The sequence below is a fragment of the Chelonia mydas genome, chromosome 7 (assembly GCF_015237465.2).
Source record: "Chelonia mydas isolate rCheMyd1 chromosome 7, rCheMyd1.pri.v2, whole genome shotgun sequence".
NCBI classification, from domain to species: domain Eukaryota; kingdom Metazoa; phylum Chordata; order Testudines; family Cheloniidae; genus Chelonia; species Chelonia mydas.
The window spans coordinates 41,389,564-41,461,652 of record NC_057853.1 but is presented as its reverse complement, the minus strand read 5'-3'; the positions used below and the strand labels follow the sequence as shown (position 1 = coordinate 41,461,652).

The 72,089-nt window shown below is 42.4% G+C and overlaps 1 protein-coding gene across 3 annotated transcripts; it reads right to left on the bottom strand.

The window, feature by feature from the left end:
- Positions 1-28,512: 28,512 nt before the first annotated feature.
- RFT1 (RFT1 homolog) lies at positions 28,513-63,110 on the bottom strand. 3 transcript variants are annotated; one of them, XM_037905908.2, is made up of 13 exons: positions 62,682-63,110; positions 61,311-61,396; positions 60,200-60,316; positions 57,878-58,067; positions 57,500-57,601; positions 55,286-55,420; positions 52,574-52,652; positions 48,684-48,734; positions 47,422-47,552; positions 44,630-44,774; positions 40,875-40,980; positions 37,246-37,495; positions 28,513-29,651 (listed from the first exon to the last, which is right to left on the bottom strand). In XM_037905908.2, the coding sequence occupies exons 1-13, from the start codon at positions 62,742-62,744 to the stop codon at positions 29,487-29,489; spliced, it is 1,620 nt and encodes a 539-aa protein (XP_037761836.1). In that variant the 5' UTR covers positions 62,745-63,110; the 3' UTR covers positions 28,513-29,486. The 3 variants fall into 3 exon arrangements, with proteins under 3 accessions (XP_037761836.1, XP_043406539.1, XP_043406540.1); XM_043550604.1 differs by lacking the exons at positions 61,311-61,396; positions 62,682-63,110 and adding an exon at positions 61,139-61,293; XM_043550605.1 differs by lacking the exons at positions 44,630-44,774; positions 47,422-47,552 and having other exon boundaries at positions 62,682-63,044.
- Between the last annotated feature and the right edge of the window lie 8,979 nt (positions 63,111-72,089).

The following is a 72,089-nucleotide window of genomic DNA, read 5'->3' as shown; positions in this document are numbered from 1 at the left end:
GCATATTTCAAACACTACTGTAAATTACTCACCAAGACTGTAGTCCCACCATCTTGCTCCTCTGAAATACAGAAGTAGCACTGCAGAGCAGAAAGAGATCCTTGGGCCTATCTTACACATAGTACAAAGCATGTGCCAGCCTAGTTTGTTTGCATGAAAAAATATAATGCTTCCCCCCATTAAACTAATCTTGCTTTGCCTTCCTATCATTCATAGCCCACTGCCTCAAATTGAGAGCAGCTGACTGAAAAGGTTTAAAGTAATACTGTCAGCAGTCCCCTTTTGACACAACTGAGAGTGCTAAAGGCACTAAGTAAGACAAACAAGATCCTAACAAGTCAAGAGAGGAGGGAAGCCCACATCTTTCATGCGAGGATACTTGTTTGCCAAAATCTGACAGGTCTAGAAATAAATGAAGGAAATGTAAAACTTTTCAGAGAAAGTCAATGTCTGTCCCACTGTACTTACAGCAAATGAATCGTTTTCCTTGTCAAAGAACAACATACTATAGTAGTGGTCCAAAACGCTGTAGTAGCACAAGAGACAGTTTATTCCTCCAGCAATGTGTGTTTTTTCTATAGGGAAATCCCCTCACCCCCCAAAACCCCCACCCCTTTTACACACAGACACACAAAATAATTTAAATAAAAGAAACCAATAGATTCCTATTTAACCCATTTGTCACTAACAAGTTTGGCCACTTCATTAAGATGGCCTGTCTCATTATATCAGAGACATATGAAAAATGTCAAGCACTTAAAGCAGTGGTCCCCAGCCTTTCTGTGGGAATAGCACATTCCTATTCCCACAAGACTGTGCAGGGCGCCACACACCTCGCCGTCAAAACGCGGCCGAGAAGCGGCGGCGCAAAGAAGCGTCACCGCCGAAATGTGGAGGGCGCCACACACCTCGCCGTCAAAATGCCGCCGAGAAAGCCTGCGGGCGCACATATATGCCCCCCCCGCACACCCTCCCGCCCCCCGTTGCGGACCCCTGGCTTAAAGTGTAAGCCAACAGAAAGCCCCTGCCTATATTATACTCGTCCAATTTGCCTAGAAAACCAGTTAGCAACACAAGACTATCTTACGGATCACTAGCTCTACCTTTTGGCAAAAGGAAGGATAGCAGTTCTATTGTATTTTCCTATTCTGTCTACCAGTTGTTGGAAACCAAACCTGCTTAATATACAAAAGAAGCAATGACAGTACTAAGTCCTACTATTTGCAAGCTTAGCACTGAACACCTTATTTGTCATACTCAGAAAATAAAATTAGGTGTGCAGGATTTGAGCCTATCTGCATTAATATAGTCAGAGCTAGTGAAATAATTTTTTCATGAATCATCTATTCAAAAATGGCAACATTCATTGCATAACTACTTAAAAATAACTTAATTTGCTCTAATTATAGTGAACAATAGGAGCTATAAAGTACAGAGCAGCAAATTGATCACTTTTGAGTCAGGCAGCCATCATTCATGACCAGGACACAGAAATGTGTTCTCACTGAGAGACATGAGGCACATCACTAATTTACAAATAAAAGTAACAGATAATATTAGTCTTTACCGCACTGTTACTGTCCACTCCAGTCTTTGCCCTGAGACAAAAAAAAATTACAAAATAAATTGGCTCATCCATAGTTAGGAGTGGCAGACCCCCTGCCAAGGATTTAAATTTGGGATTTAGCAAATAAGTGCAAAATAAAAGAGCTCCAAACTAAATGCATTTCATATCACTTTGACAATTCTAATGGAACATTTCACCATGTACTAGTGTTCACTGGTGCAGTTTGTAAAAATGTTGCAGGAGTGTGTGTTTTCTGGAAACAAAAGAGTCACATCTGAACCATACAGAGTAAACAGATGCCTGCTTGTCTTGGTTTGGTTTGTCCTGAAGCCAAAGCCATGGATTCAGATCTGAAGATTCAAATTCTAGCCCCATTCCACAAATTCAAATGGGCTCAGATTAAATCATTTGGATTTTGTCCCTCTTTATAATTTTAAATTAAACACTAAATTTTGGTGTAGATCCTTACCCAAATCTATTGTTCATACTGCCCTCAGAACTGCCTAATTGTGAAACCAAAGTCTTAGGTTTTATTCACAATTAGAAACTGACCCATTTCCCTGGCACAAACCCCATCATTTCAATCTTTGTGCATTTTTCTTGTTTCTGATTTGGTGTTTTTGTACAATATTGAGAACTACTGCAGTCACATCAGTTAAAAGAAATGCGCACAATCAGAAAGAAAAGAATTTCCAATGACTGAAAAGAGATGTCAATAGGTCAAAATGCTGGTTAGTAAGAGTGATAAGAATGTCAACCATTTTCCTTTACCTACTACGCTGACATTTTCAAAAAAATTCTAATAGATTAGTGAGAGACAATTTTCTTTTGCTCCTTCAGAGAAAGTCTTATAACTATCTTCTAGGTATTTTATTATCTTTTAATTTTGACCAATCTACCAGGTACAAATGTAAAGCTTATGATCAGTAATTCTCTGGATCACTCCTAGAGCTTTTCTAAAATAAAAGCTAACATTGGTATCCTTCAATCCTCAGGTACAATAACAGTTTTTGAAAGATTGAGATACTAGCAAAAATATGCAGTCACTTCATTCTCAACTTCTATCAGAACTCTTATGTGTATACCATCCAGGCCCGGGGACTTTTTGTATTTTTAATTATGAGTTTGTTACATCAAATCATCTTATGACACCTCAGTTCCTGATAGTATATCATCTTATTGCCAGAAATATACATGTCCAGGGTAAAATCTCCCCAAAATCCTCTGTGGCAAAGAGTGATGCAGAGAATTCAGCCATGTATTGATCTTTAAACAGTGATGGAGCAGACCCTCTGATTCTTTCATGGGCTTCCTGCTTCTGTTATACTTAAACAAATCATTTTTGTTTTATATGTATAACTACTGGCTCTTTGAATTTCACTTTATCACTGGCTTCACTAGGTTTAAGTTTCCAAATTCTGAAGGATCTCCATGTGGCCTGAATACCCCGCCTTGCTATTTAGCCATACTTGGTTATTTCTTGCCCCTCTATCCTCTTTTGTTTAGCAGCACACATGCCTTCTAACACTATTACTGTTTCTTTAAAACAGCATCCAGGTCAAGTCTACGATTTTTGATGTGACAATGAGATGGCAGACTCAAAATCATGGAGGACTTCACAAAGAGACAAACATCTTGAATTCCATCACTGTTTAAAGATCAATACATGGCTGAAATCGGCCCTTAATAAAGGTCAGTAAAATTATAAAAACTCCAAGGGCAAATAAATAAAGAAAAATACCTCCTTTCACAGTCATATGAAATATTTTAATATGGTTAACAGTACGTTTTATTGTATTTCACATTGGCATATTAATACAATTTATGATCCTCCATAGCAAATAAACAGTTTATATGGATATCTTTCATTGTTTTCTTCATCGTTTGTTCAGCACAGAAGCTTTTTAGTTACAAAAGTCAAAAACATTTTTCTTTATCAAAATGTGTAAAAATAAAAGTGTTTCATTTATAGGATGATAAAAAAGTTGTATGTTTTAGATTTCAATTAAAGTTCCATTTTCATTAATCCAGGTCCCAAAATTTCAGACATCCTTAATTATGCATCAGGAAACCCAGGGACAAGACTCTCATTGACTGCAGTAGAAGTAGAAACAGGGATGTTATCCACACTGATCAGGATTACAGTGCTTGTTTGTGCCTTCCTTGTGCACCTTAAACTTCCATTAGAAAACAGGAGACTAGGGTACCCAAAGAAAGTATGTTAGGCTCCAGTGGTAACTTTAGGTCTACAAGGTAAACGGAACGTCCAAATTTAGGCCTGTATGTTTGTACATATAGTGAAATTTGTCGACTCAGAACAAGCTTTTTTTGGTGAGACACTCTTTGCATTTTACAGCTACAGATCAGACCACCTCAATCAATAAAATAAATAAATATCAAATAAGGTTTCAAAAGATTTTCCTGATAAGCAGAGTAGCAGAATGTACATTAAAAAAAATCAGTGGTCACACAACACAGGTAAATCACTGAACCATACCACATATATGAAATCAACAAAGAACACATAGGTCTTCACACTAAAGTGAACACACTAATCAATAAACAAGTTATTGAACCCATCATAGTTATACAGAAATCAAACGTTATTTAAAATAGTTATTTCACAGGCAGGTTACAGGTAGGCAGAAACTCCTTAGCAACAAGGGAAGAAGAGAACTAAAAAGCAATGCAAAACATGCGGGGGACAAGGGAATCAAGTGGCAGGCAAATATATACAGCAATAGAGAAGGGGGACAGACTAAAAGAGATGTGTGGAAGAATGAGGGGTAGGGGTATAAAGAAGGAAGAGGGAAACACAACAGATGGGCTGGGGAAATGAAGAGAAAAGTAGCCACATGACTAACTGTTTCAAAGAGAACTAGACACATCACTTAAAGGCACTAAAAAAAAAAAAAAAAGTAGCTGTTGTTTTTCTAATAAGCAGTTGTGATAGATGTCATAAGCTACTATGGGATTACAAATGGAAAGATGGTCTGAAGATTAAGTAACTAATAAGACTTACTCCACACAATGAAATATATAAAAAACACTGGCCAAATATATTCTGGTGAAAGCTCCAAGCAAAGGAAAAAAAAAAAAAGATACTGAGATATGTTCCAAAATTATTTAATCAGGCATTTTTGTATTAATGATAATAAATAAGTGCCAGTTTGCTCATTATGCGACAAACAGACAATCCTAGCCCTGAGAAGCTTATAGTTTCTTTTAATCTTTCAAGTCAATTTTCCCTAATCCCATAATTAATTTTAGCTGCTCTTCTCCAAATTCCCCCATTTTGTCAACTTTCTGGTAAAGAGGTGCCCAAAACTGAAAGCAGAACTCTAGATGCAGCCTCACCACTGTATTCAAGAGGCACTGTACTGGGACTCAGAAGACACAGCTCCACCACAGACTTCCTATGTGTCTCTGAGGAAGCAACCGTCCATTACTTTCTCTAATTGTGTTCTGTTCTACATATTAGAGATTGACCTGCATGACAGTTTTGTCATGCCTATCAGCAGTCTGTACTGCTTTAATAATATTCAGCTTTAAAACAAAAAGTGGTATACCATGAACCTAATGACAATAATAAATCTGGATTGTTCCCATCCTTACTAGGAAACTCAGTAGCACGCAAGCCAGTCATTTTTCTACAGAACAAAAAAGTCATAACTTGAGGCCTAAAGTCTCAGAGTGTGTGTACTGTTGAAAGTTCAAATAGTGCAGGGGGATGCTCTCTCCCGTACTAGCCTCTTCCTTTCAGAAGTTATCCTTATCACACTTCTACCTTCATTGGGGATCTCAAAAAGAAAAAAAGTTTCTGCACTTCAGAGATGCTAAAGTAGGCTTTGGCTTTTCAAGGATTCATAGCTAATTTGAGTAAGGAAATGCACCAATTCAAGTCACATCCGGTTTTAAATGCATCTGTCCCCCATTTGAAATTGAGATTAATCACATGCAGTATAAACCATTAAAGAGGGAGAGTTAACAATGTGAACACAGGATATTAAAAGTAACAAATGGCATGCTAAGTCATTTCATAATGGTAGGAAATGGCAAACACATTGCAAAAGAAATGTAGAGGACAGTCTCCTTATACAAGATTTGCTTAAGCATATAAGAAATGGTGTCCTCTCAGAAGGGGTAAAAGCTTTCTGGTCTCTTCCTTAAGCCACTGCTGGTCACAGAAGGGGCCATGAGGGTGAATGGTCTTTAAAATTCTGGTCCTACTCAGCATGCGTGGTGAACAGAGTGGCAGGGATAACCCTACTGCTCTAAGATATCTAGAAAGGGATCGGTCACCCAGCAATAGTGGTACAGCATTATCCTATGGCCTGTAGCATTGTGATTCCTTGAGTTTGTGTCACACAGACCCAGCTATCCACTGCAGCTGAAGCGTCTTGGAGATTCTGTGAGGGAGCGTTGCTCAGAAGAAATGGGCTAAAAGTTTTGATGCTTATCTTGAACTTTCCAATGTTGTGGGTGCTTATCTGACCCACACCACTGACCCACTGGAGGCTCGCTGGGAAAAAACAAACATTTAAAGTGTCACAGATATAACTTGAAAACAGGTATAAAATGTACTCGTTTCCTTGGTCCTTCCCAGTAAAAGCTACATAATTCACCTGTGATTCCTTTTGAGTCCAGTGAATACTCTGCCATACAAGTGCTCCTGCAGAGTCCTATCAAGCCATTTTTGGACAAAATATGAAGTCATCTTTTTATTCCTTCAACCCATCACATTCCACTGCCTAGTCTTCATGTGCCATCTTGATTAATACGTGGGCTTTAAGTCTCTATACCTTCTTCCATACTTAGCTGCAGATGTTCCACCCATAATTCCCCAAAGTGATCATTTTAAAAACCCGTCCTCTTGTTGCTTCTTCATAGATGACTGCCTCTACTTGTCATTCCTCTAGTAATGGCTCAAATGTAAGACCAGACCATTCACTGATAATTTCAGCAACTGCCACAACAAAGAGATTACGCCAACTTTTGTGCAAAATGAGCAAAGAAGCAACAGGGAAAATGGATACAGTGAGGCAAAAGCTCTTGCAAGGGTACAGTTGAACAAGGTGTTAATTGTGCAGCAAGTGAATGTAACAAGAGAGAATAGATCAGGTACGGAAACAAGAAAGAATAAGAGACAATATGAACTTCCGTTATCTTTGCTGCAGCATTACAAAAGGGTATTAAACAGGCAAAGCATCCCATGTCTTCTTCTGAATCTACAGGACTTTTCTTAAGCAATTCTCTCTCTCTCTGGTGTATATCTAAAAAAAAAAAAAAAAAAGAATCCTAAGGAAAGAAGACTTAGTACCATTCACAGAATCAATGAAAATAAATTCACCCTTTGAAATCAAATCTGAATCTAAATAATTACTTTACATCCACTAATACACAAATACAAAGCCAAAAGAATCAGAAGTATTATACCAGTACAATTAATGTTCAAATAGTTATAATACTACAGTAGCTATGGCTTATAACTTTGAACAAAGACCCGGAAAAATTAGGTGAAAATGCTTTTAAATGGAGGGAAAAAACAACATTTAGTCTTTCAGTACCCTAGTCCTGTTTTGTACCCAGTATAACAAAATGCATCATGCAACATTCAAGCCGTTAACAAAAAGGAAATTCTCTCAGACACGGAATAGTACATAAGTGTCCAAGCCATTACAGCAAAGTTCAAAAGAAATATTTTGGGCTGACAAATTGAATGCCAGAGTTCACTGTCAATATAAAAAAGTACACTGAAAAAGCAATTGTGCAAAACAAGGGCAGCTATTTTAAGCATAAGGAAAGTGTCAAGATGATGAACTGTGTTAGCACAGAATCAAATCAATATTAATGGCTACTATCTGGTATTTAACTTATTTTCATTTCTTTTTTCTTTTCATTTTTCTACCCAGTCTGCTTGGCTAATCAAACTTCTATTATAAGTGAGTGGCAAATGCACGATTCTATGCTACATCAATTATTATGACTTTATTGTGACATATTGGGATTCAGCTGATCCCAGAAGACTGCACTGATGCCTTGGAAGCAATTAATTTTTGATTGATCTAACTCACTCCAGTACTGCATGTAAAACGTTCAGAGACATTTGAATAATTCTATTCTATGTAGGAGATGACTGCATGAAGATCATTTGAAATTAATTGCAGTTATTTTCAGTAAATGTAATTCACTATTCTAGTTCTATTGTGGTAACAGTTATGTAATTGGTTTATGGAGTAAACTAATGAAATAAAGGAACTTTGACTAATCTGAAAGGGGGAGAGAGAAAGAAGAGAATGCAATGTGAATTTCTTTTCAAACAGGGATTAATGGGGTTAACTTTCCAGTTTCCAAACTGAACATGTGACAAGAGTGAACGAGGAAAAAACAGAAAAATAAAATCCTTTAGATGAATTTAAATATATGATTTAAAAGACTTCAGGTATTGGATGCTTCAACTATCAGAAGTGGTGGTAAAGTATAAGGATCAAGTAATCATTATAATTATTCCATATACTTTTTTAAAGGCCAAATATCAGTTATACCTGCTGAGTATAGAATTTTGCCTTTATTTTGCAAACTCTGATGTTCTTTCACACACGACATTTTACTAAAACAACATATACACTTACTGTTCTAAACACATAATTTGTAGATTGTGGACAGGTGCCAAACAAGCATGCATTGCAGTCAGTCGTCACACAAATTATGGATTTCAGTAATGGTATCCCGTTACAAGAATGCTGGTGTTAATGTTCAGTGCAAGCCAGCTAATGCAAGGAGGCACAATGGTTGACTTTTGCTCTGAAGCATGAGGGTTTATAATAGAGCCCTGCACAGGACTATTTTTTTTAATTCCACTCCCATCCCATGCTGCAATACCCACTCCCACATGCCCCTGCATTATTTCTTGCTTTCTCCCACCTGCAAAAAATCTTAGATCCTGCATGGGAGACAGATTCCCCCATGCTAGTAACAAAAACAGTCAGTTAATATTTTTTAATATAAACAGACTAAATACATAAAAAAACCACAGCATTCAGACACCATTTTTACAACTAAAGCATAAAATAGATCTTGCTTAAACCATGTAAAAATACTTTAACTCCTGTTATAATAGATGTAAGCAGTGTCAGGATGAGCTCCACCCTGACATCTGGTGGTGAGGTGTGGCAAGTTGTGGAAAAAAACTTCAGGGGCTGATCTCATTTGCATAGGCACACCCACCCCGCCTAGAATGAGGCCACAGCTGCCCAAATGGTCACTTCAGCTGCTGTGGGATCCCCAGTGTCTCTGTTATTGGGGCAGGAAGAATAAATTGTTATTACCCTGATTATGGGAACTGTGCTTGGAACTGTACTTGGCCTTTTGTTATGATGGAGGGACTCACCATCAACTAAGTAGCACTCGCTAGGCAAGGGTCATGGGTTCCAAAACTGTGTGAAGGGAGAGAGGCTGGGGACAAGTATTAATACTTGGTGGTATGGGCCCCTTGGTGAGGGCCTTATATGCTAATTGCACTTCCTCTTCTCTCCACTGTGGAATATCAGAGCTAATTTTGATTTCATTAGAAGTCTGGTTACAGGCTGCTGAGCTCACTTTGGGCTAATAGTGCACCAGCACTGAGGCTCCCCTACTACAAGCTGAATTCACCAAAGAGCTGAACTGACTAAGAGCTGAAATCACTGAGCATTGTGTTAAGTAGTGGGGGAGCCTGAAGATATATCATGGAGCAGTTTGCAGGACGGCTGGAGTGCCTTGTGGACAGGCTGGCGGAGCAGTTCGTAGGACGGCGGGAGCTGTTGGTGGGACGCGGAGCAGTTTGTGGACTGGCTGGTGGAGCAGTTCGTGGGACGGCGGGAGCTGCTGGTGGGCCGCGGAGCAGAGCGGAGCGGAGCGAAGGAGTTCGTGGGGCAGCTGGCGGAGCGGAGCGAAGGCCTATGGAGCTGTGGGGCGGTCAGCTTCAGATCATGTAAGGTGCCTCTTACCCCCGTCCCATCTCCACCCCGGGTGGGAGGTAAAGATCCGCAGATAAACTTTCGAACTCTGGGGCTGCCCTGACCAGGGACAGAGACTTTTGGGTCATTGGACTTTTGGGACTTTGGGTGATTTGGGGTTCCTGGACTCAAGAACCAAAGGGAAAGGGGCATGCCCCAATTTGCTTGGGGTGGGTTTTTTTTTTGCTCATGGGTTGTGTTATGAATCCTGTTGGTGGTGTTTCCCCAACATAATGCCACATTGTTTCTCTCTGTTATTAAAAGGCTTTTTGCTACACTCAGACTATGTGCTTGCGAGAGGGGAAGTATTGCCCCTGGGAGGCGCACAGCGGGGGTGGTATATATTTGTCCCAGGTCACTGGGTGGGGGCTCGAGCCGGTTTGCATTGTGTTATTGGAATGGATCCCCTAGATATTGAACCCGGCCCTTGTTGCTGCCAACTCTGACGGGCAGAAGGGTTACATAGACATCAAATCTCTTTCTGTCCCTTACTTAAATTTAAGTTTGTCACAGGATGTTTGGCCTAGCTGTAATGTCCCAGGGTGCAATCCTCAAGACTTCCCTGTTCTATCAGACAATTCACCTGTATAAAATGACTCACATGTGTGATACTGTATTTGCAGGATCCGGTCCTTCGTTGTTTGCTACATAATTTACAGCTTTTTAAATGAATGTTATTTCAGTTTGTGCATATTCAGATAATTTTAAATACTGTTAACATTGGCTAATCAATTTTAGAAATTTTTATTAAAGTCAGACCATGGCATTTTATATTTCATTTAAGGAATGAATGCTTTTGCAGTTACTTAAATTCTTTAGAAGTTATTGTGTGAAATTTACAATACTTGAGTTAAGTTGGCAAGCTTCTTACATTTTATTCATAACTTGCTCTTGTTTCTGCATTTGAAATGGTAACAAATATGGTAACCAACTCTCCTTAGAATATCTTTGTGTGAATTTTAGAAGCCTGCCATTATAGTATTGTTATAAATACTGCAATCTGTCACTGCACATTAAGCCACTTTGTATTAAACTTTTCAGCTCTCCAGCTAGAGATCCAGAATTGTCCGTCATGCGTATCCATATACTTATTCTCAAAGATTCCAAAAGATAGTGCTTCTGTGCAATAGCTGCTCCTCGTGATATACCAACAAAGCAGAAATAATTAATGTATTTATTATTCAAACACTATTGATTTCTGAAGAGGTAAATTTCACTCTGGTTTTGTCTCTGGAGGCAAACACCAAGGTCTCTAAGCCCTACCCTAGAGAATTGCTGCCAAAAAACAAAACAAAAAAAGCCACTGAAGTCTTCAGTCCATTTAACAAGTTGAATAAGGGTTGTGGTTCTCGAAAAGCAAAGGCAAAAGTTAGGATGCACATGGCAGAGTCCTTTACAGAGCCCTGTTTACCTTAATGATTACTATGCAAGGGGCAGTAGAGATGAATGTGATTACAGAATAACAATCATTTTTGGGAAACCATTGTGCTGCACTGGAACATACAGTCTAATACCTAGCCTAACTATTCAGATCAGATAAGGCCTAAAAGTGGCAGAGTACGTACTGTGACAAAGTTCCTGCTCTACCTTGGTGGGTCTTGCGCTTATTGGCGGATTTGCTCGCCTTGGAGCTTCACGGCAGCCCTCAGCTTGGCCGTTTTTCTGAACCCACAGTCCAGGTCGACTCCTCCTGTGTCTGACCAGGAGTTGGGAAGATTTGCGGGGGAACCCGGGCCCACCCTCCGCTCTGGGTTCCAGCCCAGGGCCCTGTGCAATGCAGCTGTCTAGAGTGCCTCCTGGAACAGCTGTGTGACAGCTACAACTCCCTGGGCTACTTCCCCATGGCCTCCTCCCAACACCTTCTTTATCCTCACCATTGGACCTTCCTCCTGGTGTCTGATAATGCTTGTACACCTCAGTCCTCCAACAGTCCACGTTCTCACTCTCAGCTCCTAGTGCCTCTTGCTCCCAGCTCCTCACACGCACACCACAAACTGAAGTGAGCTGCTTTTTAAAACCCAGGTGCCCTGATTAGCTTGCCTTAATTGATTCTAGCAGCTTCTTGATTGGCTGCAGGTGTTCTAATCAGCCTGTCTTGTCTCTTAATTGTAAAAGGTGGGACGGTATATGGGTTGGCTTAAATGGAAGGATGTCGAAACTTTAGGCAAAAATTTTGAGTGTGGCCACAATGTGACCTTATCTTTAGTGAACATGGTGTAAGGAGTCTCAGCCATCAGTGCCCCCATTTCGCTGACCTGTCTAGCAGAGGTAATCACTACCAAAAACACCACTTTCATGGATATATGAATGAAGGAACAAGTTGCTAAAGGTTCAAAAGGTACTCTGGGGAGAAATTTGAGTACAAATTTCAAGTCCCATGGAGGTGTAGATTGTCGAACTTCCAGGTACATGTTTTGTACACCAGTAAGGAAGGGTCTAGTGCAGGGGTGGGCAAACTTTCTGGCCTGAGGGCCACATCGGGGTTATAAAATGGCATGGAGGGCCAGGTAGGGAAGGCTGTGCCGCCGCAAACAGCCTGGCCCCCACCCCCTATCCGCCCCCTCCCACTTCCCCCCTCAGAACTCCCAACCCATCCAACCCCACCCTGCTCCTTGTCCCCTAACCGCCCCCCCAGATTCCACCCCTATCCAACCCCCCCACTCCCTGTCCCCTGACTGCCCCGACCCCTATGCACACCCCTGCCCCCCGGCAGGCCTCCCAGGAACCCTGACCCATCCACCCCCCACCCCCCACTCCTTGTCCCCTGACTGCCCCGTCCCAGGACCGTCGTCCCTGACTGCCCCCTCCCGGGACCCCACGCCCTATCCAACTCCCCTGCTCCGTCCCCCCCTCCTGGGAACCCCCCAACCCCCTGTCTCCTGACTGCCCCTGCCCCCCCACAAACCTCCGCCCCATCCAACCGCCCCGTCCCCTGACTGCCCCCCGGGACCTCCTGACCCTTATCCAACCCCCACCCCCTTACCATGCCACTCAGAGCAGCAGGACAGACTTATTGGAAAGCCTGGGAGATGGGCGGGCACAAGCTGTGCTGCCCAAACAGCGGCGTAACTACAGGGAAAGGGGACAGCCGTGGAGAGGCCGGGGGTGAGCCTCCCTGGCCAGGAGCTCAGAGGCCGGGCAGGACGGTCCCGCGGGCTGGATGTGGTCCACGGGCCGTGGTTTGCCCACCTCTGGTCTAGTGATTGGATGAGCGAAGACTAATGTTCCCTCCACCTTGTGGTGAAAGGCTATAATAGCCACTAAGTATACTTTAATTGAGCTTATATATAAGCCTGATTCTTTGAGTTTCAGTATGTAATCCAGTATGGTCGGTAAAGGTGCTGTGACAGCATTAACCTGTTTTTGTTGGCACCATAGTGAGAATCTCTTCCATTTTTGGAGGTAAATATGGAGAGTGGTGGATCGCCTGCTATTTAATAATACGTTTCACTCATTCCGAACAGCCTAATTCATCGTGTTGGAACCACATAGGAGCCATGCTTTGAGGTGGAGTTTCTCCGGATTCGGGTGGAGAGTTCAGCCTCCATTCTGTAAGAGGAGATCCACCTACAAGGAAAGAGCTCGGGGAGCACATACTGTCAGGCGCAATAGGTAAGGGAACCAAGTCTGTCTGGGACATGTTGGAACAAATTAGTATATGGATCTTGTCAGTCCGTATCTTGTGAATGACTCACGAGATCAGAGGTATCGGTGGGAATGCATACAGGAGTGATGTGTCCCATGAGATGAGGAATGCATCCCCTAGTGACTTGGATGCTAGTCCTCCCCTGGAACAGAAAAGTGAACATTTGTGGCTCATTGCTGATGCAAACAGATCTACAGATGGATAGCTCCATTTCTGGAATAATCAATTGGAGGACACTGTCACGTATTTCCCATTCGTGTTCCTCAGAGAAATGTCTGCTTAGTGTGACTGCCATTTTATTCTGTCACCCCAGGAGGTAACATGCTGAGATGGTTATGTTGCGGTGACTGCACCAGTTCCACAATTTCAGGACCTCAGTGCACAGTGAATGGGAGTGAGCTCCTCCTTGGCGCTTGACACAGAACATGCATGCTGGTGTTGATTGTGGTCCCTGAGAGGTAGGCTAAATGGACTTCTTAAAATCATCTTGAGACGGAGATCTCTATCATGCTGTACCTGGCTTTCAGGTTACTACAATGGGAAAATTTGGGGGGGATATACATCTCCTCCAAACAATGAGCGGCTATCAGAGACTGGCATTGCCTCACGGCAAGAGTCGCAGCGTTTAAACCCAGGCAAGCCAGGCATCGCGGTTAATAAAAGTTTCCCAATTGGGGGGGGAAGGGGGGGGGGGAAGAGAGAATTTTTATTTTTATTTTTGGGGGAAGAAACAATACCTAACTACAAAAAATGAGACTTACTAAATTACAACTGTGACAGGTTCGGTCACAGAGACCCCCTTGGGACTGTCACCTGATGTGCTGAAACTACCTCTGAGCCCATTTTCTCTGATGGTTTGCGACTCCAGAACCCTGTCTTGTTGAGCCAGACATGCTAACCTGCTGCAACACAGACCCAGGGTCTGAACCACACCCCCAAACCTGCAGACTTAACTGAAAACAGCTCAGCAAGTACTCCTGTCTCCAGCACCCAGCTCCCAATGGGATCGAAACCCCAAATAAACCCATTTTACTCTGTATAAAGCTTATACAGGGTAAACTCAAATTGTCTGCCCTCTATAACACTGAGAGAGAGATAGGCACAGCTGTTTGCTCCCCCAGATATTAATCACGTATTCTGGGTTTACTAGTAAACAAAAGTGATTTTATTAAGTATAAAAAGTAGGATTTAAGTGGTTTCAAGTAATAAACAACAAAATAAACTTAGTTACCAAGCAAAATAAAACAAAACATGCAAGTCTAAACTTAATACATTTAAGAAACTGAATACAGGTAAATCTTGCCTTCAGAGATGTTCCAATAAGCTTCTTTCACAGACTAGACTCCTTCTTAGTCTGGGCCTGATGCTTTCCCCTGGTACAGTCCTTGTCAGCTCCAGCTCAGGTGGTAACTAGGGGATTTCTCATGACTGGCAGCCTCCTTTGTTCTGTTCCACCCCCTTTTATAGCTTTGGCACAAGGCGGGAATCTTTCGTCTCTCTTGATCCCCCACCCCTCCTTCTAAATGGAAAAGCACCAGGTTTCAGATAGATTCCAGTTCAGGTGACATGATCACGTCACTGTAAGACCTCCTTCTTCATTACCTAGTAGCTGGAAGCATGTATATAGGAAGGCTTGCAGGTAAACAAACCCATTCACAGTTAATGGATTCTGAAGCACCCTTAATGGCTTCCACTTAACATGTTTACATCAGTAATACAAGTTTATATCTTATTCTCCTAACTCCAGACATCAAAATAATATATGCAAAAAAACAGAATGAACACATTCAGGAGATCATAAGCTTTGTAACGATACCTTACAAGAGACCTTTTGCATGAAGCATATTCCAGTTACATCATATTCACACTTATAAACATATTTCCATAAAACATATGGAGTGCAACGTCACAACAACTAATCTAATTATTTCTCTAGATAAAAACGAAGAGGTACTCCCACTGAACTCCGTCTGCAGCCGAGAATGGTTGAGAAGGAACTGAATGAATCAGGTTGTGCGCGAGCTACATGAGATGCCAACAGCACCGCAAGAAGACTACTGCACACGTGCGCCCCAACTGAGCACTGCTACCGAAAATCTCCAATCTGCAGCGCAGGGACGCACCGACACCTGAAGTGGAGCACCCACAGGGATACTACTCAAAGAAGAACAGCTACCTACCTGGCAGTAGGGTTGAGAAGATTAGTTTTCTGTATACTATCTTATACTGCCACCCATCACCATACTATTGAGATCCTTCCACATAAAATTAATAGCAACTGCAAAAATCTCTAGTGGACTTCATGGAGTCTCTACAGGGTCAAATCACTGTTTGGGGGTAATTTGGAGGGGTAAGGAGGAGTTGACAAGGTTTAGGAATTAAAAGGGTGCTTATATTGTGACCATCAATGCTTCAAACATTCAAGGCAATATAAAAATGCTGCGAATTTGTTGGTTAAAAGAAAAGGAGTACTTGTGGCACCTTAGAGACTAACCAATTTATTTGAGCATAAGCTTTCGTGAGCTACAGCATAGCTACAGCCTAAGTGAGCTGTAGCTCACGAAAGCTTATGCTCAAATAAATTGGTTAGTCTCTAAGGTGCCACAAGAACTCCTTTTCTTTTTGCGAATACAGACTAACACGGCTGTTACTCTGAAACCTATTTTTGGTTACAAATTAGATGCTTAGAATGGAAAAGCAGCTTTTGAAAAAATTAAAAACGGACAGTGTAAGTTTTCTATTACAGTACAGTAGTGCCTACAGGCCCAAATGAGCCCGGGGCCCCATTCTGGTTTACACATAGTAACGATAGTCCCGGTCCTAACCAGCATATAATGTGTCATTATTATTTCTGTTAGTGCTAGGTAATAGTACACTATAGAAAAATACAGGAGTGTCACAGCCTGTTCAGACTAGCAGTTTGTTCTGTATCAAAGGCAAGTGGTAGGGTAAACTTATTTAATAGTATTACAACAAAAATCCAAGCAATGTAATGAATTCCAGTTACATTAAACAAGGTTCTTTAACCTTTCAACAAATATCAGTAAGAGATGGCAGAAAACTATACAAACTAAAGAGCTGTAGTCTAGCACCAGGCCTGAAGAAGAGCCTCAGCTAGCCACCAGAGAAGGAGAAAAGGTGGCAGAGTAAAGGCGAAAAACCTCAGATTTTATAGACTAACTGAAATAACTCCACCTCATGTTTGAGCATTTTATCCAAAACTTGTTTCCTAGAGTGTTTGGCTAGGAGGAATCTAGCCAATGCAATCTATGGAACAACTCTAAAAGGTATCATTACTAGCAACTCAGCTCTGGAGTTATTTTTTTTCCACGCCAGTGTTCACTGTATTACTAGTGCCAATAACTATGTTCTCCACAAAACAGATGTGGAGTCATGACCTCTTTACTTTTCCAGGCTGGACACCCTGCCAGCAATGAGTGCTCTACTGACAAAGCAACATTATGTTCAGCTGCACTATTTTTCCACCTAATTCACAGCTGCAGGAAAATCTAAACCACCAGCTGAAGTAATTTACAAAATTATTAGGCTAACAGTTTTAAGCATCATATTTCAATCCAGGTGACAATCAACTTTCTTTTGGGAAAGTGTGTTTGCTTAGCTCCTAGTGGCTAAGTTATATCACTTTTAGAGTTCATATTTCAGCACTAGATCAGAAGAGAAATACTAATATGTCATAAAAATCATGAGCTGGAGTTTACACCAGCAATGGGTAAATCACCTTTTAAAAAAAGATAACTGACTTTGCTTTTATTTTAATCTATAAATGGATAAACAGGCTACCCCCTTCTGAAAAATAGGAGCTAGAACCACTGTCACCTTAGCAAAAATGAAGGGGCTATGGCAAACTGAAAGCTGGGCCCCGAACTACCAAACAAATATTCCAGTTAGCTAGCGGATGAATGGGAAGGTGCAGGATGGCATCCTACAGACCCAGAGCACAAAGAAACTCCTCTTAGGTTCACCCCCTGGATCACAGAACAAAGGGACTTGGAGGAAAATATGAACAGTTAAGGTTGTTAAGGTCTAGCATGGGGTGGAAACAAAACAACTTCAGCTATAATTGGGAATCAGCAAAGAAATTCATCAAATGACTTGCCAGTATCTCCTAGGTCACCATCTACACAAATTCAAAGAGGGAGGCGGAGGAAAGAAATTCACCAGTACAGAAAACTTAGTGAAGAACTACTTCCATGTAGCTGCCATCGGGTAAATTTCAGGGTAGAGATTTTGCAGGCCCATGAGAAATCATTTTATGGTGGGAGAGTCTGTGGATGACAGGAGGACATGCGGAGTAGGTAAGGATACCACGACTGTCTGGGCCAAGATGTATGACCCGTGCATTATCGTCTATGATCTTCCGAAGAACCCTGCGTAGCAGAGGGATTGTGGGAAGGCATACAGGAGAGAGTTGTTCCATGGGATGAGGAACATATCTCCTAGGGATGCAGTCCCTAGTCCTGCACTGGAGCAAAACAGGTGACATTTTCGATTCTGGGTTGTGGCAAAGAGGTCTATTGATGGGGTGCCCCAGAGGGAGAAGAGCTGTTGAAGTATTGCGGGGTGCAGTTCCCATTCATGTTCTGTCGAAAAGTGACTGCTGAGTGCGTTGGCAGTAGTATTGTGGCAGCCCAGTAGGTATGAGGAAATGATTTGTATTCGATGTTGTATGCACCAATTCCATAGTCAGATGGCTTCTATGCATAGGGAATGTGATCGGGCTCCCCCTTGTCTGTTGATGTAAAACATACATGCTATGTTGTTTGTTAAGACCCGAACAGATTTGTTCTTTATGAGGTGAAGAAAGTGAAGGTGTGCTCGTTGCACTGCTCTGAGCTCTAAGAGATTTATGTGTAGGCACATCTCTGATGCGGACCACCAGCCTTGTACCCTGTGTCCCTCTAGATGTGTTCCCCAGCCGATTAGGGAAGCGTCCGTGGTGAGTGTGAGCATTGGGGATCGTTGCTGGAAGGGAATGCCTGTGCAGAGGTTTTCTGGTCTTGTCCACCAGTGTAGGGAAGCTAGAACATTGGGAGGAGGAGGAGGAGTTAGCCGCATCCCTAAGGTGTGTCTGTTGGGTTTGAAGTTGGAGTTGAGCCAGCCCTGAAGACATCTCATGTGTAGCCTGGCGTGCTGGACCACGAAGGTGGTGGCTGCCATGTGACCAAGGAGCTGCAGGCAGATTCTTGCCTATGTCCTGGGATGAACAGACAGCGTGCGTATCAGTTGTGTGATAGCGAGGAATCTGCGATTTGGGAGTGAGGCTCTGCTTCGGATTGAGTCCAGATGAGCTCCAATTAACTCGATCTGTTGTGTAGGCATCAGGGTGTCCCGACGTTTATCTGGAGGCCTAGGCTGTGAAAGAGGGAGATGGCGAAATGGGTAACTTGAAGTGTCTCGCCATAGGAGTTGCCCTTGATGAGGCAATTGTCCAGGTAGGGTAAAAGCGTGATTCCATGTCTGTGGAGGTGAACCACGAACATGGCTAGAGTCTTGGAAAAGACTCTCGGCGCTGTGGAGAGTCAGAAAGGAAGAACTCTGTATTGAAAATGGTTGTGACTGATTGTGAATCGTAGGAAGCGTCTGTGAGCTGGATGAATTGGTATATGAAAATAAGCTTCCTGTAGGTCAAGGGCTGTGAACCACTCCCCTTCATCCAGTGCATCTAGTCCAGTGATCCAGTCCAGTCCCCTTGATAATGTACCCAGTGTGACCATCTTGAATTTTTGTATCCTCATGAATTTGTTCAGTCGGCGTAGGTCCAGTATAGGCCTCCATCCCCCGGTCTTTTTCTGGGTCAGAAAGTAATAAAAGTAGAACCCTTTCCCTCGATGTTGTGTCAGCAGTTTCCACTGCGCCTAGTTGTAGAAGGTGAGCCACTTCTACGCGAAGTGCTCGTGAGAGGAAGAGGGACGGGGAAGGGGGAAGGGTAGGATATAAAGGGGATAGAGTAAGTGGACTGAACTGTTTTGAGGACCCAGCGGTCCTGTGTAATCCGCTGCCAAGCATGTTGGAAACATTGGAGGTGGTGGCCAAACGGCCAAGTAGGTGGTGAATTCAAGGGGAGGTCCTGCAGACCCTCAACCAACGTTTCAAAATTGTTGTTTATTCCCCAGTGGGTGGGAGGTGGTTGCTTGAGCTTGATTTTGTCTGCGCTTAGGTGGTCTACTGTGACTCCTCGTTATGTCATATGATTTGGGTTGAGGCTGATAATACTGTTGTGTGCATGGTCTTTGGTAGGGTTGGTATTGTTGTCTCCTGGGAAAAGATGGGTGAATGCCCAGGGTGCGCAGTGTCACTCTAGAACCTTTCATGGTGTGGAGGAAAGATCTTTAGTGGTGTGGTCTGCAGATCTTTAGGGATGCCAGATGCAGAGAGCCATGAAGATCTGCGCATAAACGCAGCAGTTGCAGTAGTACAGGCTTCTGTGTCTAGAGCTGCTTGTAGGGCCGTTCTGGAAATTAATTGGTCCTCAACCAGGATTGATTTGAAGTCTGCTCTCCTGCCCTCTGGAATGTAGAAGGCAAATTTGAAATGTTTATTGTAATTATCGAAATCATAGCTGGCAAGGAGGGCAGAATAATTCACAATTCTTAATTGTAGAGTGGAGGACGTGTAAACCTTGCAACCGAGGACATCAAGGCGTTTAAAGTCCTTGTCTTGCGGAGTGGGCCGATATTGCGGCTGTTTTGTCCGTTGTTCTTTGTTACTGTTTCCTACAGAGACCAGGGAAGAGAAGCAGCACTGCCCCGAGTCCCGTCTTCAACCAAGGACGGCTGAGAAGGAACTGAGGAGGGTGCGGGATGCATGCACTCAGGAAGATTCCAGCGAGACGGGAGATACCAACTGAGTGAGTACATCCCGACCAGGCACTGCTACTGAAGATCTCCGATCAACGGCGCCGGGATGCACCATCACCTACAGTGGAGCACCCCCAGGGACAGCACTCAAAGAAGAAAAATTGGTTATTAAATCACTTTGTCCACATAACAAAAAGGCTGGGCAACTTTACACTTGACCCAAGGAGCATGTTGCAATAGAAAGGGGAGATGCATCCTCCCAAGAGTAAATTTGCCTTTTGTCACTGTGCAATCAGTACTTGTCATACTCCCTTTGTTCAACCCTGCCTTACTCACAATTTTTAGTACATTCCCAAAGGCCATCACTGCACCGCAGATACAAATAGATAAGACAAAAAGAGATGGTATGACGATTTCAAGAATCTATGTAAAACTTACGAATCACTATTTGATTTTATTAAGTCTGTATCCTTGTCTTATGACGGTCTTTTACTGTGTTCTGCCTCACATTCATTGTGCTAAAGAGAATGGGAGTGGTACCTGCTCGTCTACCCAAGCTCCTGGTACCAGCTCCTCTCTGCACCCCACTGCCCCTCAGCCCCCCCCAGCCATTCCACAACCCTCCTGCTCCTCTCTGCATCCCACTGCCCTTCAGCCCCCCCATCCATTCCACAACCCTCCTGCTCCTCTCTGCCCTTCAGCCCCGCCAGCCATGCCACCCTCACCCCAGCTCCTCTCTGCCCTTCAGCGCCCCCAACCATGCCACGCTCACCCCCAGCTCCTCTCTGCCCTTCAGCCCCGCCAGTCATGCCACCCTCACCCCCAGCTCTTCTCTGCCCTTCAGCCCCCCCAGCCATTCCACAACCCTCCTGCTCCTCTCTGCATCCCACTGCCCTTCAGCCCCCCAGCCATGCCACCTTCACCCCCAGCTACTCTCTGCCCTTCAGCCCCGCCAGCCATGCCATGCCATCCTCACCCCAGCTCCTCTCTGCCCTTCAGCCCCCCCAGCCATGCCACCCTCACCCCCAGCTCTCTGCCCTTCAGCCCCCCCAGCCATTCCACAACCCTCCTGCTCCTCTCTGCCCCTCAGCCCCCCAGCCATGCCACCCTCACCCCACCAGCCATGCCACCCTCACCCCCAGCTCCTCTCTGCCCTTCAGCCCCCCCAGCCATGCCACCCTCACCCCCAGCTCCTCTCTGCCCTTCAGCCCCCCCAGCCATGCCACCCTCACCCCCAGCTCCTCTCTGCCCTTCAGCCCCCCCAGCCATGCCACCCTCACCCCCAGCTCCTCTCTGCCCTTCAGCCCCCCCAGCCATGCCACCACCACCACAACCGCCCTCCTGCTCCTCTCTGCACCCCATTGCCCTTTACGCCCCCCCTCCTTCCACCTCCTCATGCCTCACGTGCCCTGCCATGGCTGAGGGGTCGTGGCTCCTTGGGACTGTTCCCCCGAGACCAAGAGTAGAGCGTGCAGCTCGCTGCTGAGCCAAGCCCACAGCTCGACTCTCTCTGCCGGCGGGAGGCGGGAAATGTAGGGTTTAAAATTCCGATGCCAGCTGTGGCATATAGCTGAGAAGGCAGCACCCCTACCGCTTTCCACAGGCATAGGCCACATTCTACCAGCCTCTGGCTGAAGTGCTGCATGTTGCAACTCAGCCCTATAGATCTCCAACCCCACGTGTTCACCGCTCATGATGCTGTGGAGGAGCCTGATTCCAGAGGCTGGTTTAAGATTAATTATGATTTAAAATAAGCTTTTGAAGGGGGGCGGGAGGGTGTTTTCTGGTTTCTATCTATCTAAGGTACAGCGTATACCACTTAATAGCAATCCTGATGTTAACAGCTTTCACTTAATAGCAGCACTTTGCTTAGAAATGACCTGGCCCCTTGACTTCAATGTTAATGGAACTCGGATATTGGCAACAGGCATGATACTTCATAGCAACTTATTTTTGGAATAAAGTCCTTGGCCACAGGCAGGTTTTCAGGCCTGCACTCATGCAAGGAAGCGCTGGAACATGTCTTCCCTGGCTGCAGCCCTGCTGCAAACTTAGCTGTGACCAGAAACCAACTTCCCACACAGGAGGTAAGGGGCTGGGGCACCCACATCCCCACCAAATTTGGAGCCCTTGCCAGAGTCCTAGCACTGCAGACTGGAAGCGGAGACTGTAGGCAGGGCAGCAGCAGCAGAGAGAGAGAGACAGACAGACTGCAGCCTGGATGCTGGGGCTTTCCACAGGGAGTAGGGGCACTGAGACCCCATGGAGCTCCATGTTACCTCGGGCTCTTCCTATCTTCTCTGGACTGCACCCTTCCCTAGCACCAGGGGCCCAGACTCAGCACATTCCAATGTTTCCTTCCCTAGCTGCAAAGTGCAACAAATGTAAAGGGTCTGGCTCAACAAAATAACTTACAAACCAAACAGAACAAGAACCTTTTTAAAGAAAAAGGGACTGAGGTAGTAGAGGCTCTGCTTTGCACATGGTAGAGTAAATTATTCCAATGCGAAGTGAATGCAAAGTAGATATGCAACTTCCAAAACCAAAATCAGAGTTTTACATCAGCTGCACAAGTCTAAATGACTACATGGAGTGTAAGGCAGGGAAAGTGAGTGCCCAGGGTGTATGGTTTGCATTACTACCCCAATTGGTGACCGAGCTTTGTCTGGGTGGACTGCAACTGTAAGAAGTGTTACTACTTCAGTCATTTCTTGAAAATCACAACTTTATCGCTACTGTAACTCCATTGACACCATCTGCCATTATAAACAAGGTACTGACAACTATTTATGCCAGAGTATATGAATGACATGTTAACTATATATTTCATTCAACCTTTCTGAAACTTGAGTTCAGCAAAACCTTAAACTTTAATCTCCTAAGGCTCCTGGATTATCTAAAGAATACGGTCTTAAATAGTGAAGGATTTTACATTTATAGAAATCACATTCCTGAAATTGCATTAGGCCATTCTCCCCAAGCACCTGAGTTAAAGCTTTTGCGAGATCTATAGCAGTCCAGAACGAAAGTGCATCCTTAGCCCAGCAATGCCTGCCCTTTATACTCTCAGTAGATGTCCACAGAAATGTAAATGACAAAAGGCAAGAAGAATAAGCTTTTGAGGTGTAGAATGAACCGGATTCCTTGAATAGTCTGTGGTCATTACACCAACACCCTTAGCAGAAGCGTCAATGTGTGTCATGATTTCTTGAATCATGATCTGGAAAAAAATTGTTCAAATACTGTCTAGAGTAGAGGCAGCATGATCTAGTGAACAGGACATTGGACTAGGACTTCGGAGAGAAATTCTACTCCCCAACTCTGCTACTGGCCTTCTTTATGATCCTTGGAGAGTCACTTTATCTCTGTGCCACCATCTCCCTTCCTACCCCGTGTGACAGATGTGATGAAATAACATGGAACTAATCACTGAATCTGAAAGTTCCAAGATCAGTTCAAACACCATTCGGCTTTAGCTAATATTCTATTTACAATGTACAAAAATAAGAGCACTAGCACAAAGACCCATATTAGATAATACTCACACACGAGTGCCTCTATTGTTCACACTGAAACACGCATTCTGGAACATACGGTCAATCTGTAGAAAAAAATTATTAAAAAAGGCCTCTATACCTTGTGATTTATACCTATTCTACACCAAAAGCCTACTTTTCTGCAAAGATATTTCAATACTGCACTAATCACCTGTTCTTAACTGCATATATTTATGTTATAAGTTAAGTAGTTGCACCACTTCTTTTGATACAACACTCATCTGTATACATATCTCCTTGCGTCATTTTCATCAATCTCCGTACCAAATTATAAATTTGGATGTGTACCTACCAGAAAATATCACTTAAAACACACAGTATAAAAATATATTAAATATTATGAACCTGCCCTGCCTTCAGGACACACATTTTTCATGACAAGTGCGGCTCTATATTACTTTTTAGGTATTCCTACTGTATTTGAATTATCATTTATTATTTGATCACCAAGTGTGCTTAACACTGTACAAATAGAACATTGTGTTCACAAAGGCACTTGCTGTCCAGTCAAGAAAAGCAAACACTAAATAGATGTAATTGTTTAATCAACGGTATTTAGGGGAATTTAAAAAAAAAAAAAAAAAAAAAAAGAACAAAGTGTTCCTGGCAGCCCTGTATGAACCACCAGCAGGACTCTCCTTGGATCACACTGCCCTATTCCCCACCCTGAAAGCCAATTTGTGCACTAACGGCAGCTATTTCAGTGAAATTTAAATGTCAATACAATGCACTGTGTAAGAAAAGAAAATGATACAAAAAGTGGGCAGCATTTGATACAAAATTTAAAGACAACTTCTGTCCATTTATCTTGAAGATTATTAAAATCCTTAATGTGACTTCTGTAATATTGCTGATTAGGTACAAAAATGAGGTAGCGCTTCACTGATGAATCCATTTATTCCATTAATATTATACGGCTCTGATATACCATGATTTTTCAGTTAAAAATGAATACTAAGTAGTGGAACTGATTGCACTGAAGTAATTGAGCACTGACTGATGATGCAAATCAATATTATGAATTTTTCCGCCTTAATTTCACATTCTTGTAAACAACATATTTCCTGCTATCCTTGAGATTTAATTAGCAAATGAGATATTTATAATATTAAGGACTAATTCATCTGCATACATATGTCAGAAAGGAGAGAGTCTGGCAATTCAACTATGTGCACAGTCATAGGAATAATATTTAGCCTGCATCTGACTGGCTCAGAAGGTTAATTCCCAACAGTTTCAGGCTTTCAGATGTTACTTATATAAGGACAAATTTTGATCACTTTCATCACAATACATGATTTCATTAGGAGTAAGACAAGCAGGATCTGACCTGCTATGGGTAAAACACAGAACAGAACACTAGAAAACAGAGTTTCAAATTTGGGAATCAGTCCTGCTCCTTTAGTCATCAGGAACAGGACTGGGCTCTACACAAAATAGATTTCTGTATAATCCAACTGAAACATGTCAGCAACCTCAAATTCCTTAAAGTATGTAAACTCATTATGAGTTATGTAAATCAAGGTGACTTTACATAAGACTCTTGTTAAAAACATTAAGCATGGATTCAATTTTTTAAAAAATTCTAATATTTTCGTAACTAAAAATAAGTCCAAGTTACAAATCCATCAAGTTAGGCAGAAGCAAAGGGGAAAACAGAGCAAATATGCTCACCATGCTTCTCACAGGAATACTACAAAATGTATTTTCCCATTAAATTCCATGGGAAAAGTTATGCAAGTTTCCAAGTCTGCAGGGCGACTTCATGTGTGAAAATGGATTCATTTGTATAACAGTACCTAGATATCAACTACATTCAGGTCTTCTTTGTGTTTGGTATTGTACATAAATATAAGAAACTGTAAGCTCTTTGGGATATGCACTAAGACAAAAACAGTAAAAAAATTTAAACAGTATCCTTATTTTACACCCTTAGAATGCAACAACTGCTTAACCTCATTCCTCTCAGTGCAATCTGACATCAGCACACAACATAATTATTCTATTTTCAGAAGAGAAAGAGGCAAACTAGCCCTCCTCCAGGCTCAGCCTCAGGTCTTTGCAGCATATCTGCAAAATAATTTGAGCCTCTCTAAAGTCAAGGAACCAAAGACATAGGCTTTATGAGCAGCTGAGGCACAAGGGATCCACAACAGGGGGACTGAAAATATGTTGCAGCACCTGGTTGAAGTTTTAATCACTATTTTTGCAACAAAAATTTACAATTTACTTTATACAGGAAAGTTATCAACAGCATTCACATTAAAGCCTGCAAAAATCAAGGAACTGAAGCAGGCAGTTTCAAAGGCCTACAGTTCCTACCTCTCAGTCTCACAGTTTCTCACAATTTTAACGTAAAAAGGAATATATTTCAAGCCTGTAACTGAGCAACAGTTTATTGAACCATATTAATATTTTCCTGAAGGCAACTGGCTGATTACTATTAATCTATTCTACTCTATCCTATCCCCATCTAAACCCCACAATATTTTTTCCCACATCAGAACCTATGAAGGTTAGTGTTATTTAAAAAGACTGAACAAAGAATCAGAGTTGCAAATCAAACGTTCTTTGGCCAGGGTATGGACCAGATGACCTAATTTTTTAAATTTTTGAAAATCTCTGAAATAGATACAGTATTATAAAAAGACAAGAATAACTGATCTATGCTGATTGACAAAATTAAATTAGAGACCCTCTGATTTGGTCATCAATAGTGGTTAAACCTGCAGTAATTATTTACAGTCAGGACCTGAACCACTTAACTGGGAGGCAAGACATGTTCAATTGTTAAAAAGAACCTTCCAAGGCCTTTCCAGTAGGTAATCAAAGCAACGATTCTTTTTAAGAAAATTACTCAGAATTTCAACTACAAACTGTATACTACTTATTTTAGACAAAATTGTTAAAAATAGCACATCATCTCTCCTGAACAATGTTAAGGTCTCCCACCCTTATCTCATCAATGGGAAAATGGTTAGTAGCAAAGGTAAAATGCCAGATGTGAAGAAAAGCTTTTGTGGCACACTGGAGAAGGCAGGCAAGATTAGGGTAAAAAATGTATTCATACTTTTAAAGCATCTTATATCAGAGGTACTCAGAACACTTTACATAAACACAAATTTTTCAGACTTCACAATACTCCATGATGTAGTTATAGTTCACTTTATGGACTAGGATGCTGAAAAACACAGTGAAGTCACAAGTCATACAACAATAAAATGACAATGCCTGGAATAGAATCCGGAAGTCTGACTCCTGTCTTGTGCTTTTAGATGATGAAGTAATACCCAAAGGTAATAAAACTCTACAAATATGTAACAAAATGGAAAAGATCTAGACATTCTGCAATCCAAGGCCCGGTACTCCACAATGTATTTGTAATAAGCTAGAAGCCACGAAAAAAGTTGTAAGAGAATAGAGAGGGAAAAACAAACAAACAAAAATAAGCCAAACCTATTCAAAGGGACACATTTAAATGAAGCTGTTGCATTCATTTTAATCAGAAGAACTTTGTACCCAGACAGACAGAAGCAGCAGAGCACCAGGCTACTACCACCTTCCAGCTAAGAATTGAAAACACCACCATCAACATAAGGAAAGACCCTATGCACCCAAGTTTCTGCAAAAATATATTTTTAGGTCTGTAAAGGTCTCTCTCTCTCTCAAATCCATGACATTTTGCTGAAGTATTTTTATAGTATAGGCTACTTTATTACAAGCCAAATCCTGCCCTCTTACAGAAAAACCTCCAGAGGAAAGCAAAATAATTTAGTAAACCCTGAGAGTTCAAACTGGTGCAGCTGGAGATAGTGTCAGAAGGAGTTCCTTTCCTGAAGGGGGATTGGGATGAGGCCCATTGCCTTCAAACCCTCTGCTATTACAATGAATCATTGGGAAGCATCAGGGATTTTAGAACAACTAAACAGAGGACCAAGAAATCCACACATTGCTCTTTAGACTTCTTCCTACTGGCAGCACAGCCTTATTAGCAGGTCTACTCCTCCTGCCTCTCACCCATACCGTAAGATTACCATATCACCCTCAAGGGATGGAGGGTCAACAGCAAAGGCCAGGTACAAGTGATATTTAGGCCCCAGTTCAAAGCATTTAAGCATGTGCTGAACAGAAGCTGGATTTCAACAAAGGACTTAAACATGTGCTTGAAGTTAAGCACAGTACTTAATAATGCTTTACTTAATCAGGGTGTAAACTGTGACAGGCTCAGCTTTAACTGTTGCAGGAATTTCATAAACTAACCTGGGATAACATGCATGTCAAAGTGTATCCTGGCCAAGTCTTCCAAAGCACAATTAGCCAAAAATGTGTGCTTTTGCACAACTGACAGTTAATGACATTTTCACATATCTTTCTCTAGAAGTGGAGATGACAATTGGGACTCTATAGCTTAGTTCTGAGCTTGTGTTTTTGTAGTTTTGAGTTAAGTTCATAACATTACCATACTGGATTTTACACAACTCCACAGTGTCTCAGACAACTAACAATTAAAAATTCAGTAAGAACCACACACTGTACATGCACCAGCACATATTTTTCATCACTTGACTTTTTTGATCTGTCCAAACTTAGCAAAATTAATGTTGATCATTAAAAACCTGCCACTTATGAAATCTGAAATTTCAGAGTTCAGTTCTTAGAAGTATGCTAAATGTGTTTTAAGCTTCATTAGTATTTATCTAATTCCAAAGCCTCCAGTTTTCAACAACAAAAAAGTCACATATGGGTTAAGGTTAACCCTTGAGTCTATCCATGGAAACTATTCAGAAAGTTCTGAGCAAGTGAAAAGATAAGCTTCATTGTTAGATGGAAGTTTTTATTTATTTTATACATATATATAAATATAACACACACACACGCAAGCCATTTTGGTCATCCAGACATTTGGGACATATTTCACACATGTGAATTATGAGGGAATATTTTTATTTAAATTTTTGTTTGCACTAGTATTTATAAATTAACTAAAAATAGAGATAAAATAAAAGTTATAGAATTTAAGTTTAACTCTATTGACCTTCTGGACTTTGGGAAATTTCAGCTGTGACTTGCACCCAGGAGAAAGAACAGAGAGGGCTTACGTTTTGCAGAACTTCCTTCCAAAATACAATATTGTGTACTTTAGTGAACACTGAAGTATATTTTTGGCATACTAGTCAATACCCTGGTAAGTAAACAGTATGTAGAAAAACAAGCACTCTTGCACAATCCACATGCATATGTATACAAGTTTGTGCATTCCATTTATTTGTTTATAACATAAAATGTCTGAAGTTTTCTGTTCCAAATTGTTTCATGTTTCCCAACATTAGTAAGTCAATTTCTTTGTACTGGATAATGTTGTTTCTGCATACTATTAAGTTACTATTAGTTCATGCTCTACTGTCCAGCGTTGTTCTCCTTGAACACAGTATATATATATAATTTTTTCTTAATAATTAAGTGTGGCCTCACTTACTTTGAAGGATCATTCATCCATTTTAATATTTGATAGTTGTGTAAAAGTGGGTAAAGTCTAATTCTTTAACACCATCACACTTAGTAGTCCCATTTGTAACAATGGGAGCATCCCACAAGGAAGATTTGCATCAGTGTAAGTCCTAGTTATTTCATTCTGCTAAAAAACAAAGTTGGGCAATACTGTTATGAAGGAAAAAGCTTTGATAAGAATGACAAGGAGAATTACCTGGCTCAGGGTTGGTATAATTTATGTTGGAAGCTGTTATGAGTTTAAATTATTTGAAAATGGAAATAGTATCTGGTTGCCAAATATTTCCATTTCAGTTACACAGTGTAAAACTTATCCTGTGCATATTTCATATATAAAATATACCTTTGTAGCAAACATAAAAATACATAACAATTATTCTGTACATGATCATTTTAAGTTTCTTTCTTGGTATATTGTGACAGGAACTGAGTTCTAACAAAGTTAATCAGCTTGGTCTCTGTGAAGAATATAGTGATAAGTGTTGCTGCAAAGCACAGAGCTCCCGCAGTGATGTGAATCAGCCTTGCCAGCCAGCCTTTATCACAGCACAAGAATACCTACAAAGAAAACAAAGTAAGCAAGCAGTTGTAGAAAGATTACTGGTAGAGAGGTGGATGCTCTGCATCAATGACAAGTAGGCTCTAATACTTCTCTTGACCACAATACCAGTACTACTGAGGTGGTCATCCGGCTGCCAGTCTCAGGCAAGGCAATCAGATAGATTTGGCTAGCATAATTTGAACCTACAAAATATTATAGCTAATAATGGCCCTATTAATATTTTTAGAATACAATTTCTATGAAAATAAACATTTGGTATATACCTGATCATTGTAGAAGTTATATGCCATCATATACCATTCACTATCACACATGACGTTAATTGATATACTTAGGAAAACTATTTTCTTGTTATGTGTTGAGATTAAGGCTACACATTCCTTCATTTCTGCAACCATATATCCACCTATGTTTAAAAGACGGACGTACTGGAAATCTCGGGAAAAACGGTTACCTACTTTTTGTTAACTGTTATTCTTCGAGATGTGTTGCTCATGTCAATTCCATTCTAGGTGTGTGCGTGCCCACATGCACAGTCATTGGAGATTTTTGCCTTTGCGGTATCCATAGGGTTTGCAGTGACGCCTCCTTGAGTGCTGCGCTCATGTGTTGGCACATCAGGTGCCACCAGCCCTATGCCCTCTCAGTTCCTTCTTGCTGACAACTCCGACAGAGGGGCAGGAGGGTGGGTAACGGAATGGACATGAGCAACACAATCTCAAAGAACACCAGATATGAAAGGTGGGTAAGTAACCATTTTTTCTTTGAGTGCTTGCTCATGTCGACTTCATTCTAGGTGACTCACAAGCAGTATCTATGGAGGTGGACTCGGAGTTCATGGTCGTACAGCTTGCAATACTGGTCCACCAAAGGCAGCATTGTAACAGTAGCAGATACAGGCACTAATCCAAGATGAGATTCTCTGGGTCAACACTGCACAACCTTTCATCCTGTCAGCCACTGTGACAAATAACTGTGGTGACTTATGAAAAGACTTGGTCCTCTCAATGTAGAAAGCTAGTGCCCTTCTGATGTCCAGAGAGTGCAACCTGTGCTTCCTCCTCTGACTTACGAGGTTTAGGGAAGACGACAGGTAAGAATATGTCCTGAGTCATATGAAACTGTGAAACAACCTTGCATTGGAAGGCCAGATGTGGTCGCAGTTGAACCTTGTTGTTGTAAGCACTGTGTAGGGTGGCTCCGAGGCAAGTGCCCTAATCTCGGAGACCCTGTGGGCAGACATTACCACCACCAAGAAAGTGACCTTTCAGGAGAGGAGGGAGCAAGAAGCCAGAAGCTAGAAGGGGGCTCCCGTGGTCCGCAACAGCACAAGATTTAGGTCCCACAGAGGAACAGGGTCTCTGGTGCGAGGGCCCTTGAGGACCCTAGCAATCATGTCATGGGCAAAAACCGACCTGCTCTTGATCGGAGGATGAAAGGCCGAAATATCAGCCAAGTGGACCTTAACAGATGAAAGAGAGAGACCTGGAGTTTAAGATGCAGGAGGTAATCCAGGATTAACTGCAGCGAGGCCCTCTCGGGGTCAAATACCTTTATCTGAAGTCCAGCATGTAAACCGTTTCCATTTGGCCACGTAGGTTGCTCTGGTAGAGGGCTTTCTGCTACCCAGCAGGACCTGTTGGACACCAGCCGAGCATATCTGCTCATCTGTATTCAACCACGCAGCAGCCAGGCCGTCAGGTGCAGCGCCATCAGGTTCAGCTGTAACAGTCTGCCATGGTTCTGAGACAACAGGGCCAGCTGGAGCAGTAGCTGTAACAGGGCAGCCACCGAGAGGTCCAGCAACGTGCCAAACCAGTGCTGGTGCGGCCAAGATGACACTATCAGGATTACTTTTCCTCTGTCCTGCTTGATATTCATGAGGTTAACTAGAGATCTAGATTAACGGCACTGGAGGGAAGGCGTACTTCAGAGCCCCGACTGCGGGAGCAGGAAAGCGTCTGACAGAGAGCCTCTGTCAGTCCCCCGAATCGAACAGAAAGTGACACTTTCTATTGTGCCTGGATGCAAACAAGTCCACCTGGGGAGTCTCCCACCTTTGGAAAATTATGCTGACTAGCTCCGGAGGGAGCAACCACATGTGGCAAGACGAGAAGGTCCTGCTGAGGCGATCTGCCAAAATGTTTCTCGTCCCAGGGAGGTGTGCGGCCACGAGATGAATGGCAAGCTGAACAAATGTTCTAGACCCTGAAGGCTTCTTGGCAAAGAGCTGAGGACCAGGCTCCACCTTGCTTGTTGATATAGAACATAGCAGAAGTATTGCCCGTCAGGACTTGAACCGCCCTGCCATTTATATGAGGCAGAAAATCTTGACAGGCCAAGCGTACTGCTCTGAGCTCCCTGACATTTATATGGAAGGAGCGATCGCAACTTGACCAATGACCTTGCATACCAAGAATGCCCAGGTGGGCTCCCCACCCCAGATCCAAACCAGGATAACTGATGGGGCCACAAAGGGGACTCCCTCCAAACACCGAAGTGGGGTACAACCACCAGCGAGCGACGACAATATGTGGTCCAGAATCTTGACTACTTTGTCTATGTTGTGCCTGCTGGGGACATAGACAGACACCAGCCATGCCTGTAGGGGCCTGAGACGGAGCCGTGCATGCCAGACCACATAAGTGCAATCTGCCACATGGCCCAACAGCCTCAAGTACGTGAAAGTGGTGGTGAGAGAGTGGTCTTGCATATATGAGATTAGGTTTGACATAGCACAGAATCAGGCTTCAGGGAGGAAGACCGTGGCCTGAGTAGGGTCAAGGACCACTCCTATGAACATTACGTGCTGCACCAGAACTAACATCGATTTTTTTCTCATTTATGAATAGACCTAGATTGTGATATGTGGAGCAAATCAAATCAAGATGCCGCCACACCTGATGTGGAGACCAGCCCTTGATCAGCCAGACATTGAGGCATGGGTAAATGTGAACACTGCAACACCTCAGGTAAGCGGCCACTGGCGCCATGCACTTTGTAAATATTCTCGGGGCTGATGAGAGACCAAAGGACAGTGCTGTGAATTGGAGATGGTGCTGGCCCAACACGAAACAGAGGAACTGTCTGTGTCCTGGGAAAATGGAAATATGTGTCATTCATAGAATCATAGAATATCAGGGTTGGAAGGGACCTCAGGAGGTCATCTAGTCCGACCCCCTGCTCAAAGCAGGGCCAATCCCCAATTAAATCATCCCAGCCAGGGCTTTGTCAAGCCTGACCTTAAAAACTTCTAAGGAAGGAGATTCTACCACCTCCCTAGGTAACGCATTCCAGTGTTTCACCACCCTCCTAGTGAAAAAGTTTTTCCTAATATCCAACCTAAACCTCCCCCACTGCAACTTGAGACCATTACTCCTTGTCCTGTCCTCTTCTACCACTGAGAATAGTCTAGAACCATCCTCTCTGGAACCACCTCTCAGGTAGTTGAAAGCAGCTATCAAATCCCCCCTCATTCTTCTCTTCTGCAGACTAAACAATCCCAGTTCCCTCAGCCTCTCCTCATAAGTCATGTGTTCCAGACCCCTAATCATTTTTGTTGCCCTTCGCTGGACTCTCTCCAATTTATCCACATCCTTCTTGTAGTGAGGGGCCCAAAACTGGACACAGTACTCCAGATGAGGCCTCACTAATGTCGAATAGAGGGGAACGATCACGTCCCTCGATCTGCTCGCTATGCCCCTACTTATACATCCCAAAATGCCATTGGCCTTCTTGGCAACAAGGGCACACTGCTGACTCATATCCAGCTTCTCGTCCACTGTCACCCCTAGGTCCTTTTCCGCAGAACTGCTGCCTAGCCATTCGGTCCCTAGTCTGTAGCGGTGCATTGGGTTCTTCCGTCCTAAGTGCAGGACCCTGCACTTATCCTTATTGAACCTAATCAGATTTCTTTTGGCCCAATCCTCCAATTTGTCTAGGTCCCTCTGTATCCTATCCCTGCCCTCCAGTGTATCTACCACTCCTCCCAGTTTAGTATCATCCACAAATTTGCTGAGAGTGCAATCCACACCATCCTCCAGATCATTTATGAAGATATTGAACAAAACCGGCCGCAGGACCAACCCCTGGGGCACTCCACTTGACACCGGCTGCCAGCTAGACATGGAGCCATTGATCACTACCCGTTGAGCCCGACAATCTAGCCAACTTTCTACCCACCTTATAGTGCATTCATCCAGCCCATACTTCTTTAACTTGCTGACAAGAATACTGTGGGAGACTGTGTCAAAAGCTTTGCTAAAGTCAAGAAACAATACATCCACTGCTTTCCCTTCATCCACAGAACCAGTAATCTCATCATAGAAGGCGATTAGATTAGTCAGGCATGACCTACCCTTGATGAATCCATGCTGACTGTTCCTGATCACTTTCCTCTCATGTAAGTGCTTCAGGATTGATTCTTTGAGGACCTGCTCCATGATTTTTCCAGGGACTGAGGTGAGGCTGACTGGCCTGTAGTTCCCAGGATCCTCCTCCTTCCCTTTTTTAAAGATTGGCACTACATTAACCTTTTTCCAGTCATCCGGGACTTCCCCCGTTCACCATGAGTTTTCAAAGATAATGGCCAATGGCTCTGCAATCACAGCCACCAATTCCTTTAGCACTCTCGGATGCAACTCGTCCGGCCCCATGGACTTGTGCACGTCCAGCTTTTCTAAATAGTCCCTAACCACCTCTTTCTCCACAGAGGGCTGGCCATCTACTCCCCATGTTGTGATGCCCAGCGCAGCAGTCTGGGAGCTGTCCTTGTTAGTGAAGACAGAGGCAAAAAAAGCATTGAGCACATTAGCTTTTTCCACATCCTCTGTCACTAGGTTGCCTCCCTCATTCAGTAAGGGGCCCACACTTTCCTTGGCTTTCTTCTTGTTGCCAACATACCTGAAGAAACCCTTCTTGTTACTCTTGACATCTCTTGCTAGCTGCAGCTCCAGGTGCGATTTGGCCCTCCTGATTTCATTCCTACATGCCCGAGCAATATTTTTATACTCTTCCCTGGTCATATGTCCAACCTTCCACTTCTTGTAAGCTTCTTTTTTATGTTTAAGATCCGCTAGGATTTCACCGTTAAGCCAAGCTGGTCGCCTGCCATATTTACTATTCTTTCGACTCATCGGGATGGTTTGTCCCTGTAACCTCAACAGGGATTCCTTGAAATACAGCCAGCTCTCCTGGACTCCTTTCCCCTTCATGTTAGTCCCCCAGGGGATCCTACCCATCCGTTCAAGTCGAGGGCAGTACACCCGGATCCAGGGAAGTGACGATGGAGGCCATGGAGGGCATTTGAAATTTCAACTTCTTGAGACGTTTGTTGCTTGATGCTTGTTGAGGTGAGGCAGGTCCAGGATGAGTCTTGGGCCCCCTTTTGCTTTCGGGATTAGGAAATATTGGGAATAGAATCCTTTTCCCTTCACATCCCAAGGGACCTCCTCAACCAGTCCCAACATTAGGAGGTTTTCCCACCTCCTGAGCGAGGAGTTGCTCATGAGAAGGGCCCCTAAAGAGAGACAGGGAAGGGATGTGGGGGAGCAGTCGAGAACTGTAGGGTGTGGCCAAGGATATTGTGTTGAGCATCCAACAGTCAGATGCCACTCGTGACCATGTCAACCGAAAGGGGCACAGGCAGTTGAGGAAAGAACAGGAGGGTAGATCCAGGTACTTGACGGGGTCGCTGTACTAGGTCGCACCTTCAAAACGCCTGTCTCTAGGCCCCGTGTGTTTCAAAGGTCTGGGTTGAGTCGGGTTGAGCCTGGGTGATAGAGATCTGTGCTAAGGTGATCATAGGTGGGAGGCTGGCTGGTACCAGGAGCGTGGGGACCTGTGCGTCGGTTCCGGTGATCCGTGTCTCATGGAAGAAGAGTGCGGCGCCAGGGACCTGTGCCTTCAAGCCGGCGACTGATGTCCTAGGCTGTGGGGACAGGGGTGAATGCCTGTGATTCAGGGACCAAAGGTGCTCCCCTACCCTTTGGGGAGGTTCCATGATTGGCTTGTCATTGTGCTGTAGGGCCTTAGTCACTGCCAGCACCTGGCGTGGCTATTTGTGGTACTAGGAGGCCCACCAGGTCTTTGGCCACTTGGGCTGTCTCAGGCGATGAAGGTCCCCTAGAAGTCAGGATCCTCTACCGCTCCTGAGTTTCGGATCCTTGGCTGGGCTAGGGGGTCCAACCGTAGCATGTAGCTTTGGGGCGGGCACGTGGCCTGAACTTAGTCTTTTGCCCAGAGCCCCCTTCCCCTCCTTTGATGGTGCCAGGGACCCCTTTTTCTTTGGACACTTCTTGGGCACCGGTGAGGGGGGGAAATCAGTGCCGGCACGATCCCAATGCCAGCAGGGCCGTCACACCAATGCCAAGGTGCTAGGAGCAAAATCCGGTGGGGAGGGCTCTGACGTCAGGTGCAGCATGGTCTCCATCAGGAGGGCTCTCAAGCGGACGTCCCTCTCCTTTTGGGTTCTGGGATGAAAGTTTTTGCAAATCCTGCACTTATTCTTTATATGGGATTCCCCCAAGCACTTCAAACAGCTGCTGGGAGGATCACTGAGAGGCATCGGCCTGTTGCACGATGAACACAGCTTAAAGCCCGGAGAACAGAGCATAACCCACTCCAGGGTGAAGTTCCAGCTGGGACTCTAACCACTAAACTAACACTTATTTAAAGTGTACCTACAAACTATATAGAAAGGGAATAACAATGGGCTGTTAAGAACTGCTAACACTCTTGCTGTGCAAGACAAGGTGATCCGACCAACCGTCATGGGCGGTAAGAAAGAACTGAGGGCATAGGGCTGGCGGTGCCTGATATACCAACGCATGAGCGCGGCACTCAAGGGCGCACCAGAGCTGACCCTGCAGTTGGTAAAAATCTCTGATGACTGTGTACATGGGCGTGCACATACCTAGAATGGACTCGACATGAGCAACCACTCGAAGAAGAATCTCCCTTTCCAATATAAGCTCTAGCTTTTACCCCTCAGAGCCATGGGATATTCGACTTAATTCATGTAATCGTTGCCACAGAAAATCTTAAGCTGGTGCAGGACTGAACCTTGCCCATCTTCTACCCTAGGTAGGTGTGAATGGGGGAGGAATGCCACATACTGGTGAGGGGGTGCCGGGGCAGGGGCAAAAAAGAGGGAACATTTTTGTGGCAAGTTTTTTTTTTATTGATTGCTGTTTGAAGCTGTTGGGAGATTGGAGATATTGAAATAAGATCAATGAAGACTGATTAGTAAGCAGAGAACAGATGGTATGGTAAAAAACAGCATGATTCATTAATCTATCAGACCCCTGCCACGTGGCATTGATAGATATTCTGTACATACACACACACCACTATGTATGGTAATACCCATGTGACAAATTGCATTTATCATCATGCGCCTTTGTCTCATATACATATATACAATATAATCAGTCTTGCAAAATTGTAATAACATTTTATTAGCCTATGCTCATACTCTACTTGCATGTCCTTTAGTTTTTTTATTATCAGAATCTCACTAATTATATTTTCTAATTACTTGATATGAGCAAACTTTTACAAGAATGATAGTGAAATCTGAGAAACACTCACCTCTGAAAAAACAGTGACTACTCCACTTATAATATAAACAAAAATTAGTGATGGCGAGAGTAGCAGCCCTTTCAAAGGTCTGTAAGAGCTCTCTTTGAAGTAATTGTAGATATAGTGAATGCTGTGTGCTATTCGAATACTCATATTGAAGCAGTTTGCAAGGATAAAGCCTACACTGCCTTGCCACTGAGTCAAGAAATAAGAGACGCACAAGAATGTGAAGGACAAGGCCAGCATAACAAAATTGAACCTAAAGGAAAAAAGAGAAACAAGTTAAGCAACGTTTCAGAGGAGCAGCCGTGTTAGTCTGTATTCGCAAAAAGAAAAGGAGTACTTGTGGCACCTTAAGAGACATCCAATGAAGTGAGCTGTAGCTCATGAAAGCTTATGCTCAAATGAATTTGTTAGTCTCTGAGTTAAGCAGTGTATGCAGTGAAAATATTTATCCATTAACACCCATGTCAGCAAGAGTCCCACAATTTTTTTCCCCTAAAAGAAGAAACCAAATTATGGTTAATTTTGAACATAAACAGTAGGGTAGGGATCAAATTAAGAGGTGTTCATAAAAAAGGCTCGCTGAAGGGTGTGGAGGAAAACAAAGGAAGAGCCACATTAAGTGTGAGATTTTTATTTTTAATAGTGAACCATACATTTCTGATTTCTCTTACCAGATTTGACTAATTAAGCTTGCAAAATCTGAAGATTTCTACCCTATATTAAAAATTCTTAACAAGAAGGCACATTCGTAAACTTCTGTAAACCTTGGTTAAAAATTTTACTTCACTTACAAATCAGCACTTTGAAAAGATCATGCAAGTCAGCTGGTTCAGTCTAAAATCTCTCTCGGTATATGAAAAGCAAGAGTGCAAAAGTCTAGTAACAGGGAGTTGTTGCACGCTGCTGAATAAAGGCCTGTTGCTAGTTTTAGTAAGGCCAGCAGTCTGTTAGCCTTTATAAATAGAGAGGGTGAAGGAAGTTGGGAGATGAAGCCCACCTCTTAACAGAACAGAACAAGATTCTGATTTAAAAAAAACAAAGCCAGATGGTCATTAAAACGTAATATATAACTGCATAGTTATAGCCTACTTAATTTCTGAGACTATATAGTTTTTTAAAATAGCCAATATTGGGAAAGGGCTATAGTCTAAATAAAAACACTTTTGGCAAGCAATATTAATCTATTTTAATTTGAACTAAAGTGCAGTAGTAATTTTTAATATGGCACAGTTCAATATTTTATATTATATATATATATACACACACACACACACACCCCCCACTCTCTGCATGTGTGTAACATCTACTAATTTTCAGCAAGCACTTATGCATGTCTCCCGGATTGCTGGACATGTGGTTACTCCAACATGAAGTATATGTGCAATCAGTGTGCAGAGAGCTATACCAACCATTTTGCCCCTACAGAAACTTAGATGAAAATTCACTTCACTTGATCTAACTTCTATTTCTTTATAGTATCCATAGAAAAATATCCAGTTGATACATGATCATCCTGAATTGCAACAAGTTTATTAGTTCAAAGTCACACCCAGAAAGACAGCTAAAATGGATGTGAACTAATAACTAATTCAGGAAAATAGGGATTAATTCAACATTACAGCCCTAGTCTAAAAGACTACAGTGAATAACTTCAAGGCAGCATTAGTACAGCTGATAATGACAAGTTCTGCTATCTTCCATTAGATGAGCACTCTGCAGCTGTTGTATTTCCCAATTAAGCACAGATCATGAATCTGCAGCCTTAAAATGCATTGTACATCTGACAAAAACTGCAAATTTAAAATGAGACGCAATTAATATAGCACTTTTTCAAATCAACAGAAAATTATTATACCGTGACAGCAATTATTCTGCCATAAGGTTGTGGTTAAAACGCAGTGTATGCTGCCATATTTTTGCCTAGATTGCCAAAAAGACAAGATAGGCATACAGTCTCACGAAAGCAGGCAATTATCACAAAATGTGTTAAAAGTTAGCTTTAAAATCTAATAATAGCAACTAATTTTAAAGTTTCAATTTTGGGGATTATTTTGATGAAGTGAAAGAAAAAGTTCACAGTTGAAAAATTAAACTTTTAATTAAATTGACATTTAAAATGGATCAGTGGCTCAGACATTCAAACCTGTAAAGTCTGATAATTTAATCTAATAAAGACTTTGGTCAAAACAGTATACATGTTTAAAATATAATGTGAAAACTTTCTCAGTGCCAAGTCACATGACATACAAACCTGTTTCCTCAAGGCATGATGTTTGCCAATCCAAAAATAGTCTCATGAATATTCTTATATTACTATGCTATTTTGGCAGTCCTCTTATATTGATAACTATGTCACTTTTAAACTCACCAATATGCCGCAGAAATTGAGCTGATGGAGGTGGGGGACTAGGTTTTCCATGAAAGAGTCCTTTGACAAACTTTTGACAAAACTTGAAGTTCAATGAGTCTTATGTATATTATTTAATAAGACAGCTATTTCATGATGTATTATAAAAACCCTGGACCTAATTAACTGATATACTGCCTAATACACTGTCTTTTGTGCTGCCAAATATTTATGTTCACTTGCCTAGAATTAATAAGGTAATAAGACATGGTGTACAATACAGTATTTAGTGCTTATATATTTTTCTTTAAAGGAGAGTCAAATCTATAATTGAGATTGGCAAATTCTTTATAGTGAAACCCTCTCCTTGAAAAAGTTTGGAACCAAAAATTTTTTTCTAGTGCCACTTAACAGTGACCAAAGCTGGTAGTCATAAGCATTATGCATCAACCCTTCTCCCAGTCAACAAAAACAGCCTCTTCTGCACATCAGCACAGATTTCAGAAAAATAGGAAATAATTAGCAATTAAAATAGTCAACAAAATATGAGAAGATATAGACAGGAATTTCATTCATTCAGAAAAATGCTTGAGATAGAATATTTTTATAACTGAAATTTTTAAATTAGATGTATTACTAAAGCAATATATTTTATAATAAAAATATTGCTATTATTGGAAGATACTTTTAAAACTACTCAATGTGCACATGTATGGAAACTAAGGTTTAGGATTTTTTTTTCCCCCTCAAATATTTTCTTCCATTTCATACTTTGACTAGATATGTATTCTGTGTATATAACATCCAAATTTATATGTGCCCAAGTTATCCAACTAATCTATATTTAGGCTGCTAAATAAGTAGCCTGTTTTTCAGTGATGCTGAGGAGCTATGAACACCCTTTAACCTCAAAGGGAGGAGTGGGTGCTGGCTGCAAAGCGTAAATCAAGTTACTTACTGAAACACATACATATGGATTTAGGTGTGTAACCTTAGGAACCAGAGTTCTGAACATTTTGATCATATTTATATTAGTTGAGAATGTATCACTGATTTAGAACTGGCACTGAAGATGTGAAAATCAAAACTGAAGCTTAAGTGGTGAAACAACAGTGTGTAAAAAGGCACCTGAATTTCCGAAGTGTTTTTCCCACCCCGCCCTCCTCCCCTTAAGCCTTCCCTCTAGGTACAGATGCACTGTAGACTGACAGTCGCACCTGCAGTAAATTTGTTTTTCGGGAACACTTTAGGGGCTATTAATGAATCCACAAGCCTTCTTGCCTACCTGTCTACCTCCTCTTTGCACATAGAAGCAAATGCAAAACATTCTGTTACTCCATTGACAGCAAGTAGGAGGACATATAAAGAATAGCAGCGCAGGAGACCGGGACCTAAAAAACAATAAAACAATAAATGAACCAATATTCTTATAATGAAGGCTCATGTATATACTTCTTATATCTACTGGTGCTCAAAGATCAACCCCACAAATGTTTTCAATGATGATTTTACCATTACAGCTACTTTCAAGTTCAATCCGTAATCTAAATTACACAGGCATGTTCCTATCAATACCATTACAAGACAATGAGTAGACTAAACAGAAAGCCAAGGACACCACTTGTAGCTCAGATCTTTTTTCCCCCCATAGTCAAAAGGATATTTTAATAGTTGAGATTTCTTTAAGACAGACAAAAACTTGTTAAATCCAGCATTGTCTATTGTAGAGGACTTGGGTAATAAGTCTGAGGCTAATCCTCAAGAGGTGGAAGCAAGGGAGAAGATATATACTTCAGCCAGGATATATTGTCATAAGAAACAGATAGCAACTGTGCTAAACTGGGAGTTACATGAATATTTTTAATGGGACATAGTGATTTATAAAGGAGTTAAAAATTCTACACCTAGTTTTGGAAACTGGTTTAATGTCCTTTAAAAAAGAAAGATTCCCACGTGAACTTGTAAAGGTGAGAAAATTACAAAATGGCAGCTAACATTTCAGTTTGCTTTGGTAGCAAAAAATGAATGCTGGCAAATGAACTCATATCCCAAAAACAGACTTAATTGATCAGGGTTATTACACTGTGCACTATCCCTCTGTCTCAGTTCTGAGGAGTAATTTCCTGAGCAGCCACGGTACAGCACATTTCTTTAAGGTGAAGAGAAAGTCTTCAACTCTATGCAGATGCACATACAGGCAATCAAAGTAAGGCTACAAGCACGCGAGAAAAAAGGGAAATGAAATAATTTAACACAACTCACAGATACTCAAGGAAAATCAGGGTAGATACAAATGTCAGCATGTCACATTTAGGAATTCACCTTCATAGGACCCAATCCTGTGATTATACTTGAGAGTGACTTAACACACGAGTAGTCCTCCTGAAGTGAAGAGGCTAATACCTTAAGTACAGTTAATGTTTGATAGATTGGGCCCACAGTGAGTAACACCTGTTTTCATTTCCCCCTTTACATTTTAGAGGGGGAAATAGGATAGCAAGTGATGCAAGCAAGGGGATAGAAAATGCTTTCTTGATAAAAAGGGCTAACTGCTGCTATTCTATAACAACCCACTTTCAGAAATTTCATTTTCCTGAAATTAATAAAAATCTAAGAGGATTAGTGATAAAATATGTACTCAGAACAGATGTATTGACAACTGATGCATGTCATGTTTCTTTATTGCTAAAAATTCTCTATAAAAACCAATGTGGGCTTCCAAACATGCATCTTAATCTGTCAAGAGTCCAAAGTTCTTGAGGAACAGGTGGTAATATTTAAGTGCTTATATTTATTGCTCACCCTCTTTGATTGTATTTTGCACCATACTATCAAATTGCAGATTAAAGGACAGCAGAAGCGACAGCAATTGTTACAAGCCTATGTCCGACCTACCTCCTTAAAGATAAGTAACAAGGGTCTTCATGGAGCTACAATGTCTCTCAAATTAATTATCCTGAAATTGAATAAAGTAATTGCAACTTTCTTCCTGTTATTCAATTAGTGGTATTCAAAGGACAATGTTTCACACTATAAAGCTCCTATATACTCCATGTAATAAATTGTGTTGTAAGGTTTTCCATTTTCCTTGTAATTTTTCAGTATTAAAGATATAAGTGTTTGTCAGTCAGAATATTAATATCCCATTGTGCCACTGTCAGTGTCTCCAGATTGAAGTGAAATGTCTCAGGAAGGCTGACCTTTTAATTGAAATTGTGCCCAGCCTCAACTGACAGATCAGCTGCCTCCCAACTGAGAGAGATCAGCTAGGGATCAGGCAATTATAAAACCTAACAAGTAGCTCAGCTGGGAAGAGATCTGCCAGGAGTGGGGAGGCTCTGGCAGTAAACCCATGGATAGGGTCGGGGAAGGAAAGTTACAGGAAGCAGGTTGGCACCTGTATCAGGCACCGGAGCAGGGTGACTCTCAGGCAAGTGGCCAATAGATAGCTAACATGTAGGGAATGCATAGTCCCCTCCAGCAGATCCCAGATTAGGGGCAGGGACAGTTGATGTGTTGATTTTGTGTTAGATAGAAGAAAGCCAGGAGAAAAAAGGACTTGTACCAGTCTCTAGGAGTAGTGTCAGTTCTTCTGGGCTACGAAGAAAAGCCAACAGCCTATAGAAATTATTTTCCAGTTGTACGTTTTACCCTTTAACATGTAAAGCTGCTGTGAAACTGTTAAATCTTAAACCCAAATCACCCCCAGTGAATAGTACTGAGACAGTGATTACTGTTTTGAATAATCTAACAGCTTTGAATAATACATATAATGATTGCCACAGACCTGCATCATAATTTTATAGATTTACAAATAATAGTATGCTCAGTACAGAAGCAGTTTTCAAATAAATGTTTTTGCTAGTCTTAAAAAAAAAAAAAAAAAGCCACACACAAGACACAAACACACCCTTCTTTGTTTTGTTGACAGCTCTGATACTTTTATCACAAGTCTCATAATACTTGGTGTTTTCCTCAACCTTTGGCTCCTGGAATCATGTAATTAAGCAAGCATCTCAGCTTTCCATGTTTAAAAATAAAAAAGTTTGTAGCCCTCTTGGTTGCGAAGAAAGGCTTCAGAACATGACCCTAAAGATTCAGAAGCTGGAAAACCAATAAAAAGAACCCACAATATCTTTTTTGTTGGGACTGTGGAGGATTGACTCATGATTTTTGATCTCTTGGGGTTGGTAATACTGCATTATGGAATAACCAAACACACATTACCTTTTAAAGTAACTTTCAACCATGGGAAATCTTGAAAAATATTACGTGATCACTAATTAAACTCTCCAGCAGATTAAAATTGACGATAACTACTTACATATAAAGAGCTTGAATACTAAAAACCAAATTCTGGACTCAAATAGACAAAACTAACCCACAGGCCTCCATGGGAGCTGGATATGTATGCACAAAGGAGGAATTTGGCTCTAAATCCCTGTCAAATGTGATTTGAAACGAAGGATAATAACAATAGGTTATAATGGAAACCTACAGCTGCACTGATGAACTGGACACACACAAAACTGTATATAAAATGCATCTGTAACACCATTCTCATAAAGATATCCATTATTATAAATATACCAGTTAATTGCTACATAAATCTGAAAATGCAACACATGGAATGCCCCCCTCCCAAAGGATTACCCTGCAAAAAGAACAAAATAGAACCCTACAAATTATTAGCTTCAAATCTGTCTAGAGCCAAATGTAATTACATAGTGCCTCTAAGCAATGGCCTAGCTTCCATGGCAGTTCTCAATGGCTACCTGGCAAGTTGGTTCCCTAGTGCCGTTAAATTCTGAAATTAGGGGTGTATAACTGAACAAACAGATGTAGCAGATTATCCAAAGTGAGGTCAGTGCAGGATACTGTAGACTGCAATGCAGAAACTCATGCACAAGCAGATAGAAGTGCTTTTCTACTTATCAGACAATTTTGCTCTTGACTGACATGTGATTTGTAAAATATCTCAATAAATCTGCATCTTCTGTTCAGAAAGACTTCTAAAACTGGCAAAAAGTGATTAGTTACCTGATCCCGAACTGAGCATTGAACCTCCATAAATATCCAGAGCCAGTTGAGAATAGGCATAGCCAAAAACTGTAATGCTCAGGCCAACCAGAAGCACGAGTTTTAACAGTGACTCTAACACTGCTGCAGCCATTGCAATATCATCCTAGGGAAAGAATTTTATAATCTACATGAATCAGAAGCTACAGAATTCTGCAGTTTATTTTCATGGACATTTTCACAAAAAATTACTTTAAAAAAGAACAGCATTTTTCTACTGCTTTAGAGAGATGGTAAAGGTTTCTTTAAGTTTTTAGAGTGGTAGCCGTGTTAGTCTGTAACAGCAAAAAAAAAAAAAAAAAAAAAAAAAAGTACTTTTTTTTCCCCCTACTGTTACACCTTCTTGTCAACTGTTTGAAAATGGTTTCAGAGTAGCAGCCGTGTTAGTCTGTATTCGCAAAAAGAAAAGGAGTACTAGTGGCACCTCAGAGACTAACCAATTTATTTGAGCATAAGCTTTCGTGAGCTACGGCTCACTTCATCGGATGCATTGGATGAGCTATAGCTCACGAAAGCTTATGCTCAAATAAATTGGTTAGTCTCTAAGGTGCCACTAGTACTCCTTTTCTTTTTGTTTGAAATGGGCCATCCTGATTATCACTACAAAAGTTATTTTTCTCCTGCTGATAATAGCCCACCTTAATTAATTGGTCTTGCTACAGTTGGTATGGCAACATCCATTTTTTCATGTTCTCTGTGTGTATATATATCTTCCTACTGTATTTTCCACTGCACGTATCCGATGAAGTGGGTTTTAGCCCATGAAAGCTTATGCCCAAAAAAATGTGTTAGTCTCTAAGGTGCCACAAGTACTCCTCGTTTTTGTTAAGTTTTGAGTTATTCCTATACATTTTGTGTACAAACATACACTTTTAATCTTAACATACTTGTCATCTACCTGGCGTTTTATATGTTCAAAGCTCTATACTTTACATTAAGCCTCACTGAATTAGTGGTTAAACTGAGAAGGGCAAAGTATTTTCCCAAGGCCACAGTGATTGAGTGGCAGAGGTATGATTTTTACTACTGTGCAGGAACACAGCATTTGCCATACCAGAACAGTCTGTTAACTCTAGTGTCCCTTCCGTAACACTGGCCTATATTAGATAGGTGACAGAAATGTGAAAATTTATAAGGCGCTTGGCCAATTATACAATACTGAACATGAGAAAATATACATTTGTTACCCCATGCACCAATCAACCAATGCCCTGAAGCAAGAGATTTTATTTACCCTGTTTTATCATGTGTACCAACAAGTACTACTGAAAATAAAATATCCAATTAAACTATTTGTAAATTCCAGAGGCTGAACTTTATATTTTATGAAGTATTCCTTACATAGACTTGCATCTATAATTCACTTCCCACTTCCCTTGTTGTACAGTTATTTACCACCATGAAAAGGCAGTACAAGGCAGTTTTTACTATGCACTTCATAATCTCAAATAGCTCAGTTATAGTCCCATCTGATTATTCTCTTTCAAAACTGAAAAAAAACCCTCTTTTTTTAGTGTAGTAAGTGGCAATACGACTATATAGTACTTGTTGAGTTCCATATATTTTCAAAGCATTGCACAAAGTAACTAGGAGCATTTTTGTCAGTTAACCTAGAATAAGACAACCTAAATGGAGTGTGTGCAAATGAGTTGGGTAAGGTTTATGTAAAACTATTTCGCAGTGTATTAACATTGAAGCGAACATTCTGGGAAATACCATACTATGGAGTTTTGTTCCCTTTATTCATTTTTACTTAAGAACGTAAGAGTGGCCATTCTGGGCCAGACCAATGGTTCATCTATCCCAGCATCCTGTCTTCCCATAGTGGTCAGTGCCAGATGCTTAAGAGGGAATGAACAGAGCAGAGTAATAATTGAATGGTCCACCCCCTTTCATCCAGTCACAGCTTCTGGAACACCTAGAGCATGGGGTTGGCATTCCTGACCATAACGGCCATTGATGGACCTATCTAATTATTTTTTGAGCCCAGTTATACTTTTGGCCTTCACAGTATCCCCTGGCTATGAGTTTAACACTTTGATTAAGCATTGTGTGTAGAAATACTTGTGTTTTAAACCTGCTGCCTATTAATTTCATCAGGTGACCCCTAGTTCTTGTGGTAAATGAAGGGGTAAATAACACTTCCTTATTCACTTTCTCCATTCCATTTGTGATTTTATAGACCTCTATCACATTCCTGTCCCCTTCACACCCATCTCTTTTCGAAGCTGAAAAGTTCCAGTCTTTTTTCTCTCTCCTCACATCGAAGCTGTTCCATACCCATAATCATTTTTGTTGCCCTCCTCTGTACTTTTCCAAAATTTCTAATGTATCTTTTTTTGAGATGGGATGACCTATTAGCATTTTACCAGTTGGTTTATTTTAATACTCTTTCACCCCTCCCCAACCCTTCTTTATTTTCTATTTCACTTCTTTTTACAACTCTGACCCTCCAAAAAAAACATTCTTAGTCGTGATCCTGCAAAAAAAAAAAACTTGATTAGATTTGGCACCCTAATTAACCAAAATGGATTAAGAAATTTGACAGTGCAGATGTCTGTGTTCTGACTTCTACAGTCTTTGAGGAACACACTTTTGCAATGACTTTCCCACCCTTTCCCTTCCCCTAAATATTGAAGGAAAAAAACTTACTCCCTGTAGGAGCTAGTAGATTTTTATGATTAGTTCTTTACTTATTTTAAAGCACAGTTCTATAGCAGATGTTTACTCATTTAGAATTACACTCAACCTACTTGTTTCTGTAGCTTTACATCCATCCCTCTTTCCAGCACCTTAGCAAAGAAAATGTAAAAACTCTCCTCTATTGGCAAAAAGATAAATCTAGCCACCAGAGAACCAAGGTTATTCACTATGTCATACACACCTTAAAGAAAACAAAAACAGAGAAACAATATATTAACTTTTATAAAATATTTTATTTTCAGCTTCCTAGTTCTAGATCTTAAAAAGTTATGTGCACACAAGCTCCTTTTGAGCTGACATTTCTGGTGAATAGTCATAAAACAAACAGCACTTTGTCTCTCCATATAAAAGAAGCAGTATTCCGATCCATAAGGATTTTGGACCTAAACACATTGATAGCAGTAAGCCGCTGGAATTGCAAATCTCACTTTTGGACAGAAAGACAAGTTTGAGTGAAACTTAATTTATATGCAAATGCCCCTCAAATTACATTAACATCAGCAGGGGATGATTGTAGGAAAAACTCTTTGAGATAAGGTCAGTAGACACCACAGAACAAATGTTGTTTCACTGAATGGGTACAATATCAGGACTTCAGGAACTCAAAAAAAGGGAATAGCCATCTTCAAATGCAAGGTCATTTTTGTTTTCATTCAAATGGAAGAATTTTATATAAGCTACCAGAATGACACTCTACAGCACTCTTCTAACAATTCTACCCCCAATAAGAAGTTGAGTAGGGTCCAATCTTGCAAAAACTACTGTTCATTACTACAACATGACTACTCATACATAACTCTTTTCAGGACCATGACCTATGAATGAAATAATGGCCCCAGATAGTTTCCCAACCCTGGAAAAATACAGTGTTACACTAATGCAACATCATTGATTATTTTTAAATTTGAGTTGCTGGTGCCTTGGAATAACAAGCAGAGAAATCAAATGCAATAAATGCACACATTCAAAGAGAGAAGTGAAGGCAGCAAAATCCTCAAAAGGAGGCAAAAACCATTTTTAAAAAGTGCTAAGTAAGATACACTGCAAAATGTACAATGTTCTTTCCTTCTCAATTACTATGGGAAAAATTTTCATCAAGAGAAACATAAAATTAAAGCCTTTGATCATAAACTACCAACATCTCTCTCTACATCTCGCACTTCCCCATCATTTCAGTACAAAGTCATTAAGGCTTTGAGATCATCTCTGAAGTTTCAAAATACCTTTTCAATGTGGTGTCTTAATTTCAAAGTTTTATGTAAAAGCATAAACCAAATAAGTTTGTTACCACTTGGTAATATATCATGCTTACCCTGGTCTCCAAAATTTAGCACATTCAAAAAAGTCATCACGTATCTTTCACCTGTAAATTCAAAACAAAGAAATTAACAACTAACAATGAATGTTAGTACCTATATCCTTTTCCAGTTTTTATTCATATACTTGTAGCAGGCAATGTTGTGAGGAAGCCAAATGAAAAGGTAAAAAATCTTCAAGAATGGCTACTAATTACACCGTAGGCCTGGCATGAATTGAAGTCAATGGGAACTGAAGGTGGAAGCAGCTCTGAAAGTCAAGCCCAAAGTTTCAGAGTAACAGCCGTGTTAGTCTGTATTCGTAAAAAGAAAAGGAGTACTTGTGGCACCTTAGAGACTAACCAGTTTATTTGAGCATGAGCTTTCGTGAGCTACAGCTCACTTCATCGGATGCATAGCATATCGTGGAAACCCAAAGTGTTGAGTTGGACAGCTAGAAATAGAAACAACAAAATCTGTGGACACTTTAAGAACACTTTGTCTTCACTGATCAGTAAAGAAATCTATCTGTTCTTGAATTAAATCCATCATGTTTAATGCATCCCAGAAATCAACAGCAATGCGACTAATATAAAACTTTCAGAACGGTTCCAAAATGGATCAGACATGACCCAGCTTTCTCAAGCTCCAGATTAACCATAAAATACAATAATTAGTATGTATCACCAGCATCTGTATTTTGCAGTGATCCACCTTTTAAGACTTACTTCCTCTTCTCAGTGCAGGAGATGCTGGACACTCATATTATTATATACACAGGAGACTTTAACTAGGAAAAAGGCAAGAAAATGAGGAATAAAGAGCGACCTAAACTGGAACAACGTAAATGATGTTCCGGACTTGCTCAATATTTAAATTTATTTCTACTGCCACAGAAAACCCTAAAGCTATGTCTACACTGCAATGTAAACCCAGGGTTCAAATTCAGGGTCAAGCCTAACCCCCCTTTCATCCACACACAAATCATGCTAAAACCAGAGCTCAGACTCAGGGTCTCAAGACCCCACAGGGGTGGAGGGTCCGAGCCTAAGTCAAGCCAGGACCCAGGGTTCAAGCCCCATTGCTTTGCAGTGTAGACGCAGCCAAAATGGACTTGTGCTCTGGGAGTCCACCAAAAAGTATCCCACAATCCCACGGGCCAACTTTCTTTGTTTTCTAAACAGTCAAGTTTATCCATACTGCACTATGAACAAAGGGGGAAAGCAGCCACAAGTTCAGAGGGCACTAGGAAATCTGGGATATGCATAGTTGGACTTGGGCCAGTATAATGCAGTGTTTGTTAACCTAAGGTTTGAGCATCCACACGAATATGTAAGCCCCAGGTTAACAAACCAGGGTCTGCTAATTTGACTTCTACTAACCCTGGGTTTACATTGTGGCATATACATCCCCAAATCTCGTATCGATACTTAATTTGTGAACACTGTTAAGATGAAACATTTAAGAGTGTGTGAGAAAACATAATCCTTAAATTGATTCTGTTCCATACATTCCACTCTTCATGATTTGTTGAGTTCATTTTCTTACATAAAGCATCTGGTTTTTGAGTGTGTTTTTAAAAAGACAAAATGTGGAGTGGGCAAATATCAGCTACAACTGATGGCCAAACTCACGTTCATTAATGTTAGAACAAATCTGAAAAAGTTTCCAAGGCCAAAAGGCTCATATGCTGAACCAGTACAGCACAGAGGCTCTACCACAGTGGAGTTCTCATGCTTTACTATAATATACATTAAAAAAATGCTAAAAATTTACTGTGACATATCAGGGCACAATCCAGGCTAGTGTGGGGGGAGGGGCATGTCACCCCTGCCCTGCAACCTTGGGTGCCTTACAATTAAGGGTAAAATTATGTCATAGGGGTTACGAAAGTCATGGAATCCATGACTTCCAGCGACCTCCGTGCTGCTGGCAGCAGGAGACCCCACAGCAGCCCATCCTCTTGAGCAGCAGAGGACCCTCTTGCAGCTGCCCAGCAGCTGTGGGTGGCGGGACTCACCACAACTGACCAACCGCTGCCATTGGCAGCAACCCCTGAGCTGCCCAGTTACCACTGTTAGCAGGGGTCCCCCCACAGCAGCTCAGCCACCGCGAGCAGCTGGAGCCCCCCCTGTAGCTTCCTGCCACTGGCAGCAGCGGAACCCTGGAGCTGATATGGGGCCACAGGCCGGGGGGGTGGAGGGAGGGCACGCAGCTCCCAGCCTCCAGCCGGCAGCAGCAGAGGGACCCCAGGGCTGCTCAGCCCACCCCCAAGGCTACTCAGCCTCCGTCGCTGGCAGGAACCCCCCTACCCGCCCCCCCCCCCCACAGCTCCTCTGCCACAGCGGGCAGCAGGGGAATTCCCCCTTCCCTACCCCGCAGCTCCCAGCACTGGGCAACGGAGTCCTTGCAGCTCTCAGGTGCTGCAGCGGGGAGGGGGCAGGGTGCTGGACCCTCCTCCCTCCCCATTTTGTCAGGGATGTTTTAGTAAAAGTCAGGGACAGGTCACAGCTCCTGTGATTTTTTGTTTATTGTCCGTGACCTGTCCCTGACTTTTACTAAAAATATCCATGACAAAAATCGTAGCCTTACTTACAATGCCTTGCTGTCGTAGCTCCCACCTGGGCCACTCAGCCATCCAGCAGGCAAGCTACATACTGAGTGTCTGTGCATAATTGAAGTCTGCCAGCTACACCCTGCCTCTCACCAGCCTTGGTTATACTGCAGGGTGACTCCAACACACCCACAGTCCCAGATCATCCCCCAGAAATGACTGTCCTGCATTGCCCCACCGTCTCCAGGACGGTACAAATATAGTTAATCTATTATTCCTTTAAAGGAATCATGTGCCATCTTATTACCTTAAATAGTTACCCAGACCCTCCAACCTAAACACACTGGATTATATTAAACAGTAAAACTACAAAGAAGTAATGAGGCATAAAAGTCAGTAATGGTTACAAGAAAAATAAAGATAAAATACTTACTTGCTCCTACTTAAGAAACTAACATAGTTGCAAAGAAAAAAAACTTTCTAACCACATGCTTCCAACAAGATTACTGACCAAATTCTTCAGGTCAGGACCACCACTACCACCCCACCCCTCACCCTCCAGAGTCCAATGGCTGTTTTCTTTTGCCTTTTTAGGTGTGGTGCCAGAGAATTACAGTGAAAGAGAGGAAGATGTCTTGGAGTGTCTGCCCCTTCTTTTATTGTCCTGTTCTCCTTTGAGAAGCATTTCCAGATGGAAGCAAGGTGACAGGCAATCCAGTGAAGAAAAGAATGCTTTTTTGCTAAGATGTAGATTTTTGTCCTTACCCCCTTCCTTGCCAAAGAAAGGTCACTTAGCAGGTAATGGTTCATCAGCCTTGATGACACCTGACTGGCATCCGCTTCCCTTTGTCTGTGAGGAATTGATTTAGCCACTCCCCAAACATTTGGGAAACATACTTCAGTCATGATTTCAGCTTATGTTCATAACTTCACATATAATGTTCCTATATGCATTTTGCCATATTATTGATCAGCAAGTTATGGATTTTTAAACAATACCTTATAAGGCATACCTTGCACAAACATTGTCCCAATAGTGTAGGGTGTATATAGGGATGTAGATGTACAGGGATATATTCAGTCACAGTTACCCTTACAGATTTCATGCAGCCAAAAAATGTTCTGCTCAGCTCTACTGGAAAAAGTGCAGAAAACAAGGCTGGGCCACCAATATGCTGATGACTCCTTTCCTATTGCGGGTGTCAGTATCACCACCACACTACTACTAGTCTTCTGTGATTCTTTTCAACCAAATGTTATCTGCGGTTTCTTGCTATCGAATTGACAGCCAAACAAGCAACACCAAGGTCTTTCCAACCATGGACAGGCATGACAAGGGCACATAATACTCACCCTCTGTCAACATCTGTTTCAAGAAAGATTGTTTAAAGAAGCTCCAAGTCAACCTAGCCTCTTTCCAGTCTACCACAGTCTGCAAGAAAGAAATACGTACTGTGATTTAACCATTGGAGTTGATTTTGAGAATCAGAATTGCAAGATAATATGTGAATACACTGCTTATTCCCCATTGGAGGGGGGCCATGCCGTGGCTTCCGGGAGCCGCGTACAGTGGCCCCGACCCTGTTCCCTGGTTGGAGCGCCGGAGTGGGGCAAGCTCCAGACACTGCTCCCCAGCAGGAGCTCGAGGGCCAGGTTAAGACAGCTGGCGGGCTGGATCCAGCCCACAGGCCATAGTTTGCCCACCCCTGGAGTAAGTCGTTCTCAATAAAGTTCTGCCTTGGATGCAACTGGGAAAGGCTGAAAGAAGGGAGAACACAGTGCTGCTGTAGAAGCATTAGTAAGCATGGAGAAAGTGATTTGATGTTCATGCTTCCCATATTTAGGAGTAGGAGAGAATAAGGTCTACATCGAATTGGAAAGGCATGCAAGTGCTCCAAGTCCTAGGAAGCAAACTATTAATATTTAAATGCCTCTCTAGTTAAGAAAGAGATGCCTAGTGCAGTAATTGTGAACAATGAAAGGTTTAATATATTGAGATTTGTGGCCAAATCATCCCTGGTTAACTAAATCACAGCCAAAAGACAAGTTGAAGCAAAGATTCCCACTCTGAGGTCTTATGTTGACAGAGCAGACAAACCCTCCTTTGGTTCCCTTTTGCTTAACTGTGAATGCATTTTTTAAAATAGTGATTTATTTAATTCTTGAGATGAGTAACACTATTTCTGTTAACGCTCTAGATTAGAGAGATACAGTGGGTGAAGTAATATCTTTTACTGGACCAACTTCTGTTGGTGAAAGAGCCAAGCTTTTGAGCTTACACAGAGCTCTTCTTCAGCCCAGAGCTGAACAGAAATTGCTCCAATAAAAGATATTACCTCATCCACCTTGTCTCTATAATATCCTGGGACCAACACAGCTACAGTAACATTGCGAACTGCGTTCTATATTGTTTACGAGCACTTTTTGTTAGCAATAACAGATTTAGCTGTGCCTTAGAGCTCATCAGGTGAAGCAGCATGAAATGGTTTGTAATAATCATGACTGACATGAAAAGTTTAGTTAGCATCTATAGCTCATACTACTGCTCAGATTTACTGGCAGTGCCATTTTAGGCTAAAAGTTAATGGGTGTTATTTTACATTCCATTGACTTCTTGAATACGTATGCAGGGTTTAAAGCAAACAAGGCTTTCTACAAAATTTTTCACAGGATGTGCACAAAGTGCAGTCAGCAAAAGGTCACTACTTCACCCTTTTGCATAAAACTGGATGCCAAAACCCCCCAAACCACTGCAACTTACTCTGGCAACTGTAGACTTTTTCCTCCTCCTCTTCCTTTCTTCTGCTTAGTGCCTGCCAAGTTGACTCATCTGCTTCAGACTCAGCTGCTGCTTTTATGCAAGGCCGTGCTGCCACCACCACTTGGAATATGAGCACCTGCAGCCTCACTGGGGAGACAGGAGCACACACCAACTGCTGAGTCCACCCTCTAAATTGTTGCGATTTTTTCTGACAGCAGGAAGATAGAAGCAGGCATCTGTACATGCAGGTCTCATGCATGGTGTGGCTAGTAATGGACAGCAGCATCATTTTGGACAGCATTTAGGGGGGTGGGGGGGGGGTGGGAGGGGAAGACCCAGCAGCTGGTGCAACTTCTGCCTCCCTGCTGAGTCTGCAGCTGTTCATATGCACCAAAGGACAGCAGTGCTGCCTCAGATAAAAACAGCCACTGAGCCTGTAGCAGGTAAGCCACCTTGGGGAGGCAGGTAGACACCGAGAAGGAGACAGGAAGAGAGCACGGAAGAAGTCTGCAGCAGCCAGAGTAAACTGCAGCAGTTCGGGAGTGGACTCAACAGCCAGTTTTATGAGAGGCAAGACTGCCACCACCGCACTGAGCACCAGACCAGTGAGCACATGTGTCCACTTCTGCCTCCCAGCTGTTGGAAAAATTTGGGCATTGGGCTAATTTTGCCCAGTCCATTAAATCACGATTTTCCTCAGGATCCTATCTATGAAGAGAATGGAACATTTTTTGCTGAATAAGGGATTCTGAAAATTTCAGAGTTCAGTATTTTCCAAAAAACATTGGGTAGAAAACTCCCACGGCATAATAGTGAGATTATCATTCCTTTAGGAGAGAAACTAACCTGCTTGGAATTCAATCACAAATGCTCATTCTATTCATTGTTACATGCAGCTACATTCTTATTAAAGGTCTATGCAAAAAACACTAGAAAATATATTTCAGTGAAACAATCCTGCATTGAAGAAATTAACTAATTAATAACTGATCTCATTTCTCACTTCAATAAATAGTGCTTAAGAAGCTTGGGGGAATCAGAGTGTTGACCACAGAGTGAGGTGGTGGCCATGTGTTAAATAGTAATAAAAGCTTTATTAATACAAAGAGAACCATTACAAGAATAATTTACCCAACTTGTTTGTTCTTGCTCAACTGTTTCCTCTGCAAGGAGGCTACATCCTGCAAAGTCACACTTAAGAGGGTATTAGTCAAGTAGTTTCTCCTTATTCAGCAAAACCAAATTTGAAATTCCCTCATTCATGAAAGACTACAATATTAAAAACTTTAAGCTCTGCAATTTACCTGATCTTCAGTCAAGTTGGGTAACAGATCTGTCATTCTAGAAACTGGAAAAGATTTCTTTGTTGATTCAGGAGAACCCAAAAACTTCATGAAATACATTACATAGCACAGCACCAGAATACTGGTGTATAAAAGCTGAAAGAAAAGATATGAAACATAATATAAACTACAGATTTAGAACTACATACTAGGATTCCCAGCTAAATAATAATTGAATACCTCACAATTATTCTGAATTGTCAAATAGTAGACTGAGTGAAGGAATAGTTTACAAACAAATGTTCTAAACCAAATTACTACTATCACTAGTCACCTTAACACAAAAATCCCATAACTTTTTTTTTTTTTTTTTTTAAATCAGCACATTTTAACATTACTGGCCCCAATCTGTGTCACTCCACCCTAAAATTGGTTATGTTTGCACTGCAACAAAATATTTTCAGCATGGCTGCAGCTGACCCAGGTCAATTGATTCAGGCTCGCAGGGTTCAGGCTGAAGGGCTAAAACAACGGTGGCCAACCTGTGGCTCCAGAGCCACATGCGGCTCTTCAGAAGTTAATATGTGGCTCCTTGTATAGGTACCGACTCCGGGGCTGGAGCTGCAGGCGCCAACTTTCCAATGTGCCGGGGGGTGCTCACTGCTCAACCCCTGGCTCTGCCACAGGCTCTGCCCCCACTCCACCCCTTCCCGCCCTCTCCCCTGAGCCTGCCATGCCCTTGCTCCTCCCCCTCCACCCCAGAGCCTCCTGCATGCCACGAAATAGCTGATCGGGAGGTGCAGGGAGGACAGGGGAGATGCTGATCAGCAGGGCTGCCGGTGGGTGGGAGGTGCTGGGAGCAGGGTGGGGGAGTTGGTGGGGGCTGCTGACGTATTACTGTGGCTCTTTGGCAATGTACATTGGTAAATTCTGGCTCCTTCTCAGGCTCAGGTTGGCCACCCCTGGGCTAAAAAGTGCAGTGTAGATGTTTGGAGCCAAGCTCTGAGATCCCAGAAGCTTTTCACTGCACTGTTTTCGTCTTCTGTTGTCCAATTCATTTGTCCTAGTTAGTAGATATCTAATTATAAAGCTTTAATTAATTCATAGAATATATTTTATTGATCTGTCCCACAAGCACTTACATAGGGAGAAGAGGTTTATAAATTATTCAAGACAGTTGAAATTTGCAGCCAAATTATACTAATGTCTGTAAAAGGGGGACCTAAATGGAAGGATTGATTGCAACTACAGTGACAGACAGCATTAATATTATGTAACACCACAGGTATGCACTACATTTTGCAGAAAAATTAAAGGCAGGGTATTTGCAATCTAAGGGCCTGATCTTACAAATTCTTACTGTGAAGTAGAGTTTTGCAGGTTTAGACCCTAAATTAAAACGGGTTATGAAGACAAAAATATGTAATTGCTTCAGTTTGTTATGCCCTAAAGTAAGGTGTTCAAGCATGTACTTAACAGAGGAACAGCTGTCTTTCAATCCTGATTCAGTCCATAGATTATTTCACCATCCACACAACTGCTATGATTATAAATCAGTCTGATGAAGTCTTGGGGGCAGGTCCGTTATGTTCCTACAGTGCCTAGCACAATAGGCTCAGGCCTTTAAATACTTGTTATTTTTCTGTAGTGTGGTAGCGTTTAGTCTGCACAAAGGCTCTCTTAGTTTGGAATATATTCTCAAATCTTAAATGCCAGTTATTACATATAAACATTGATCTATTTGGTCATATTTATCATTGAAATTCTTTGCTTAAGAACTCAAGATCTTATTTCCATATGCATTTCTCTTCTGATCTTTACTACAATAAGGGGGAAAAAATCAAAACATATTTGTTGAACTGGTGCACACATCGTCATCTCCTGTCGCAAACAGTAGGAATTCAAAGTAACAAATTCAATGATTAAGCATACCAATCATTAGCATGTATAAGTGAATTAGAAATAATAAGAGAATAATAAGTGTCCATATTTGGATAATGTGCATGCATACATAAAACCTGATGCGTGTTTCCGTTAGCACTAAACTGGGTCAGTCACAATGCTAAGTGTGTAGTAGACATCAATATACAAGAACAGTATTCTGTACAATATTGCAGAAGCATCTTCCTCTTACTTTCAGAATTAGTTAATTGGCTAAATCCAAGAGGCAGCAGCAAACAGACGTTTGGTGAATCACAAATATACAGTAGAGAACACAGAGAAAAAAAAACTTACCTGAGCCAAAGAAAAAATGTAAAGTCCCCATTGTGGATACAGAACTACTAAAATAACTGTCAAAATGCATTTGGAGATTATTGAAAGACTTTCAGCAATTACCTAAAGAAAAAAAAAGAACACATTCACTGCCAACTGCATCAGCCAGAAGATCTGAAGAGTACACAAACTGCATATTCACTTATTATGTATGTACATTTAAAAACATGTGTTAAATATTAGGTATCAGACTTTCAAGGCCAAAGGGATCTCATCACACTACTCTTTAACTTCATTCAGAGTTATGTGATTAAATACCCCAGTCATCTTTGACTACCTCAATCAAGACTTTCTCCATCATTGTCCAATATATGTATGTATAGTGCTCATTTTACTAACCTTAAGCCTTATAAACAAATGTGCTTGTGCCAAAACCCAGAATGGTTCTCCTAGAAGTTCAACCACTGCAGAAAGACCAAATGCAACTACTCCAATCTTATAGTAGGGAACTGCATTAGGATCAGGAACTTCAAGTAACCGTAGCCAGATCCAGCCCAGAAACAGTGACCAACAAACCCCCAAAGGAACTCTAAAATAAATAAAGTCAAATAAGTTGTTTTTCTGAGTTATAGGGGCGCTTGTCTAAATGGCAAAAAACAAATTAAATTAAGTGATCACATATTGCAAGCAAAAGAGGAAGGAAACATGCAGTTTTCACTTTGCTATATAAAATTAAAATATTTGAATTGATACTACAGGATACAAGTATTCATATTTAATTTCTTTGTGGTGATTATATTTACATAAATACTTTAAACATTCTAATAGAAAAAGTTCAAACCATTACCACCCACTTTTTAACTGCTCCCCCACCCCACCCCCAAAAAAAACCCCTGCCCACTGTTGCTGTTGTTTTAAAAAGATCTCTAACAAACTCCTTTAACTTCTTTTTATAGGCCTACCCCACTCAGTGCCTCTTCAAGTGCATCACATAAGAGGCTGCAGACAACTTCCTCACCTCTAGGGGACCAATTGCATGGTTGTAAGACAGACCCTTCTTTCTGAAAAGGCCAGTCTTCAGTAAGGATATAGAAAGACATACTAAATCTTTTAATAAGTTACAAAATACTAATGATGACTGCATTATGCTGCTAATAAAGTAACAGTATAGAAATAGGAGTTACTGTACAATTTATCTTGCCCTATGATAACCCAGACTGGAAACAAAGCCATAGCAAAAGCCCCTGGAACACACAAATAAGTAGGAAATACTGCTTTCTCTTGGAGATTTAGCACTAACAGTTACAACCACGGCAAATCATCATTACTAGCACAATTTCAATTATGGATGACTACACTAATTATTTATTTAATACAAATAGAAGCCTTTTTATTTATCTGCTTTACCATACCTGAAATAACTATTTGTAATTAAATTTAAGCAATATGGACAGTAACAAGATTTTTACATCACCTAGTACAACAGCGCCCTGACTGGCTGGTTTCAGCTACTACTGCTATGTAAGTTATACAATAATAAAATTAATACTAAATAAAGGCTTGTCTACAGGAACACTTTGTTCACAACAAGCTGGGGCACACTAAGTGTTCATGTGGACCCTGCTGACACACACTAACAGTTCCTTAGTGTGCTTTGATCTACTCCCATTTCAAAGCAGGGCCCATAAAGTACACTAAGGAACTGTCAGTGCATGTCAGCAAGGTTCACATGGACACTTTGTGCACAGCAGGCTCATGATCGGCTAGATTCACACCCCAGCTTGCCATGAACTAAATGTTTGCATAGACAAACCTGTAGAATCTAACACACTTTGGCTGCTAGGCATTTTGGCTAGACACCTAGTTTTGCGTCTTCCACAGCTGAAAACATAAGCAAACCTCTGATCTTATCTAAACATGGCAGTTTTGTGGGTGAGGGGAGGACAAAGTGTTTCTCTGATTTCTCATTCTCCTATTCACACTTCCACTCCAACGTCCTGTACCGGACCTACTAAGCAAAAGCTGTACTCTGCTTCCTCCAGGAGCAGGCAGTTCTAGTACTTAATTAGCCTCTAAAGTAACCGAAGATAGCCGTGCCCTCAGGGGCCACCCACAGTGCTTTTGCAGTGCTCCAAACCCCAAAGAGATTTGGAATCAAGCTCTAGATCCAAACTTGGATCTGCCACATAAATGAAAACCTTCATTTTCGGTTTTACTTCTCCCCACTGGGAGAAGATAGGCAAACACATATGACAGAAGTTAGTCACAAAGCTTAAGGCACTACGAGAAGGCGTTCAGGTACTATGGTGATGAATGCTGTATAAGAACCTCTAGTTCTAATACTTTTGAAGTACATGTTCCTAAATAATCAGATTTTCCCTTGTGTGTATCTTGACTATAGAATTTACTTCCCTAGTATAGCTCCAAAAGAGGCCAAGGCCATGGATACTAAGAGCATAGTATAAACAATAATACTTAACTCAACTCTCATACAGCACTTTTCGTCAGTAGATCTCAAAATACTTTTAACCCCATTTAATCTAATGCCTTGAAACTTTGTCTTGAGGCTGCAACTGAGGAGATCATAATTTGCTACTTCCTGGAACAGTAGTCTAGTTAGGTAAATACATATTTTCGTCTTTATATGTGCTCAGACATCTGGCAATGAATACTTTTATAAACATAGACTGGAATAAATAAGAATCTCAAAAGGAAACTTACGTTAGCCACAAAAGATTAATAGTTTTGGTCCAATTTCGCTTTGTGCTGCCACTCAAACAAGCCCTACGGAATGCCTCTCTGGCTAAGAAAACAACTGTAGAATAAAGCAGTGTTAGCCTAAAGAAAGGGGATAAAAAGATAAAGTGATTCTTTTGAGGGCTTGTCTTCATGTACAGCACTACAGCGGCTAAACTGACATTTAAAAACTAAACTGACAAAGCCACTTTACCTATAAACATAGTTTAAATACCATGAAGCAAAAACTTATTTCTAATAGATGATCTTATAATAAAAATCGTGCATAATAGAGGGTTGATGAATTTGTCCCCAACGGGGGAAGATGTGGTGTCATAAGGTTTAATACAGATAGAGGCAAATTGTATTTTTTTTCCCCTCACGTGGTAAATTGTTAACATACAGTTCTCCTGACGGGCAGGAAAAGAATAAGAGTACAGCAGCGTTTTTCAAATGGATGCTCCAACCTTTACCAGGTAAGGTTTAAGCAAGTCCCATGGAAGTTGGAAGGAATACTCTACCCAATTTGCTTAAGATTTGCAAAAACCCACACCAGGTATCTGTATGTTCAACATTGAATATTAAGAACCTAGTAGTCAGTTACTCATTCATAACTTCAAAACTGAACATTATCAAGCTACTCTTATCACAAATTACAGGCACACCATTGTACAGTTCAAAATTCAGACAGAAATGTTTCTAATGCCACTGGAAACAGTTCTAAACATTTCACTTAGTCATCCTGCTAGTCCATGAGGCAGAAAGCAAAATGGATTGATATACTTCCGTTGCTCAGATTTAGAGAATTCCAAAAAGCAAACAGCATAAAAAATCCAAGAAGTACTTTGTTAGAGGTTTTTTTCTGAAGTGTTACTCGCAACATGGGTAAGAATTTGTTTTTAAATACAAGGCATATAATCTTACTTCAAGCCTTTAAAGTGTACTGACATCAGCATCTTCATTATGCTACCATGCACCCACTTTTTAAAAATCTTGCATTATGGAAAGCCTGGGTACTTCATTTGTATTTAGAAAAGGAACAACATGACAAACTTCTATATTGGAATCATTCACCATCAATTCTATTCTTCATTACCTTACATTCACAAGGCCAATCATTTCTTTTGATACATAGCGGAGAGTAAATGCATTTAAGCCAAAAGTAATCACCCGAAACAATATCTGTGAAGAAAACACACAGAATAAGTTGCATTAGATACTTTCAAATATGGACCAATATCAATCTTAACAAGGAACCAGATCCTGTGCAGAGCCAAGCATCTTCTGAAAGGTACTGAATTCTTTCAGCTCCTACTGAAGTTGATGAGGATATGTGCTCAACTCAGATGAGACGTCCAGTATCTCACAGGATTAACCCCATGGACAATTATTTTTACTATTTGCTATCTAAATCAATGGGTCTCAACTAGGGTACGATACGTCAACTCATCTACATCATTGTTTCTCAACACGGGGGTTGTGACTCCACAATGGGATCACAGGACAGGTTTAGGGGCACCACAAGTGCAGTGCCAGTGTTAGAGGGTGGCAAGCAGGGCTCTTGCCCAGGGCCCTATGCCACAGGAGGCCTTGAGAAGCTAAATTACATGCTTCAGCCTGGGTGGCAGCACTTGGGCCTCAGACTCCTGAAAGGCACACAGTAGTCTGTAAAGGTTGAGAACCACCCATACAGCATCAATTTACCTAGAAATAATTGAAATTAGAAACAACTCACATGCCAAATGCATTGCTCGTCTGGAAAATAAAAATTACTTATAGGGAACATGGAGGTGCAATGGCACCTTAAGTATACTGTAAGCACAAACTTACTAACCAAGGAAGAAAACATTTTCTCTGCTTCACAGATGAAATGGATTGCATAAGATGACTACAGCAGGTCTGTGGCAGAGCTAAAAGACCCTAGTTCTCCTGACCAGTGACCATGATGCTATCTATTTAGCTTTTGTCTTATGTTGCTTAATTGTGTCCTCTCACCAGTAACCTATTATGGGACAGGGCACAAGCCTTGAGACTGCCTGCAGAACAGCTTTGTTTTCATCTGTAACAGACCCAGAAATAAGTAGGAACTCAAAACAGCAGCCAGTGGGCACTGCAGGAAGCCAAGCACAAATGACACAAGAGAGAACCTGCAAAACTCAAGAAGGCGAACCTCAGTTATGAAAATAACCGAGCCAGAGAAAGGGATGAGAATAGGAGAGGAAGACTGAACCTAGCTGGTCTCCGTGCGCGGTCAAGTGTCACGACACGCTATGGCGACACGCAGGAGGTTGGCCGCCGGCAGCCCCCGCTCGGAGGAGTTCGCTCTTACACCGCAGAGGAGATTCCCTCCTTCCACGACAAGGCGGGGAGTGGGAGCCGCGTCCGCCTGCTCTGGGAGGGGCACGCCGCGGGCGTGGGGGGGCACCCAGCAGAGGAGCCGTGAGGGGGACATAAAGCGTCCGGGTACCTGCAGCAAGGCGCTGGAGGAGGCCAGCCGGGTGGTCTCGCTCAGCACGTCCTGGGAGCCCATGGCTCGCGCCCCCGACGCACCAGGGGGAGACGAAGGCTCAGCACCCGGACCCCCGGCTGCCACGCGTGGGAGCCGCTCTCAGCCTCCGCTGCGGCTCCATCCCGCTCCCAGCCCGGCGTCGGTCTCCCCGGCCGAGAAGCAGGAAGTCATGGCACTGCCGAATTGTCGCGCATCGATCCCGTCAGCCGGGGCGGAGCGTGGGGCTCTGGCCGCGAGGCCGCTTCCTCAGGCCTCCCCCACCCCAACGCAAGGCGGGGGCAAGGCGAGGCGCCGAGCCACGTCCTCGTTCCAGCCCAAACCCTGACAAGGAGACATCTCCCCCGCCTCCACACACACACACACAGGCCCGCCCTTTAAGGGGACACGAAGACAAGCGCCCGCCCTAACCATGAGAAGAGACAAGGGGAGCCACACAACTGCCCCCCTGCATTACACGGGATAAGAGGGAAACCCTTATACACAACTCCCCATGACCCTTGTAGGGAACAAGAAAAAAACCTCCCAACACACGACCTAACTCTCAAAGAGAGATGCCAACTCACACCCAGCTCTTGCCCGAACTCTTCGGGCAGGGGTGGGCAAATTTTTTGGCTCACGAACGTAGTGTTGGGGTGCGGGAGGGAGTGCAGGGTGTTCGAGGGGGCTCAGGGCAGGGGGTTGGGGTGCAGGGTGTTCGAGGGGGCTCAGGGCAGAGGGTTGGGGTGCAGGGTGTTCGAGGGGGCTCAGGGCAGGGGGTTGGGGTGCAGGGTGTTCGAGGGGGCTCAGGGCAGAGGGTTGGGGTGCAGGGTGTTCGAGGGGGCTCAGGGCAGGGGGTTGGGGTGCAGGGTGTTCGAGGGGGCTCAGGGCAGAGGGTTGGGGTGCAAGGTGTTCGAGGGGGCTCAGGGCAGAGGGTGCAGCAGGGGGTTGGGGTGCTGGCTCCACCCCGGCATCGCTTATCTGGAGCGGCTCCTGGGTGGCAGTGGCACGCAGCAGGGCTAAGACAGGCTCCCTGTCTGCCCTAGCCCCGCACCACTCCGGGAAACAGCCGGCCCCTGGGGCAGGGCGGGCAAATGGCTCCACGCGCTGCCCTCGCCTGTGGGTACCTCCCCCGAAGCTCCCATTGGTCGCAGTTCCACGTTCCTGGCCAATGGGCGTGCGGGGGCGGTGCCTGCAGGCAACACAAGGAGCACTCTGAACCCCCGCTGCTCCAGGGGCCGCAGGGACAGGGGGCCAGCCGCTTCCGAGAGTGTCCCGCGGCCGCAGCTTGTCCTCCTCTGTCTTAAGGGGAAAGGAAAACATTCATATACGTCCCCCAACCCCTATGGAGTCAAGGCAAACCAGCGCTCCTCCAGACCTTCTAATGGACCAGGAGAGACATCCTTCACAGACATACAGCTCCCCCAAACTCTACCCTGCTCCCCCAAACTCTACCCTTATCTGGAAGAAGGAAAGGCAGCTCCCCAAACGCCAACTCTTAAAGGCAGCATAGAGACACCTTTCACACACACTCCTCTCCCTCTGGGTAGATTAGTGTTGTACTTTGATTCTATCCTGAAGTGAAGACTTTGGCTGTTTGATGAGACACATTCTCACTGATAACTATTTCTAACGTTTCCTCTTGCAGCTGTCTCTGTTAAGAGGTGCACCTGGCAACTATCCAAGAGCTCAGACCCACCAATGTATCACTCAGGTTGATCTCAAAACAGCTGGTTGCCAGTGTAAAGTTCTGAGTCACTTTCACTCAGACACTTAGTTTTTAGATGCCCATAATGTCATAATAGATAACTTTTGTGTACTTCACCAAAGCAACAAACAGCCATGGGTATAACTCAACACCTGCTAAGGCCCAAATGTAGAATGTAGTGTGACGCAAAGATCCAAAAAAATGAGGAACACACAAATCATGCATGCAGGAAAATTAATTATTTGGAGTGCATTCCTTTAGTGTAAATAGCAATTTGTGTTTATTATGTAAATAATTTTTTACAACAAAACTGAAGATACAGAAATTTGTATGGAACATAGGGAACTTTGGGAGTAAAATGAATCATGTTCCTCAAAATGATGGAGATTTGAGATGTATATGGCCACATGCAAATCAAGAGGCTATTCTTAACTGTTTGTGACTCTCCTGTTTCTGTAAACCTGCTGAAGAGAAGTTATTTGCAGTAAATTATATGAAATTACTTCTGTTAAGATGACACCAAAGATGATACAGTCAGCCACTGCGGTGGTTTTCTCTTGGGTTCCTAGCATTAAATGCACTTCCTATATTGCTATCTGTGTCTGCATTTTTAATGTACCTATGTGCATAATTTCTAGGCATTATGTTTCTGTTAATGTTACCTCTCATTCTAACAGCTCTGAGCAGACTCATTCTCTATTAAATTCTTTTATTGACACCCATCATTGTAGTATCTGAGTGCTTTGGTTATTTTCTGCAAGAATGTCTTTACATGAAGAGTTGGGTTTTGCTATGTGATAACAATGTGACAAGACCAGACTCTGGCTCATTATTATCACTGCAGTAAGCATGTACTGAATATGCTCCCTTTGCAGTGCCAATATTCCAATGGCATGTTCCTGTCACATTAACTGGATTGTGTCCAACCGTACATTGGCACTTCACTCTGTTGTGCTCTAACATTGCACAGGGGTAGCAGCAAAATGGTTAACAGTATTTAGGACTCCATTTCAGCCAGATACACATATATAGCCCCTAAGCCAATGAAAGGCTTATGGAGTGAAAAGCAGTCCACACCAATTACTAAGCTTAAGTAATTTAAAGCTTTAATAAGAAAATTTTATGCCATTATCAAGCATAAAGCATAAGTGAAACAGATAGCGCAAGATAGAATAACAATCAGTTACCAAGTCCTGGGCTGCACGTAGGCTGTTTCTGTCATCATCAGGTCCATGCTGGTCTGATCTGGTGGGTGTCCTGCATTGCTCTACCCTCCCTTTTATAAACACACATCCTCTATACCTTGTCTCATAATATCATGCAAGCACAAATTATTAAAACTACTTTATCTATAATCATTCTATTCCAAATATAATTGCATATACACATCATAATAGCTCTCATACATTTTTACTAAGCTTGCTAAAACTCTAATTGGTACCTCCTTATCTATCCTTTGTAATCATTGCTACCTTCCTCCTTACTCAGTCTAGCTGTCATTTCATTATTTTCATGTGTTCCATTGTCTTTTACAACAGTTGTCTTATTCTTACTTATTTGCTTCTTTTGGCCTTGGAGTTGCTGGCTGGTTAGTCCTGTCCAGTCAGTGTCCATCCTCCCTAATCTGTTTTACTAGGGAGAGCTGTACCTAGCTAGTAAATCACACATTTGTCTGGTTTTGCTCCATCATCTACACAGACCAAGAATCAACTGTAGATAAGACAGCTTTCTGGTTTTTTACAAGCTTTGAAGTTGTTTTACCAGAGTTTTGAGAGCTGTGTCAAAAAGACACACAGAGAGCAGAAAAATCTCTTCTATATTTTCTTATAACACTATTAAATATATAATCTCTACTTCTCTACCACTATTTAATATACATTTATCTAACAGTTCATTATATATTTCTTTACAGGCTAGTTGCATCTATGCTGTGTTAACTTTATGGATTATGGAGGGACAATTACATATGTCAAATGTATTGGTACTCAAATATCTTTAAATAAGCAACATTTCCCCAGCCTTTTAATCAGTTATTTATATATTCCAACCCTCCCCACAAATGTAATTGTGCCAAATTTCATGAGCATAAGATACTTCAAATGCTTCATAGAATAAAGGATCATCTGTATATGTGTTCTGCCTCCACACTCTGCTTTTTTCATGTTTTTTCTGACTGGCTGGAGCTCATGTATGTGTTCCCCACAAAAGACAGAATAATTGGCAAGTCAGTTTGGCAAGAGCATTCTGACCCTTTAAGGGCAGGTGCAGTCCAGCATTCCTGTTTTTGGCCTTAGTCTTTTAAGCATGGGCATTCTGGGAACACAGCAGAATATGAAAGCTGATCAGCTGTAAGTAAACAGGGTAGTTCTGAGGTCTGACTACTCAGGAAAGAATTTTTACTGCATTTTAAGTTGTTGAGCTAGTTAAGGACTGTGTGCATCTCTGCAGCTGAGAGAAGAAAGAATTATTCAAACTCTAGTTGAGAAGACTTTGAAGAACCCCTGTAGACCTGGTCAGGTACAACTTCCTATGAAGATTATTAATAGGTAACAATGATTGTAGCCTGAAAGGGAGCTAGCAACCAGGGGACCACAAACAGGGGAGTTTGAGACGGGGAGAAGGAGATCCCCCTGCTGAACGAACAAGGTGCAAATACTAATCTTGGGGTGAGTGAATTTGATTGGCTGTTTGTGGTTTTTCCTTCTCTTTCAGGTTATTTCAGTTACAGAATCAGTTGGGATTGTGTGTCTGGGGACTGTTTCAGCTTTTGTTCCCTGAATCATCCTTGATCATCTTTGATTAGCCTGAATCAGCCTTGTGATCACCCTCCCCCTGTGTGATTAACGAGAGGGTAGGGCTGACCTAGGAGAGAAAGCCTTAAATGCCAGGAGCTAAGCTACCAAGAGGAGCTAACAAACAGGGGAGTTTGGAAGAGGAAGATGTAATATAATTGCTATGGTTAGGAAAGGCCTCATTGCCAGTACCAATGCTGCTCCTGTCTCCTCCACCTGTGCCTGTATCCAGACAGACAACCATGGATACCTTTACCCAGATCCTGGTGTGGATTTTCAGAAACCATGGCCTACACTTCCCACTCACAGAAAGCCAGGCTGTGGGGACCATCCAGTGTGAAAGGTGCCTGTTGGTGGAATCTCTCAGGAAGCAGGTGGGAGAGCTACAGGAGGAGGTTGCTAGGCTGAGGAGCATCCATGCCCGTGAGGAATTCCTCCAGAGTATTCCTATGGAGACATCCAAGGCTGAGGAAGCTATCCAGCTACAAAGGGCTGCTGTCACACCACCAGGGGAGGAGGATATGGCTGCTGGTTACTACTTACTACCTACTAACAACCCACCCACCATGGTGATGGAAAACCGATATGCTGCCCTGGCAACAAGCGATGAGAAATCACTCCCCAGAGGTGGAGGAGGAGAAGCTATGTACTCCCAAGGCTGGGAGACTAGCAGCCACCACTCCCAGGAGGAAACGAAGGGTAGTGGTTCTTGGTGATTCTCTTCTGAGGGGGACAAAGGCACTTATCTGTCGCCTGACATGGCATCCTGGGAGGTATGCTGCCTACCTGGGGCCCATATCCGAGATGTTATGGAGGGATCGTCAAGGATAATCCAGCCCTCTCACTACCCCATACTACTCATCCATGTGGGTACTGATGATACTGCAAAGTACGATCCTCAGGAGATCAGAAGTGACTACAGGGCTCTGGGAGTAAGGGTGAAGGAGCTCGGAGTGCAGGTGGTGTTCTCTTCGATCCTTCCGGTCCAGGGTAGGGGCCCAGGCAGAGACGGATGCATCTTGGAGATGAATGCCTGGCTGTGAGGATGGTGTCGCTAGGAGGGCTTTGTCTTCCTTGACCATGGGATACTGTTCCAGGAAGAAGGACTGCTAGGCAGAAGGACTGCTAGGCAGAGATGAGGCCCACCTATTGAGGAAGGGGAAGAGCATATTTGGATACAGACTGGCTAACCCAGTGAGGAGGGCTTTAAACTAGTTTTGAAGGGGGCAGATGATCAAAGCCCACAGATAAGTCAAAAACATGGAGACCTCGGACAAGGATCAGAATTTGCGGGGAGTATGGGCTATTATAGCAGGGATAAAAGAGAGACAAGACCTAACTGGGGAGGGAAGGGAAATAAATCAGTATCTTAAATGCCTCTATACTAATGCGAGAAGTATGAGGAATAAGCAGGAAGAACTCAAAATTCTAGTAAATAAACACAACTATGACATAATTGGCATCACAGAGACTTGGTGGGATAATACACGACTGGACTATTGGTATAGAAGGGTACAGCTTGCTCAGGATGGACAGGCAGGGGGGAAAGGGAGGAGGTGTTGCCTTTATATAGTAAAAATGTATATACTTTGACTGAGGTTGAGATGGAAATAGGAGATAGACTTGTTTTTTACCCCTTTTATCCTTACCCAGAGACTTTCAACAAGTGTGATGCCCTGGTAGGGGTCTGCTACAAACCATCTAACCAGGAAGAAGAGGTGAATGAGGTTTTTTTTTTAAACAACTAACAAAATCATCCAAAGCCCAGGACTTGGTGGTGATGTGGGACTTCAACTACTTATACATCTGTTGGGAAAATAACATAGCAAGGCACAGATTATCCAACAAGTTCTTGGAATGTACTGGAGACAATTTTTTTTTTTATTTCAGAAGATTGAGACAGCTACTAGGGGAGAGGCTGTTCTAGATTTGATTTGGACAAATAGGGAGGAACTGGTTGAGAATTTGAAAGTGGAAGGCAGCTTGGGTGAAAGTGATCATGAAATGGTAGAGCTCATGATTTTAAGGAATGGTAGGAGGAAGAACAGCACAATAGACAATGGATTTCCAGAAGGCAGACTTTAGCAAACTCAGGAAGTTGGTAGGTAAGATCCCATGGGAAGCAAGCCTGAGGGGGGAAAAGCCATTGAAGACAGTTGGCAGTTTTTCAAAGAGACATTATTAAGGGCACAAGAGTAAACTATCCCATTGCATAGGAAAGAGAAGAAATATGGCAAGAGACCACCTTTGCTTACCCAGGAAATCTTCAATGATCTAAAAATCAAAAAACAGTCCTACAAAAAGTGTAAACTAGGTCAAATTACAAACAATGAATATAAACAAATAACACGAGTATGTAGGGACAAAATTAGAAAGGCCAAGGCACAAAACAAGATCAAACTAGCTAGAGACATAAAGGGTAACAACAAAACATTCTAATAAATTAGAAGCAAGAGGAAGACCAAGGGCAGAATAGGCCCATTACTCAGTGAGAAGGGGGGGAACAATAACAGAAAATATGGAAATGGCAGAGGTGCTTAATAATGACTTCAGTTTTCACCAAGAATGTTGGTGGTAATAGGACGTCTAACATAGTAAATGCCAGTGAAAATGAGATAGGATCCGAAGATAAAATAGGGAAAGAACAGGCTAAAAATTACTTAGACAAATTAGATGTCTTCAAGTCACCAGGGCCTGATGAAATGCATCCTAGAATACTCAAGGAGGTGACTGAGGAGATATCTGAGCCATTAGCAATTATCTTTGAAAAGTCATGGAAGACGGGAGAGATTCCAGAAGACTGGAAAATGGCAAATATAATGCCAATCTATAAAAAGGGAAATAAGGACAACCCGGGAAATTACAGACCAGTCATCTTAACTTCTGTACCTAGAAAGATAATGGAGCAAATAATTAAGCAATCAATTTGCAAACATCTAGAAGATAATAAGGTGATACATAACAGTAAGCATGGATTTGTTCAAAACAAATCGTGTCAAACCAACCTGATAGCTTTCTTTGACAGGGTAACGAGCCTTGTGGATGGGGGGAAGTGGTAGACATGATATATCTTGACTTTAGTAATGCTTTTGATACTGTCTTGCATGACCTTCTCATAAACAAACTAGGGAAATGCAACCTAGAAGGAGCTACTGTAAGATTGGTGCAAAACTGGTTGGAAAACCGATCCCAGAGAATAGTTATCAGTGGTCCACAGTCATGCTGGAAGGCCATAACAAGCGGGGTCCTGCACAGATCAGTTCTAGGTCTGGTTGTGTTCAATATCTTCATCAATGATTTAGGTAATGAAATAGAGTACACTTATAAAGTTTGCAGATGATACCAAGCTGGGAGGGGTTGCAAGTGCATTGGAGAATAGGATTAAAATTCAAAATGATCTGGACAAACTGGAGAAATGGTCTGAAGTAAGTAGGATGAAATTCAATAAGTACACATGCAAAGTACTCCATTTAGGAAGGAACAATCCATTGCACACACACAAAATGGGAAATGACTGCTTCAGAAGGAGTACTGTGGAAAGGGATCCGGGGGTCATAGTGGACCACAAGCTAAATCTGAGTCAACAGTGTAACACTGTTGCAAAAAAAGTGAACATGATTCTGGGACGTATTAACAGGAGAGTTGTAAGCAAGACATGAGAAGTAATTCTTCCGCTCTACTCTGCACTGATTAGTCTTTACCTGGAGTATTGTGTCCAGTTCTGGGTGCCACAATTCAGAAAAGATGTAGAAAAATTGGAGAAGAGGAACAAAAATTATTAAAGGTCAAGAAAACATAACCTATGTGGGAAGACTGAAAAAATTGGGTTTGTTTAGTCTGGAAAAGAGAAGATTGAGAGGGGACATGACAGTTTTCAAGTACATAAAAGGTTGTTAAAAGAAGGAGGGAGAAGAATTGTTCTCCTTAACTTCTGAGGATAGGACAAGAATCAATGAGCTTAAATTGCAGCAAGGGAGGTTTAGGTTGGACATTAGTGGTTAAGCACTGGAATAAATTGCCTGGGGAGGTTGTGGAATCCCCATCATTGGGGACTTTTAAGAGCAGCTTAGATGAACACCTGTCAGGAATGGTCTAGAACAGTGGTCACCAACTGGTCGATTGCGATCTCTGGTGGCACAGCAGGGCTGCCGGTAAGAGAGGTTCCCTGCCTACCCTGGCCCTACACCACTCCCAGAAGAGGCCAGCATGGCCCCGTGGTCCCAGGGGCAGGAGAGCAGGGGTCCTCTTCCGCACACTGCTCCTGCCTGCAAGCACCGCCCCCACAGCTCCCATTGGCCGGGAACCAATGGCAGCTGCGAGGGGGGGCGCTTGCACAGAGGGGCAGCATACAGAGCCACGTACTGCCTGCCTCCTCAGGAGCTGCAGGGGTGTGTTGGCCCCTTCTGGGAGTGGCGTGGGGCCAGGGTAGGCAGGGAGTCTGCCTTAGTGGCAGCCACACTCCATTACTGAATGGGAGTCGCTGGAGGTAAGTGCTGCCCGGCGAAAGGCTGCACTCCAACCCCCAGCCTTGAGCCCCCTCCTGGAGCCAGCACCCCAAACCCCTTCCTGCACCCCAAGCTCCAGCCCTGAGCCCTCCCCCAGAGCCAGCACCCCAAACCAGCCCTGAGCCCCCTCCCGGAGCCAGCACCCCCACCCCTTCCTGCATCCCAACACTCCACCCCAGCCCTGATCCCCCTCCCAGAGCCAGCAACCCATACCCCCTCCTGAACCCCAACACTCTGCCCCAGCCCAGAGCCCCCTCCTGCAGCCAAACTCCCTCCCAGAGGTTGCACCCCTCACCCCCTCCTGCACCCCAACCCTCTGCCCCAGGCTCAGCCCAGAGCCCCATACCACACTGCAAACCCCCCAGCCCAGAGCCCACACCCCCTC

Bases quoted from the DNA above. Each gene is read 5' to 3' on its own strand.
- RFT1 (XM_037905908.2), bottom strand. From the start codon at position 62,744: ATGGGCTCCCAGGACGTGCTGAGCGAGACCACCCGGCTGGCCTCCTCC. The intron at 55,421-57,499 runs GTAAGTTTTTTT...CTTTTCTTTCAG, and splicing joins ACATTTTTTCTTTGGCTCAG to CTTTTATACACCAGTATTCT. The intron at 52,653-55,285 runs GTAAATTGCAGA...TCTTTCTTGCAG, and splicing joins CCAACTTGACTGAAGATCAG to ACTGTGGTAGACTGGAAAGA.